General features: G+C 47.4%; 1 protein-coding gene across 1 annotated transcript; it reads left to right on the plus strand.

The window, feature by feature from the left end:
- The first annotated feature begins 12,334 nt into the window (after nucleotides 1-12,334).
- Nucleotides 12,335-52,005, plus strand: LOC145339057 (GTP-binding protein Rhes-like). The gene is made up of 3 exons (XM_080183481.1): nucleotides 12,335-12,439; nucleotides 36,377-36,656; nucleotides 49,661-52,005. The coding sequence occupies exons 2-3, from the start codon at nucleotides 36,386-36,388 to the stop codon at nucleotides 50,188-50,190; spliced, it is 801 nt and encodes a 266-aa protein (XP_080039607.1). The 5' UTR covers nucleotides 12,335-12,439; nucleotides 36,377-36,385; the 3' UTR covers nucleotides 50,191-52,005.
- The last annotated feature ends 16,614 nt before the right edge of the window (nucleotides 52,006-68,619 follow it).

A 68,619-nucleotide genomic window follows, 5' to 3' on the forward strand; every position in this document is an offset into this window, starting at 1 on the left:
GAAATGTTTGCCAGTTGCTCCAAGCTGCCCGTCTGGTCATGTAGTGAATCATTGTAACTCGATATCTGTACCCAGTGGGGAGAGATTGGATCTGTTCCCACGATGGTAGCATCTGCTACATTTTTAGGTCAGTTCCTCGCGGTTTTTTTTCTGACTTGTATTTTCGTTCATATTTCTATAATCCCATCGCTCTGAGGCTTTGGAAGTATCTCTTGATATCTAGGGCAACTTTAATCCACCGTTTGTTACAAACAGATAAATGTTTCTGTCACTGGTTATAGAGGAACACTCGATGTTCTCCCGTGTGCCATGAAGGAGCTAAAAGTCTTGTCAAAGTGGTGGGTTGAAGGAGGACCTTAGATTTCTTCAGTTCCTTCATGGGACCTGAGTGCCAATGTTACGCGCTCCTAACTTCCTTCAAGAAACAGGTGGCACGGTAGCACAGTGGTTAGCGCTGCTGCTTCACAGCCCTAGGGTCCTGGGTTCGATTCTCAGCTCGGGTCACTGTCTGTGTGGAGTTCGCGTGTTCTCCTCGTTTCTGCGTGGGTTTCCTCTTAGTACTCTGGTTTCCTCCCACAGTCCAAAGATGTGCGGGTTAGATTGATTGGCCATGCTAAGAAATTGCCCCTTAGTGTCCAGGGATGTGTAGGTTAGAGGGATTAGTGGGTATGATATGGGGATAGGGCCTGGGTAGGATTGTGTTCAATGCAGACTCGATGGGCTGAGGGGCCTCTTTCTGCACTGTAGGGTTCTATGATCTATGAAAGTGCTAGTGAGAGGTCTTGAATTGCTGATATGGGTAGCACGGTGGCACAGTGGTTAGCACTGCTGCCTCACAGCGTCAGGGAACCTGGTTCACTTCCTGGCTTGGGTCACTGTTCATATGGAGTCTGCATGTTCTCCCCATGCCTGCGTGGGTTTCCTCCGGGTGCTCCGGTCTCTCCCCATAGTCTGAAAGACGTGTTGGTTAGGTGCTTTGACCCGAACAGGTGCCGGAGTGTGGCGACTGGGGAATTTTCACAGTAACTTCATTGCAGTGTTAATGGGAGCCTTACTTATGACCAATAAATAAACTTTAAACTCCATCTGGTATAGGTACACCCGCAGTGCTGTTAGGAAAGAAGTTCCAGGATTCTGTTCCAGGAACAGCCAATGTAGTTCCAAATCAGTGTGTCTAGAGATCTGGAGAGGAACTTTCTGGCCGTTTTGATGAATGTTCACAGATTTCACTAATATGTAAATCTGTACAGAGGCCAGCACCCTGTATGGCTGCTCTCAATGCCCTACATGCCTTCTACATGTCTTCTGCCCAAGACAGGACTCCACTCCCTGGGGTGATCACCCACTCTCACACCCTTTTGGCCCCCCCAGACCAGGTGATCCTTTTCTGCTACGTTGCCCTCAATGGGACACTCGCCACAACTCCTTTAACTCCTCCACACAATCTTCAATGACTAATTGACTCAGCCCTAAATCCGAACTGAACATTAAACACATGAGTTGGGCAATTAGAAATTGGGCCTTTGAACGCTGCTCTTTCGAGCAAAGTAGTGTAATTCTGTAGACTGAGATGCTTCCACAAGACAGACATTAACAGGAACTGCAATAACGGGTACCTCTTCTGACACGGGCAGTTACTTGCTTCCCCGGAGACGTTAGTTATGTATCGATGAAGTACTTTGGTGCTTGCAGGTTCAAAAACATTTCTTGATGGCAACACTGACTGGAGTGACTCTCTGTTCCTCAAATGGTTCACGTGCTTACAAACAATCCGTCCCTCCATATCTACTGGGGTATGAGAGGGATCCGGTCTCAGAGACAATAATTGCGGGTATCTAATTTGCTGAAGTTTCAAATTATGTGGTATTTTTATTGTTGCAGTGGTGACGGCTCATTGATGAGAGCTTGAGGCTTGTGCATTTAAACATAAACATTTTTATTGCCGGGCTGTAACTATGTACAGTTACAGATATAACCTTGCATGGAGCTGTTGCATGCAGGTTCACTGCTTACCAAGTTCAGTCCTAAACTGTTCTTTGATCAGAGGGTTAGATAGGGTGGACAGTGAGAGCCTTTTTCCTCGGATGGTGATGGCTAACACGAGGGGACATAGCTGTAAATTAAGGGGTGGTAATTATAGGATGGATGTCAGAGGTAGGTTCTTTACTCAGAGGGTAGTAAGGGCATGGAATGCCCTGCCTGCAGCAGTTGTGGACTCGCCAACTTTAAGGGCGTTCAAATGGTCAGTGGATAGGCATATGGATAACATTGGAATAGTTTAGGTTAGAGGGTCATTAGATTGGTTCCACTGGTCGGCGCAACATCGAGGGCTGAAGGGCCTGTACTGTGCTGTAATGTTCTATGTTGACCACGTGGCTACATTCATCAGCCTATGGGTGATGCCATTCCCACATTGACCCTTGCTCTGCTGGGCACCTTATATTATCATGCATTCAGGCACATTTTATCATAATACAACAAAGTCTTATGTCTTGACAGTTCTTTCACAATCTGTCAAGCAAAGGAATGGTTGTGTCTCTCTGTTTCTGGTACTTAGGTCGTGTAACAAAATTTCTTCTCTTCCCAGCGTTTAAATTCAGCATCTTTTTCGTCGACAATTTTATTATGATTGGTTCCATTTGCCTGGCCCCATTTCAGCAATCTTATTCTGGCATGTAATCTCAGTTTCTTCCTCTGTCTCAATTGCTGATTCTTGCTGTCAATTTCAATGTTTTTACCTCTTTCTCATTGGCATAGAGTCATAGAGGTTTACAGCATGGATACAGGCCCTTCGGCCCAACTTGTCCATGCCACCCTTTTTTTTAAAACCCCTAAGCTAATCCCAATTGCCCGCATTTGGCCCATATCCCTCTATACCTATCTTATCCATGTAACTATCGAAATGCTTTTTAAAAGGCAAAATTGTACCTGCCTCCACCACTACCTCTGGCAGCTCGTTCCAGACACTGACCACCCTCCGTTTGAAAATATTGCCCCTCTGGACACTTTTGTATCTCTCCCCTCTCATCTTAAACCTATGCCCTCTAGTTTTAGACTCCCCTCCCTTTGGGAAAAGATATTGACTATCTAGCTGATCTGTGCCTCTCATTATTTTACAGACCTCTATAAGATCACCCCTCAGCCTCCTACGCTCCAGAGAAAAAAGTCCCAGTCTATCCAGCCTCTCGTTATAACTCAACCATCAAGACCCAGTAGCATCCTAGTAATCTCTTCTGCACTCTTTCTAGTTTAATAATATCCTTTCTACAATAGGGTGACCGGAACTGTACACAGTATTCCAAGTGTCGCCTTACCAATGTCTTGTACAACTTCAACAAGACGTCCCAACTCCTGTATTCAGTGATCTGACTGATGAAACCAAGCATGCCGAATGCCTTCTTCACCACTCTGTCCACCTGTGACTCCACTTTCAAGGAGCTATGAACCTGTACCCCTAGATCTCTTTGTTCTGTAACTCTCCCCAGTGCACTACTATTAACTGAATTAATCCTGCCCTGGTTCAATTTACCAAACTGCATCACCTTGCATTTGTTTAAACTAAATTCCATCTGCCATTCGTCAGCCCACTGGCCCAACTGATCAAGATCCTGTTGCAATCTGAGATAACTTTCTTCACTGTCCGCTATGCCACCAATCTTGGTATCATCTGCAAACTTATTAACCATGCCTCCTATATTCTCATCGAAATTATTAATATAAATGACAAATAACAGTGGGCCCAGCACTAATCCCTGAGGGACACTGCTGGCCACAGGCCTCCAGTTTGCAAAACAACTCTCCACAACAGAAGCCAATTTTGTATCCATTTAGATACCTCACCCTGGATCCCATGAGATTTAACCTTATGCAACAACGTACCTTGCGGTACCTTGTCAAAGGCCTTGCTAAAATCCATGTAGACAACATCAACGACATCTACCTTCTTGGTTACCCCTTCAAAAAACTCAATCCAATTTGTGAGACATGATTTTCCACTCACAAAGCCATGCTGAATGCCCCTAATCAGTCCTACATCTCTAAATGACTGTAGATTCTGTCTCTCAAAATAATTTCCAACAATTTACTCACCACAGATGTGAGATTCACCCTCCTCAGATTGTCAAGCCTCCCTTCTTCAAGCTCTTATTCTCCCAATTCAGTTCTTCACTGGACTTGTCCTTATTTTCTACTTGCTTTTTTTTTATGGAATTCAACTTATTCTATATTGTCTCATTCATTTCTCCTTCTTCTTCACTCCATGCTGTCAATCTTTGCAACTCTTTTTTCAGTTTGCTGTCAGCAATTTCATCTTGTTCATGATCCTGATCCTTTAAAACAGAGATGAGGAGGAATTTCTTCAGCCAGAGAGTGGTGAATCTGTGGAACTCTTTGCCGCGCAGAAGGATGTGGAGGCCAGGGTCATTGAGTGTCTTTAATTCAGAGATAAATATGTTCTCGATTAGAATCATAGAACCCTACAGTGCAGAAAGAGGCCATTCAGCCCATCGAGTCTGCACTGAACACAATCCCACTCAGGCCCTATCCCCATAACATACCCGCTAATCCCTCTAACCTACGCATCCTTGGACACTAAGGGGCAATTTCTTAGCATGGCCAATCAACCTAACCCGCACATCTTTGGACTGTGGGAGGAAACCAGAGCACCCAGAGGAAACCCACACAGACATGAGGAGAATGTGCAAACTCCACACAGACAGTGACCCGGGCTAGGAATCGAGCCCAGGACCCTGGAGCTGTGAAGCAGCAGTGCTAATCACTGTGCTATTGTGCCATCCCGATTAATAAGGTGATCAGGGGTTATGGGGAAAAGGCAGGAGAATGGGGATGAGAAAAATATCAGCCATGATTGAATGGTGGAGCAGATGCGATGGGCTGAGTGGCCTAATTCTGGTCCTATGTCTTATGATTGTTTTAATGTCTTCTCTAGAGTTTTAATTCCTTTTGCTGATTCCTCTTTGTATTCAATAGTTCCTACTGTGATGTGAGTGTACTTTAAGAGATTTTTTTAAAATCATGGTCACAGCCTTGGGTGATGTCATTGCTGGAAGGAGGAAAACATTGTGGGTAGGTCAGGTGACGGAAGTTTTTCAGCTTTCAGTTTCATTTTGGCTGCAGGTTAGAGATGGTCTTAAAAGCAAGCTGGAAAATAAGTCTCTTTCTCTCTTTCTGGTTTGCTTTGAAAATTTTACCGCTTAGCTGAAAGTAAGGCTTGTTGCCAGTAAAGAGTCTATGTTTTGGGGAGCTCATCTGACTGCAAGCTGCTCTGAGTTTTCAAGATCATTTGAAATCAGCGTTCAACCCAGGGAACTGGATTTCAGTCTTATGTGAGCTTTTGCCTGTGCAGTGATAAATCTCTTTAAAGAGTTTTGTTTATTGGATATTGGTTTTGATTGGAACATCTGATATATATTGGTTAAGGGTTATACATTACTGTGGTTGTTTCATTCTCGCTTATAATTGATAAAAGTTATTGCTAATTTTCTTCCTATACATGTTAACTATATTCTCAAATAAACTTTGTCTGATAAAAGCTCCCTAGTGGGTCTTTTAACTCACAACTGAAGTGAAACATCTCATGCCTTTCCTGGCCAAATTCAAGATGCAAAATTTATGATTCAGGCAGGCTTCATAAAACACTTTGGAGTTTCCAACCTAAACCATAACTCGAGTTTCTTTTGAAGTCTTTAATTTCTGCCTTTCATCTGTGGGGAATCCATCATGTTCTTCCTGGACATTTACATTTCGCAAATGGAATTTTCATTTCTACTTGTCTTAACTTCGGCCAAATCCTTTTTGGCTTCACTGTTAGTTAAGTCTGTCTCCAACAAAGTGTTGGCTTGTTTCCATTCTGCAATTCTCTCACACTCTTTACTGTGAGTTCTTTCATTGCCCTCCTGCTTGGGTCTCTCATTGCTGTCCTTCTGGGGTCTTCCATTGCCCTCCTTCTGGGGTCTTCCATTACCCTCCTTCTGGGGTCTTCCATTGTCCTCCTTCTTGGGGCTTTCATTGCCATGCTTCTGGGGTCTTTCATTGCCCTCCTTCTTGGGTCTTTTCTTGCCATGCTTCTGGGGTCTTTCATTGTCCTCCTTCTGGGGTCTTTCATTGCCCTCGGGTCTTTTCTTGCCATGCTTCTGGGGTCTTTCATTGTCCTCCTTCTGGGGTCTTCCATTGTCCTCCTTCTGGGGTCTTTCATTGTCCTCCTTCTGGGGTCTTCCATTGCCCTCCTTCTGGCATCTTCCATTGTCCTCCTTCTGGGGTCTTCCATTGCCCTCCTTCTGGCATCTTCCATTGTCCTCCTTCTGGGGTCTTCCATTACCCTCCTTCTGGGGTCTTCCATTGCCCTCCTTCTGGGGTCTTCCATTGCCCTCCTTCTGGGGTCTTCCATTGTCCTCCTTCTGGGGTCTTCCATTGCCCTCCTTCTGGGGTCTTCCATTGCCCTCCTTCTGGGGTCTTCCATTGTCCTCCTTCTGGGGTCTTCCATTGCCCTCCTTCTGGGGTCTTCCATTGTCCTCCTTCTGGGGTCTTCCATTGCCCTCCTTCTGGGGTCTTCCATTGTCCTCCTTCTGGGGTCTTCCATTGCCCTCCTTCTGGGGTCTTTCATTATCCTTCTTCCTGAGTCTTTCCTTCTGGGGTCTTCCGTTGCCTCGTCTGAGGTCTTCATTGCCTCCTCTGAGGCCTTCTGCTGCTTCTCCTTGAGCTCTTCATTGCTTATGGATCTTTTTTTGAGGGTTGCCCTCTATCTGGGATCTTCTCCAATTTTCCTGTCCATGTGTGCCTCCTTGTGGTTGCTGCTTTAAATGTGTTACCACTATAAATACATTACTGCTTTAAGACTGTCATCTTTTTCTGCCTGTCAGCTGATCCCCATTTTCCTGTGCTTTTGAAGGCAGCTCATCTCTTCCAATTCTTCCCAATTTTCCTTTCTCACTGATGGAAAGCTCTCTCTGCAGTTTGATTTCTTTCCTCTGGCCATTTGGAGAGTCTGTTTTCTCTCTTGTTTGCGCTGTGCCTGTTTCTTTTGTCAGGTTCACTGGGAGATCCAGTGTGATCCATCGGAACCGTTGTTTATTTGAAGTTTAGGGGAGGCGATGGCCTGGGGATATTAGTGCCAGATTATTGCTCTGAAATCTCTCACTATTTAAATAATGGGGGTGATTCTCCCAGCCTGCTGTGCTGGTTGAGCAGTGCAATAGTCTGGGAAACATCAGCAGAGGCTGTTTAGTCGTCTCCCTGCTGGGTGCCACACTCTCAGCGGGTCTCCGGCTCCATGAGTTTTGGAGTAATCAGCTCCACACTGCAAATGGGCGCAGAGCTGATTTAAATACTTAAATCCCCATTTAATTATCACTAGCAGACTCGGGACTGAAGTCTCCAGGCCCACTAGCCCCTCCCCACCCACCTTCAACCAGGAGTGACTCCCTCCAGTGGAGTTTCCAACAGCTCCCCACTAACAGGGAACAGGCGGCCCGACCCCACTGGAGGGAACAGAGGCCATGGAGGCCCCTACAGGAGGTTGGGTAAGGGGCACTGTCCCCTGGGCAGTGCCAGCCTGGCTCCCTGACACTGCCCAGAGAGCAAACTGGCAATGTCCAAGTGACACCTTGGCATTGCCCACTAGGCTTTGGGTTCTGCCAAGGGGTGGGGACCTATTGGGGTGGGGCCTATGGGGGTGATTGGTGGGGGTGGGGAGTCCCACTGCCTCTCTGCACAGGGATTGCTGGGAGAGGCAGGGAAGGGGGTGATCGGGGCACGACATCTGGGTGGAGGAGACGTCAGGGGTGCCAGGGACTTGGGGCTACCACGGGGGGGTTGTCAGGGTTGTGGGATGATTGGGACTGCTTGGGGGGGGTGGTGTCAGAACTTCTGTTGGGGGGGGTGGTGTCAGGATTGCTGGGGGAGGTGTGATTGGGACTCCTGTGGGGGGGTTGGTCTGGGAGGCCAGTGATCGGGGGGGGGGTGAGGAGATCACGGGGCAGTGATGCAGAGGTCGTGGGGCTGGCCAGCGATGGGGCTAGCCAGCACCCGGGAGGCCGACACTGCACAGCCACTGCGCTTGTGCCAATCTCCTCTATGACAGATTAGCGCATGGGCAGTGGCTCGCTCAGCGCTACGCTGCTGGAATCTCCCGCGGGAATAGCACTGCTCACACATTTTCAGCGAGATCATGCTGGGGGCACCTCAAGATGCCCAGAGTGTGAGAGATCCATCTTTAATTATTTTTTATTCATTCGTGGGCCGTGAGTGTCACTGGCAAGGCCAGCATTTATTACCCATTCCTAGTTGCCTGAGAATAGTTGAGAAAGAATCACATTGCTGTGGCTGTGGAGTCACACGTAGGCCAGACTGGGTAAGGATGGCAGATTTCCTTCCCAAAAGGACTTTAGTGACCCAGATGCATTTTTCATGGTCATCAGTGGATTCTTAATTCCAGATTTTTTTTAAATTGAATTCAAATTCCACCATCTGCCGCGGAGGGATTCGAACCCGGGTCTCCAGAACATGAGCTGAGTTTTGGGATGAATAATTTAGTGATAATATCACTAGACCATCACATCCTCCTGATTTCTGATATATTTCAGTGACCTAAGCCTTGGTGCACAGAGCAGGATTTCAAGATTAGCAGTTGACACAAAACTTGGAAGTATTATGGAATGTGTGGAGGCTGGTGTTAAGCTCCGAAAGTGTCTAGACAGCCTGGCAGGATGAGCAGAGAAGTGACAGGTGGAACTTAATTCGGGGAAAGGTGAAGTGATTCATTTTGTTTGGATGAATGCAGACAGGAAATAGAAAAATAATCTGAAGAGGGTGCAGAGCAGAGGGACCTGGATGTATCTGAGTACACAGATCATTGAAGGTAGCTGGGCAGGCTGAGAAGGAGGTTTTTTTTTTGTTCATTCATGGGACGTGGGCGTCGCTGGCTGGGCCAGCATTTCTTGCCCATCCCCAATCGCCCTTGAACTCAGTGTCTCACTTAGTCAATTCAGAAGGCAGTTGCTGTGGTTCTGGATTCACAGGTAGGCCAGGCCTGGTAAGGACGGCAGATTTCCTTCCCTAAAGGACATTAGTCAACCAGATGGAGGAGGAACTCCTTCACTCAAAGGGTGGTGAATCTCTGGAATTCTCTGCCCGTTGAAGTGGTGGAGGCTACCTCGCTGAATATATTTAAGTCACGGGTAGATAGATTTCTGATCGATAAGGGAATTAAGGGTTATGGGGAGCAGACGGGAAAGTGGAACTGATCCACTTCAGATCAGCCATGATCTTATTGAATGGCGGGGCAGGCTCGAAGGGCTAGATGGCCTACTCCTGCTCCTATTTCTTATGTTCTTATGGCGGGATTCGAACCCGGGTCCCCAGAACATTAGTTGAGTTTCTGGATTAATAGTCTAGTGACAATACCACGAGGCCATCGCCTCTCTTACATAAAGTTAATAAAGCTATTGGCATCCTGTAGATGAAGGGTGTAGAATACAAAATCTGGGAAGCGATATTAAACTTGGATGGATTATTGACTATAACCCGGGACACCAGGTTTTAGGAAGGATATGAAAGCATTTAGAAAGGGGGAAGAAAATATTCACAAGAATGGTTCCAGGGATGAGGAACTTCAGTTCCTTTAGCAGACAGAATCTGGGACTGTTCTTCCTGCAGAAGAAATGACAACATGAGGAAAAGAAATTTCACGCAGTGAGTGATCAGGATCTGGAAGATGCAGCCAGTGCTGGATGCAGATTCAACCGAGGCTTTCTAAAGGGAACTGGATCATCATCAGAAAAGAAACTGGCAGAAGTGTTTCGCGCTGCTGTTCACAGCACCTCACAGCCTTGGGTCACTGTCTGTGTGGAGTCTGCACATTCTCCCCATGTCCACGTGGGTTTCCTCCAAGTGTTCCGGTTTCCTCCCACACTCAAAGATGTGCAGATTAGGGGGATTGGTCATGCTAAATTGCCCCTTAGTGTCCAAAGATATGTGGGTTAGGTGGATTGGCCATGCTAAATTGTCCCTTAGTGTCCAAAGATGTGTAGTTTAGGTGCATTGACCATGTTAAATAGTCCCTTAGTGTCCAAAGATGTGCAGGTTAGGTGGATTGGCTACGCTAAATTGCCCCTTAGTGTCTCAAGATGAGCAGGCAATTTAACATGGCCAATCCGCCTAACATGCACATCTTTGGATTGTGGGAGGAAACCCACGCAGACACAGGGAGAACGTGCAAACTCCACACAGACAGTTACCCAAGAGTGAACGCAGGTCCCTGGTGCTGTGAGGCAGCAGTGTTAACCACCGTGCCACTGTGTTTCCCAACAACTAGGGGATACAAAATTTAAAATGATCAGCCAAAGTGGAGACACGAGGAGACACTTTCTCATTGGATGAGTGGTTAGGGAATTGGGATGCGCTGCTGGGTCGGATGATGGAGATCCATCTAAAGCTGGCCTTCCAAAGAGATTTGGGTAAATATGTAATTGGGAAAAAATAGCAGACCGAGGGGGGGGGGGATGTGCAGGGGATAAGCCAGGCCATTCTGCCTAATGGGCTAGTGCAGTCACAACAGATCAAATAGCCTCCTGGGTCAGTGATTGAAGGAAATGGGATACTCGGGAATCAACTTGCTTTTGGATTGCCTGCTCCAGGTCTGAGTTCCGATGTTTCCAGAATCATTGGTCTGCAGCTGGGAGGATGAATCTACCAGGTTTTTGTGTGCCTGTGTTCTGCAACCCTCACTCTCCCTCTCTACCCAGGAGAGGTGAAATATCACTGGGGGGATGTTGTGACAGGCTGGAGACAGCGAGAGCAGCTGCTTACCTCTCTGACACTGAAATAAAGTGTTGTCGAGAGAGTGTTGCTGACAGCTTTCCCTGACTGTGGGACCAGCTGGCCACCTTCAGTGAAACATTATTGAGATGTGCTAGTGTCGATGTCTCAGTCCCATGGTAGCTAAGCGAGAGAGACAGAGGGATAACTTAACCCAAAGCCCACCTTAAAACAATCTCCTCAATTGTTTCTCACTCCCTCCTTGCCCCTCCCTATCCATCCTCCAGCCTCGCAATCCTCCCCGAGGTGAAGGCCACTTCTCCAGCCATGGAGCCTCCAGGGTTGGAGGATCAGTCTCCCAGACCCTGTTGAGTGCAACCAGAGAGCCATGGAACCACTACAGTGCAGAAGGAGGCCATTCAGCCCATCGAGTCTTAGAGGGCATCTCATCCAGGCTCTCAGCCCCACCCCTATTGCCATGCATTTAGCATGTCAAATCCATCTAACCCGCACATCTCTGGACACTAAGGGGTAATTTAGCATGGCCAATCCACCCAACCTGCACATCTTTGGACACTAAGGGGCAATTTAGCATGGCAATTCACCCAACCTATGCATCTTTGGACACCAAGAAGCAATTTACTATGCTCAATCCATCTACCCTGCACATCTTTGGACACTAAGGGGCAATTTACACAGCCAATCCACCTAACCTACACATCTTTGGAAATTAAGGGCAATTTAGTATGGCCAATCCATCCAGCCCACACATCTTAGGACACTAAGGGGCAGCAACTTACCATGTCAAATCCACCTAACCTGTGCATCTTAGGATAAGTAAGGGGCAATTTAGCATGGCCAATCCAGGTTGGGTGCGTTGGCCATGCTAAATTCTCCCTCAGTGTATCCAACCAAGCGTGGGAGTGTGGTGCCGAGGGGATTTTCACAGTAACTTCATTGCAGTGTTAATGTAAGCCTACTTGTGATACCAATAAATACACTTTAAAACCTAACCTGTGCATCTTTGGTGGCGATTTACCATGCCGAACTCACATACCCTACACATCTTTGGACGTTACCACCTGACCCTGGAGAAAAATCCCCAATTCTAAGATTCAATGTGCATCTCAGATTTTTAAATTCACTCCACATCCCTCCCGCCCCCCCCGCCAAATCTCTCCACCTTTTCTGCTACTTTAACACTTTGTTACCTGTGAAACCAAGGCTATACCTGCCCTAATACATGTGGCACTCCCCCATCCCATATAAAATTTGGTTTGATATTCTTTCCATTAAGTGGGGGGGTTAATTAAATTCAGTTTGTTTTTTTTAAGATCCCTGTGATGGCCAATGACAGAAAGTGTCTGTTTGCAAGGCAGTCTCTGTCTCTCCGCCCATCAGCTCTGAGTGGGAGCTCAGAGGGGACACTTGCTGAGGGAGGGACTGGATTTGAACTGCTCTGCGGTGTGGAAGGCTCTGAGAGAGAGAGAGAGAGCGGGGTCCGGGGGCTCCAGCCTTCCTGGCTTTCAGGAGCAGCTTCTGGGGTCTCTCCCCCCCCCCCCCCACACACACAGAGACTGGAGACTCGGGACATGTTCACCCGCCGCTGAAGCTTCAGCCTGTCGCAGACTCGGAGAGCTGGCCAAGGGGGTCCAGCACACACAAGGTTAGTGTTAGCGCTGCTCGGAACCCCCTCCAGCATTGAGCCTTCCTTCCTAAACCCACCCCCCCGAACCCTCAGAGACTGGGAAATAAAACAGAAAATAAGGACAGTCATCTGCCGATCCTCTAGATATCTCCTCGGATTGATGTCCTACACCCCCCCCCCCCCCCGAGATATCGAAATACTCGCCAGATCCCTACATCCCCCCCGAGTTCCCCATATTCCCCCTGAGATCCCCATATCCCCCTGAGATCCCTATATCCCCCCTCACCTGAGATTTCTGTATCCTCCCTGAAATCTCTATATCCCCCCCCCCAGATCTCTATATCACTCCCTGAGATTTCTAAATATCTCCTAAGATCTCTCTGTTCCCACTGAGATCTCTACATGCCCCCTGAGATACCTATATTCCCGTGGGATCTCTATATCACCCCCCCTTCGAGATCTCTACATCCCCCCCCCCAGATCTCTATATCTCCTGGGATTCTATATCGCCCCCCCCCCCCATGTGATGTCTATATCCCCTCTCAGATCTCTATACCTACCGAGATCTTTATATCCCCCCATGTTTTCTACATCCCCCCCATGATCTCTATATACTCCCCTGAGATCTCTATATTCCCCCCCCCGAGATATCTAAATACCTCCTGAGATGTCTAAATACCCCCCTGAGATCTCTATATTCCTCCCCCGAGACTTCACTATTCCCCCTGAGATCTCTATATCCCCCCTCCACCTGAGATCTCTATATCCCTCTGGGTTCTCTATACCTACTGAGATCTGTATATCCTCTCCATGATCTCTATATCCTCCTGAGGTCTCTATATCCTCCTGAGGTCTCTATATCTCCCCTGAGATCTCTACATCCCCCCCCACTGAGATCTCTACATCCCCCCCCACTGAGATCTCTACATCCCCCCCCACTGAGATCTCTACATCCCCCCCCACTGAGATCTCTACATCCCCCCCCACTGAGATCTCTACATCCCCCCCCACTGAGATCTCTACATCCCCCCCCACTGAGATCTCTACATCCCCCCCCCACTGAGATCTCTACATCCCCCCCCCACTGAGATCTCTACATCCCCCCCCACTGAGATCTCTACATCCCCCCCCACTGAGATCTCTACATCCCCCCCCACTGAGATCTCTACATCCCCCCCCACTGAGATCTCTACATCCCCCCCCACTGAGATCTCTACATCCCCCCCCACTGAGATCTCTACATCCCCCCCCACTGAGATCTCTACATCCCCTCCCACTGAGATCTCTACATCCCCCCCCACTGAGATCTCTACATCCCCCCCCACTGAGATCTCTACATCCCCCCCCACTGAGATCTCTACATCCCCCCCCACTGAGATCTCTACATCCCCCCCCACTGAGATCTCTACATCCCCCCCCACTGAGATCTCTACATCCCCCCCCACTGAGATCTCTACATCCCCCCCCACTGAGATCTCTACATCCCCCCCCACTGAGATCTCTACATCCCCCCCCACTGAGATCTCTACATCCCCCCCCACTGAGATCTCTACATCCCCCCCCACTGAGATCTCTACATCCCCCCCCACTGAGATCTCTACATCCCCCCCCACTGAGATCTCTACATCCCCCCCCACTGAGATCTCTACATCCCCCCCCACTGAGATCTCTACATCCCCCCCCACTGAGATCTCTACATCCCCCCCCACTGAGATCTCTACATCCCCCCCCACTGAGATCTCTACATCCCCCCCCACTGAGATCTCTACATCCCCCCCCACTGAGATCTCTACATCCCCCCCCACTGAGATCTCTACATCCCCCCCCACTGAGATCTCTACATCCCCCCCCACTGAGATCTCTACATCCCCCCCCACTGAGATCTCTACATCCCCCCCCACTGAGATCTCTACATCCCCCCCCACTGAGATCTCTACATCCCCCCCCACTGAGATCTCTACATCCCCCCCCACTGAGATCTCTACATCCCCCCCCACTGAGATCTCTACATCCCCCCCCACTGAGATCTCTACATCCCCCCCCACTGAGATCTCTACATCCCCCCCCACTGAGATCTCTACATCCCCCGCACTGGGATTAAGGGGAAGTCGTGTCTGACAAATTTATTGGAGTTCTATGAGGATGTGTCTAGGGCGGTGGATAGAGGAGAGCCGGTGGATGTGGTCTTTCTTGATTTTCAGAAGGCGTTTGACAAGGTACCTCACAAGAGGTTATTGCAGAAGGTAAGGGGGCATGGAGTTGGGGGTAGGGTGTTAGTGTGGATAGAGGATTGGTTGTCAAATAGGAGACAGAGAGTGGGGGTTAATGGGTGCTATTCAGATTGGCGGTTGGTGACTAGTAGAGTGCCCCAGGGGTCAGTGCTGGGGCCTCAGCTATTTACCATTTATATAGATGATCTGGAGGAGGGAACCGAGTGTAGGGTGTCGAAATTTGCTGATGACACCAAGATTGGTGGAACGGCAAATTGCGCGGAGGGTGTGGAGAGTCTGCAGAAGGATCTAGATAGGCTGGGCGAATGGGCCAGGAACTGGCAAATGGAATTTAATGTTGGCAAGTGCGAGGTGGTCCACTTTGGTAGGAATAATGGTAGGAAGGACTATTACTTACGGGGCAAAAAATTGCAGCAGGCGACGGTGCAGAGGGACCTCGGGGTCCTTGTGCATGAGTCGCAAAAACCCAGCCTGCAGGTGCAGCAGGTGGTCAGGAAGGCGAATGGGATGCTGGCCTTCATAGCGAGGGGGATTGAATATAAAAGTAGGGAGGTCTTGCTGCAGCTGTATAGGGCATTGGTGAGGCCGCAGCTGGAGTACTGTGTGCAGTTTTGGTCGCCATATTTACGCAAGGATATTTTGGCCTTGGAGGGAGTGCAGAGGAGGTTTACTAGGCTGATACCGGAGTTGAGGGGGTTGAGCTATGAGGAGAGGCTGAATAAACTAGGCTTGTACTCGTTAGAGTTTAGAAGAATGAGGGGAGATCTCATTGAGACGTATAAGATGATGAATGGGATGGATAGGATAGAGGTGGAGAGACTCTTCCCGCTCAAAAAAGACAGTAGGACTAGGGGGCACAGCCTCAAGATAAAGGGGGGGGCGGTTTAGAACGGAGTTGACGAGGAACTTCTTCACTCAAAGGGTGGTGAATCTCTGGAATTCTCTGCCCGTTGAAGTGGTGGAGGCTGCCTCGCTAAATATTTTTAAGACGCGGGTTGATGGGTTTTTGATAAGCGAGGGGATTAAGGGTTATGGGGAGAGGGCGGGAAGGTGGAACTGAGCCACGACAGATCAACCATGATCTTATTGAATGGCGGGGCAGGCTTGAAGGGCTAGATGGCCTACTCCTGCTCCTATTTCTTATGTTCTTATGTTATGTTCTTATCTCTACATCCCCCCCCCACTGAGATCTCTACATCCCCCCCCACCGAGATCTCTATATTCCTCTGAGATCTCCATATCCCCCCTGAAATCTCTAATACCCCCTAGGTCCCTATTACTGCTTGAAATCTCTTACCCCCTTCCCTCGGATCCTTATGCTGTCCCCGAAATCTCTTTTACCCCCACTGTGGTCCCTGGTACCCCCCTGAGGTGTCTCACCATCTCCCCCCTCTTACCCCCTGATGCCCCTCTGTCCCTCCTGCTTCTATCCAGAGTTCTTGTTGTGTTCTTGGGAAAGGTAACCTTGAAGGATTGGACCATCGCTCGGTTAAGGTTGGAGGACACTGGCGCCTTTATTAAAAGTATAGATGCTGAGGGTGCCTTAGGAAGTGGGGAGGGGGAATTTTGGCAGTGGGCAGTCTGTCCAGGGAACCAGACACCAGAGAAAGTGGCTCCAGTCTGCACCGGGAGGCTCCAGGCAGCCAGGAATGGGATTCACACTTGGCCTGTGCAGGCTGGCTGTTTAGTTGCAATGAGAATGTTCCAGGGATGTTTCTCTGGGAGTTTGGGATGTTTTGGATGTTCTAATATTCAGTATGATTCCCAAATGTGAAACTTAATGTTGGTCCCTTAGAATATTATCGTTGCTCAGAATCTTGTCTGTTATTTCAGATTGGGGATTGATTTAGGATTTTGTGGACTGTTTTAGAATCATAGAATCCCTACAGTGCAAAAGGAGGCCCTTCAGCCCATCAAGTCTGCACCAAAAACAATCCCACCGAGGCCCTATACCCACAATCCCATATATATATATATATATATCTCGCGAATCTCTCTAACCTACACATCCCAGGACACTAAGAGGCAGTTTAGCATGGCCAATCGACCTAACCTGCACATCTTTGGACTGTGGGAGGAAACCTGACATGGGGGGAACGTGCAAACTCCACACAGACAGTGGCTCAAGCCAGGATTTGAACCCGAGTCCCTGGCGCTATGAGGCAGCAGCACTAACCACTGTGGCGCCGTGTCGCCCATCTTGTGGATTGCTTCAGGATCTTGTGGCTTGTTGGGTAATCTTGTGGCTTGTTGGAGAATCTTGTGGCTTGTTGGGGAATCTTGTGGACTGTTGGGGAATCTTGTGGACTGTTGGGGAATCTTGTGGACTGTTGGGGAATCTTGTGGACTGTAGGGGAATCTTGTGGGTTGTAGGGGAATCTTGTGGGTTGTAGGGGAATCTTGTGGGTTGTTGGGGAATCTTGTGGGTTGTTGGGGAATCTTGTGGGTTGTTGGGGAATCTTGCGGATTGTTTCAGAATCAATTAAGTTTGGGAACAATTTCCTTCAATCAGTTTGTCAATTCACTGCATATCCTTGAAATTTGGTCATCGAAATGACTGTATGATTCTATGTTTCCTTTTTAATAAAAGAAATCAAACTGCCTCAACTTAAACATCACTAAAAGAGGCCCTTTGGCCCATCATATCTGTGCTGGCCATCAAGCATGTATTTATTCTCTGCTGTAAGGGGAAACGACCCCAGCCTAACCAGCCTCTCTTTACAGCTGAGACACTCCAGCCCAGGCAGCATCAATCCTGCACCCTCTCCAGGGCAACTATTCATTGTTTAAGTCCCTGATACCCGGAATCTTGGTGAGAACAATCCCATGTTTCATTTATCTATTGTTTTAACCATTGTGCTAGTTATGCAATTGGCTTATACTGCGTAACCCATTAACATCCTTTTTTAATCAGTGCTGACCCAGTGTGCCATTCAACAAGCTTTTGAATTCTTACTTCCCTGCTCTGCGATCCACATGGAATTGTATCTGCCACCTATTGACCCAGATACCTGGGTGGTTTAAACGTACGGTGCGCGCAGCAATACTCGCAGTGTTTGCCCGTCCATTATTTTACACGATTGTTTCTGCTTCAGGGACACAACACAGCAAAGAAATATTTAGCAACTGCCGCAATTATCGAGTTGTTAGCCTGTTCAAAAATCAACAAAACAGGTTCAAATAGCAGACACGATTATTACTTGGAATAGCAATGAATGTTTGACTAATTACAAGCTGTAATTTCGACAGCAGCGAATCTGACTTCCGTAATATGGTAAAACGTCGCAGGGACAAGTCATTACACAACTTTGGCAGTGAGTCACAGGAGAAATTGGGACAGATGATTAACCAAAATCTTGGTCAAAACTGTTGGACTTTTTAAAAGTTTATTTATCAGTGTTACAAGTACGCTGACATTAACACTGCAGTGAAGTTACTGTGGAAATCCCCTAGTCGCCACACGCCAACACCTCTTCAGGTACACTGAAGGAGAATTTAGCATGGCCCAATCCACCTAACCCACACATCTTTGGACACTAAGGGGCAATTTAGCATGGCCAATCCATCTAACCTCACATCTTTGGACACTAAGGGGCAATTTAGCATGACCAATCCACCTAACCTCACATCTTTGGACACTAAGGGGCAATTTAGCACGGCCAATCCACCTAACCTCACATCTTTGGACACTAAGGGGCAATTTAGCATGGCCAATCCACCTAACCTATACCAGCTTTGGATGCTAAGGTGCAATTTAGCTTGGCCAATCCACCTAACCTGCACATCTCTGGACATTAAGGAGCAATGAAGTATGGCTAATTCACCTAACCAGCTCGTCTCTTGGACTGTGGGAGGAAATCAGAACATCCGGAGGAAACCCACGCAAGCACGGGGGAGACATGCAGACTCCACATGAACAGTGACCGAAGTCCAGGAATCGAACCTAGGTCCCTGGCACGGGGGGGAAGCAGCAGTGCTAACCACTATGCTGCCAAATGGCCTGTGCTGGGAATTATCAGCTGTGGGAATGGATGGAAGTCTGTCTTCGTGTCACTAGGAGCGGGAAGAGGACTGGAATTTTGAGTGTTAATTTGGACACGCTGGAAACAGATTTCCTGTCCCGCTCGCCATGGGAATCATCGCGAGTGGAATGGAAAATTTGACGGACCAATTATAGGGCCTCAGGCAGGGATTTCTGGGGGGGCAGGCGTGACTGGAAAATCCTGCTGATTATTCACCACAAGGGGTTCCTGAACAACATCCGTAAAGGGACAGAGCAGGTTATCAATTCGACACCACCTATTGTGCATCAGATCTCAAGTTACTTGTGAGCAAAGATATCAAAAATGTCTTGAAGTTTCTGGAACCTGTGGAACTCCCAACTTACTCTGTACAGGTTCCCTTTTCCTGTTTCCAAACTGTTGTTAAATCGCGACTATAATTTTTTAAAATTAATTTGTGGGACACGGGTGTCACTGGCTAGCCAGCATTTATTACCCACCCCTCGTACACATGGCCCTGGAGTCACATGTAGGCCAGACCAGGCAACGATGGCCAATTTCCTTCCTTAAAGGACATCAGTGAACCAGATGGGTTTTTCCGACAGTGGTTTCATGGTCATCAGTAGATTCTTAATTCCAGATGTTTAAAAATTGAATTCAAATTCTATCATCTGCCGTGGTGGGATTCGAACCCGGGTCCCCGGAATGTTAGCTGAGTTTCTGGATTAATAGTCTAGAGATAATACCGCTGGCCTATCGTCTCCCAGATGTGGATTCAAGTGTTCTTGTGGGTTCACCAGATTGGCCCCTGGGGTGAGAGGTTCTCCCTCCGACGAAAGGGGAAGAGATCCAATCGCTTTGGACTGAGGAGAAATTCCTTCAATCAAAGGGTTGCGAATCCTCGGAATTCTGTCCCCCAGAGATTGGCGGCGGCTCCATCGTTGGGATAGACAGATGTTTGACCTCTCAAGGAATATGGGGAATGCGTGGGAAAGTGGAGTTGTCAGTCACAATCATGTTGAGCGGACTCAAATGGCCGTACGGTTTACCCCCGTTCCTGGTTTCACACACATCCTTATGGTCTTCAAAGATTGTTCCTAGGGATTTCTGGAAGGTTCCCTCCAGGGTAGGGGTAGGAGGGAAGTAAGAATCAGGGTGAGAAATGCCTTTAATAATTATCATGGAGGAATTTTCCTCTGGGGTCAAGCTGGTGTGACCTTAGGGGAAGAATCCTGACATGAACTCGAAACTTAGGTCTTTGTGGGGGTGCCCTAGAAACCAACCAGGGTGGGCAGTGGTTTTGTGGGATCATCACTGGATGTGTCATCCAGGGGTAATGCTTTGGGGACCCGGATTCGAATCCCACCGCAGCAGATGGTGAAATTTGAAAGATCAGGAATTAAAAGTCTAAATTGATGAACATGAAACCACTGGGTTCGATTCCCGGCTCGGGTCACTGTACGTGCAGAGTTTGCACATTCTCCTCGTGTCTGCGTGGGTTTCCTCTGCAAGCTCCGGTTTCTTCCCACAGTCCGAAGATGTGCGGGTTAGGTTGACTGGCCAGGCTAAAATTGCCCCTCAGTGTCCTGAGATGTGTAGGTTTGAGGGATTAGTGGTTGAAATATATAGGGATATGGGGGTAGGGCCTGGGTGGGATAGTGGTCGGTACAGACTCGATGGGCTGAATAGCCTCTTCCTGCAATGTACGGTTCTATGATTGTCGTTAAAAACCCATCTGGTTCACTAATGACATAGAAAATAGGAGCAGGAGGAGGCCATTCGGCCCCTCAAGCTTGCCAGTCATTATGATCATGGCCAATCAACCAACTCACTAACATGATCCCACCTTCCCCACATAGTTTGATCCCCTTCACCCCGTGTACTGTAAGAGCATAAGGACTAGGAACAGGAGTAGGCAGTTCAGCCCCTCGAGCCTGCTCCGTAATTCAATGGGATCGTGGCAGATCCGACATTCCTCACATCCACTTTCCTGGCCTTTTCCTCGATTCCCTTACTGATCGACAATCTATCTATCCCAGCCTTAGATAGACACGAGGGCTGGAATTCTACCGGCATGCCCGCCCGGGGCTTGGAAGATGGCCAACGGCTCGCAATGCTGTTTTGCGGGCCTCGCCCACCCCAAAATTGGGGCGTGCGTGCCAGTAAAATCAGGGTCAAGGACTCTGACCCCCCCCCCCAGCTCACTGTGGCAAGGAGTTCCAAAGGCAAACGACCCTCCCTCCTTTGGGGAAGGAAATCTGCCGTCCTTACCCGGTCTGGCCTATCTGTGACTCCAGATCCACAGCAATGCGGCTGACTCTTAAATACCCTCTCTGAAATAGCTGAGTAGCTCAAGGGTAATTAGAGATGGGGCGGCACGGTGGTTGGTACTGCTGCCTCACAGCGCCAGGGACCCGGGTTCGATCCCTGGGTTGGGTCACTGTCTGCGTGGAGCTTGCACATTCTCCCTGTGTCAGCGTGTGTTTCCACCGGGTGCTCCGGTTTCCTCCCACAGTGGAAATATGTGCGGGTTAGGTGTGTTGACCATGCAAAATTGCCCCTTAGTGTCAGGGGGATTAGCAGGGTACATTCAGCGGACATTCAGACTGGCATAAGGTAGGATGAGGGAGTTCCAGGGGCACTGGTGCTGAGATCACTATGATTTGCACTCTGGGAACAGTTCAGATACAAATGGGACCAAATTGAATTAGGGATGTAATTAATACTGAAGAGGACTGTGGAAAAATACAGAAAGACATGAATAAATTTGCATATTGTCATGTAATTTGCAAATTAACTGCAATATCCATTGACTCCCATCCATTGAATCTGTCTACACTTCCCACTGCCTCGGAAAAGTAGCCAGCATAATCAAGGACCTCACACACTCCGGAAAAAGATACAAAAGTCTGAGATCACGCACCAGCTGACTCAAGAGCAGCTTCTTCCCTGCTGCTGTCAGACTTTTGAATGGACCTACCTCGCATTAAATTGATCTTTCTCTACGTCCTACCTATAACTATGAACTATGAATGTAGCCCAGACCATCACGCAAACCAATCTCCCATCCATTGACTCTGTCTACACTTCCCGCTGCCTCGGCAAAGCGGCCAGCATAATTAAGGACCCCACGCACACTGGACATTCTCTCTTCCACCTTCTTCCTTTGGGAAAAAGAGATCACGCACCAACTGACTCAAGAACAGCTTCTTCCCTGCTGCTGTCAGACTTTTGAATGGACCCTAAGTTGATCTTTCTCTCCACCCTAGCTGTGACTGTAACACTACATTCTGCACTTTCTCCTTTTCCTTCTCTATGAAAGGTATGCTTTGTCTGTATAGCGCGCAAGAAACAATACTTTTCACTGTATACTGATACATGTGACAATAATAAATTAAATCAAATGCAGATTAATGAGAGGAGGTGCCTTTTGGGAGAAAGAGCAAGATAGCCACATTTTCCTTGGAAAATAGGAATCAAAATGATATTGAGGAGCAGCAAGAAATCTGGGAGTCGAGATACACAAGCCATTTAAAGTAATAAAATTACAAACACAACATGGGTTTTTCCTGTTGGATAGAATGGAAAAACAGACTTTCCATTAAACTTTATGATTCAAGTCATATTACTGAAGGAGTGTAATGGAATACTCTTGTAGAACCATTGGGTGGGAGTTTTCAGCTGCGCTCGCCCCAGAATCGGAAAATCACTCATCCCCCAGGTCAACAGACCTTCGCATGGCCCACCCTCCCCCGCACTCCTCCCGCTACGATTCCCACGGCAGGCGGGATGGGAAAGTTCCCCCCAGCTAATCCCTACAGTGCAGAATGAGGCAATTTGGTCCATCGAGTCTGCAGTGACTCTCTGACAGAGCATCTCACCTAGACCCTATCCCAGTAACCCTACGTCTTTATCCAGCTAATCCTCCTAACCTACACATCTTGGAATACCAAGGGGCAATTTAGTCCGGCCAATCCACCTAACCTATATATCTTTGGACCCTAAGGAGCAATTTAGTATGGCCAATCTGCCTAATCTGCACATCTTTGGACACAAGGAAGCAATTTGGCACAGTCAATCCAGCTAATCTGCACATCTTTGGACACTAGGAAGCAATTTGGCACAGTCAATCCAGCTAATCTGCACATCTTTGAACACTAAGGAGCAATTTAGCATGGCCAATTCACCTAACCTACACATTTTTGGACTGTGGGAAGAAACCAGAGCACCCAGAGGAGACCCATGCAGACATGGATGTGTGGAGTTTGCATGTTGTCCCTAAGTGTGGAATTGAATCCAGTCCCTGGTGCTGCGAGGCAGCCGTGCTAAACACAGTGCCACGGAGCTGCCCCTTGCCTGAATGCATGCAGCTCCAACAACACTCAAGAAAACAAGAAACTCACATCCATCCAGCGCAAAGCAGTTGCTTGATTGCTCCCCGCATCCATTAATATTCACTCCTTCCACAACTGGAGCACAGTAGCAGCCATGTGTACCATCTACACGATGCACTGCAGTAACTCACCAAGGTACCATCCAAACCTGTGATTTCCACCACCTCATAATGACAGATGAAGAGAACATCACAACCTGTAAACTCCCCTCCAAGTCACTCACCATCCTGACGTCGAAATATATCTGTCGTCCTTTCGCAGTCGCTGGGTCTAAATCCTTGATCTCTCTCGCTAACAGCACTGTGGATGTACCTACACCACGTGGACTGCAGTGGTTCACGAAGGCAGCTCACTACCACCTTCTCAATTGCGGATGGGTAATGAATGCTGGCATTGCCAACAACTCTCACATCTGTGAAGAACAAAAACAAAACTATCAAACCTAAAGGCAGCACATCCTCATCATGTCTGCATGGGTTTCTTCCAGGTGCTCCGGTTTCCTCCCACGCTCCAAGGATGTGCGGGTTGTTTGGATTGGCCATGCTAAATTACCTCTTAGCATCAGGGGGACTAGCTAGGGTAAATGCATGGGGTTGTGGGGATAGGGCCTAGGTGGTCGGTGCAGACTTGATAGGCTGAATGGCCTCCTTCTGTAATGTAGGATTCTATGATTCCACGTGACAAACTATCCCTCCTTATCCTAACTGTTGATACGTCTCTAACAGGGTTGAGCACATATCCTTGTCTGGATGTAGCCGTCTTTACCCTATCACATTTCCATCTATCCAGCCACAGCCATAGAATTCCCTACAAGTGGCCTCCCTCCCTTCCTCACTTCCACGCAATAATCTCCAAAGTCTCTCACCAATTTAATCTTATAACCTTTTAGTCAACTGTCTTAACATCTCTTCATACAGCCCTCATGTCAAACATTACAGCTATTGTAGTTTGATTTTGATTTGATTTGATTATTGTCACATGTATTAACATACAATGTAAAGTATTGTTTCTTGCATGCTATACAGACTAAGCATATCGTTCATAGAGAAGGAAAGGAGAGAGTGCAGAATTAGGTGTTACAGTCATAGCTAGGATGTAGAGAAAGATCAAGGTAAATCCATTCAAAATTCTGATGGCTGCAGGGGAGATGCTGTTCTTGAGTTGGCTGGTACATGACCTCAGACTTCTGTATCTTTTTCCTAAAGGAAGAAGATGGAAGAGAGAATGTCCGGGGTGCGTGAGGTCCTTAATTATGCTGGCTGCTTTGCCGAGGTAGCAGGAAGTATGGACAGAGTCAATGGATGGGAGGCTGGTTTGCGTGATGGATTGGGCTACATTCATGACCATTTGTAGTTCCTTGCGCTCTTGGGCAGAGCAGGAGCCCATACCAAGCTGTGGTACAACCAGAAAGGATGCTTTCTATGGTGCATCTGTAAAAGTTGGTGAGAGTTGCAGCTGACATGCCAAATTTCCTTAGTCTTCTAAGAAAGGAGAGACGTTGATGGGCTTTCTTAACTATAGCGTCATCGGGGGGCGATCAGGATAGGTTGTTGGTGATCTGGACGCCTAGAAACTTGAAGCTCTCGACCATTTCTACTTCGTCCCGTTGATGTAGACAGGGGCATGTTCTCCACTAGGCTTCCTGAAGTCGATGAAAATGTTTTCATTTCAACCGTGCCATTAGATAGTTGCAAGTTTCAGCAACGCTGTGGGTTTTGAATACGCGGCAGTTGGAAAGTTTTAGTTTTTACAATTTGGAATTTTAAGGATCACTGTTAAATTTTGTTTGTTAACACAATAGTTTCATCTATCAGTGTCACAAGTAGGCTTCCATTAACACTGCAATGAAGTTACTGTGAAAATCCCCTAGTCGCCACACTCTGGTGCATGTTTGGGTACATACTGAGGGAGAATTTAGCATGGCTAGTGCACCTAGCCAGCACGTCTTTCGGACTGGGGGGGGAAACCGGAGCACCTGGAGGAAACCCAGACAGACATGGGGAGAACATTTACACAAACAGTGACCCAAGCCAGGGATCGAACCCGGGACCCTGGCACTGTGAGACAGCAATGCACTGTGTCACCGTGCTGCAATTAGATAGCTTGTTCAAAGAACTGACGCAGACACAATAGGCTGGGCACTGACCTTCTGTTCTGGATGATTCCGGAAAGTTTTCCAGAATTTTGGGTTTTGCTGTCAAAACCAACAGAACTGTCAGCAAATCCAGAAGCCTCCAGCACTTTTTTTTGCAAAAGTCTATTCTATTCGTAGAACATCTGAAAGAACATTACAGATATTTCAAGGTGGACTTCACACAGAGTGTGATAATATTCAGGTTCTCAGCATAGATCAGATTACACTCTGAGGTGCTTCAGTACAGTCAAAGAAACATCACAGACATTTCAAAATGATCCTTACAAATGGAGCAAAGATATTTAAGGGTAATTTGTTCTTGGAGGTGCTTCAATATAATTGTGCTAGATGTAATATTCACTGTATACAGTCAATGTAAGTCACAGTCCGAGGGGGTTCGATACAATTCATCTCCCCTCAGTTCACTATGATGAAAAGCCTTGATCAGCGACCTTCCCCCAGTGCGTGTCTGCAGTGGCTGCCCCAAGCAGCAGGGGTGGTTCCCACAGATTGGAAAACAGCAAATGTGACCCCACTGTTTAAAAAAGGAGGTACACAAAAGGCAGGTAACTATCAGCCGATTAGCTTATCTTCTGTAATAGGGAAAATGCTTGAATCTATCATCAAGGAAGAAATAGCGAGACATCTGGATATAAATTGTCCCATTGGGGAAGACACAGCACGGGTTCATGAAAGGCAGGTCATGTTTGACTAATTTGGTGGAATTCTTTGAGAATATTATCTGTGCAGTGGGGAACCTGTGGATGTGACCTATCAGGATTTCCAGAAGGCATTTGACAAGGTGCCACACCAAAGACTGCTACATTAGATAAAGCTGTACACTATTACAGGTAGTGTATTAGTGTGGATAGAGGATTGGTTAACTAACAGAAAGCAAAGACTGGGGGTAAAAGGGTGTTTTTTTGGTTGCCAATCAGTGACTAGTGGTGTGCCTCAGGGATCAGTGTTGGGACCGCAATTGTTCACAATTTACATTGATGATTTGGAGTTGGGGACTAAGTGCAGTGTGTCAAAATCTGCAGTTGACACTAAGATAAGCACAGAGCAAAGGGTGCAGAGGATGCTGGAAGTCTGCAAAGGGATATAGATAGTCTAAGTGAGTGGGTGAGGGTCTGGCAGATGGAGCACAATGTTATTCAAACAGTAAAAAATTGCAGCATGCTGCTGTGCAGAGGGACCTGGGTGTTCTTGTTCAAGGATCACAAGGTGTTGGTTTGCAGGTACAGCAGGTATTTAAGAAGGCAAATGGAATATTGTCCTTCATTGCGAGAGGGATGGAGTTTAAAAACAGCGAGGTCATGTTGCAGCTGTATAAGGTGAGGCCACACCTGGAGTACTAAGTACAGTTTTGGTCTCCTTACTTGAGAAAGGATATACTGGCACTGGAGGGAGTGCAGAGATTCACTAGGTTGATTCCGGAATTGAGAGGGTTGGCTTATGAGGAGAGACTGAGTAGACTGGACCTATACTCATTGGAATTCAGAAGAATGAGGGGAGATCTTACAGAAACGTATAAGATTATGGAGGGAATAGATAAGATAGAAGCAGGGAAATTGAAACTAGAACTAGGGGCATAGCCTCAAAATAAGGGGGAGCAGATTTAGGACTGAGTTGAGGAGGAACTTCTTCACACAAAGGGTTGTGAATCTGTGGAATTCCCTGCCCAGTGAAGCAGTTGAGGTTACCTCATTGAATGTTTTTAAGGCAAAGATAGGTAAATTTTTGAACAGTAAAGGAATTAAGGGTTATGGTAAGCGGGCGGGTAAGTGGAGCTGAGTCCACAAAAAGATCAGCCATGATCTTATTGAATGGCGGAGCAGGCTTGAGGGGCCAGATGGCCCACTCCTGCTCCTAGTTCTTATGTTCTTATTAAGCTTGAGTGTGTCCCTCAGCACGTAGTATTAGCTTTGCAATGTGCCAATCTCGGTTGAGGACAATTCTTTTCACCGGAAGACCAACAAGTTTTGGTGGACCAAAGAACATCTTTCACTGGGTTGATGACCCTGCGGCAGCGGCTGATGTTTGTCTCGGTGTGCGCCCCTGGAAACAGCCTGTAGAGCACAGAGTCCCACTTGGTGATGCCAAGCTGCTTGGGATGAACCTCGACAAATATACCACCTCATCTCTCTCCAGAACTTCTTTACAAAGACATATTCCACAAGGAGGTGGATAATGGTCTCTTCCCCTCCCTCGAGGGCAGCGTGGGGATGGGGGGAGACTCCAGGCCTGAAGGACGGATCTGACGGGAATGGCCTTTCTCACCACCAGCCAAACTCAGTCTTGGTGCTTGTTTGGAAGTTCTGCTGATGAGGCGTTCTGCCAAATGACTCTGACAGTCTGCTCAGAGAATCTTCTGGCAGGATACACCTCTGACTTCCAGCTTTAACTTGGCAACATTTCAGCTTGTGTAATCTTCTCTGTAGCGGTGAGTGTCATTAAGTCACTTTTAATGAGACTGATTGGCATTTGAAGCTAATCTTACATTGCACAGGTTTCCATGAAACCCAAATGAGAAAATTAAACAGAAATTGATAAGTCATTAAAATCTGTGGCCTCTGTGACAACAATAAATACCCAGGGCACACAGCTGCTTCCATATCGCTCACTGGAAAAGAGCTTGTTGAGAGTATTAGCATTGAGTTGAGCATTTGAGATACAATATAGAGACTCGAGGTCAGGATGCAAGGCACCGTAGCTCCCTTTGATTGGGTTTGGACACACACTGTCTGAGAGCGACAGTGGAGAAGGGGGGAAGGTGGGGGGGGTGGGTGTGATAGAGAGGGGCAGTAGCAGACAGGGAAGGGCAGAGGAGATAGGCAGGGGAGGGAATAAATATCAGGAAGGGGGGACAGCAGAGAAAGGGATAGCAACAGAGAGAAGGGCAGTAAGGGGCAGCAGAGGTGGGAGGCAAGTGGGGAGCAGGAGAGAGGGGCAGGAACAAGTGCAAAGGGGAGGGGGTTGGAATGGGGTGAGTGGAGGGGTTGAGCTCACATGAGGTACTGCCCGGGAAGGCAATGGCCTTGTGGTATTACCACTGGGCTATTAATCCAGAAACTCAATAATGCTCTGGGGGCCCGGGTTCGAATCTCACCACCGCAGATGGTGGAATTTGAATTCAATACAAAATATCTGGAATGAAGAATCTGCTGATGGCCATGAAACCATTGTTGGAAAAATCTATCTGGTTTGCTAATGTCCTTTAGGGAAGGAAATCTGTCATCCTTACCCGGCCTGGCCTACATGTGACTCCAGAGCCACAGCAACGTGGTTGACTCTCGACTGCCCTCAGGCAATTAGGGATGGGCAATGAATGCTGGCCCAGCCAGCAACACCCAACTCTCCCCATCTGGTGTGGTTTCAGTACAGGTCGGGATGGGTTACTCAGATCCCCACGGGGGCAGGCTTGACTGGCAGAGAGGGGGAGGGAGGTGGTGGAGGAGGGAGGAAGCTGCAGGTTAGTAGTGCTTGACAGAGAGGAAGGGGTGGTAATTTGGGGAGGGGGGCACAATGCCAGAGCTTTGAGCAAAACATCCACTCACACAATCCCTTTCCCCGTCTTCCTTCTGCAGGAAGGCTTTGGAGGGAGGACAGGAAAGATTTAGCAGGGTGTTGCCTGGTATGGAGGGTATTAGCTATAAGGAGGAATTAAATAAACTGGGATTGTTCTCCCTGGAAAGATGGAGGCTGAGGGGGTGACCTGATAGAAGTTTATAAAATGTTGAGGGGTATAGATAGGGTGAACAATTGGAAACTTTTTCCCAGGGGCAAAAATGACAATTACAAAGGGGCACAAGTTCAAGATAAGGGGGGGAAGGTTCAGTGGAGATGTGGTGGGGAAGTTTTTTACACAGAAGGGGGAGTGGGGGCCTGGAATGCACTGCCAAGTGAGGTGGTCGAGACAGCTACGTTAGCCGCATTTGAATAGACGCACGAACAGACGGGGAATAGAGGGATACTGGTGATTGGTCTGGAGAGGTCAACATGATCGGCAGAGGCTTGGAGGACTGAAGGGCCTGTGCTGTACTGTGTCTTTGTTCATCTCAGCTGCTGAAGAACATCTTATTGCGGCTCAGTGAGATCCTAGAAGGCCGAGTATGTATCATCCTAGTTAACACCATCCAGAAACTGCATGAGCTCAGTCAAGGTGTTTACGAATTCATTTCACGTTCCAAAGAACTAGTCATAGGTGAAATTATCCTCTGAAATATCATGTCTGGGACAGGCTCCTCCAATCTCTTTTATTTCTTTATTCTTTCACGGGAGGCGGGCGTCACTGGCAAGGCTGGCATTTGTTGCTCATTCCTAATTGCCCTTGAAGCGAGTGGCTTACTCAGTCATTGCCGAGGGCAATCAACAGTCAACCACAATGCCGTGAGTCTGGAGTCACATTTGGATTTGAGTTATTATTGTCACATGCATTGGGCTACAGTGAAAAGTATTGCTTCTTGGGTGCTGTATGGACAAAGCATACTGTTCATAGAGTACACAGGGGAGAAGGAAAGGGGAGGGTGCAGAATATAGTGTTACAGTCATAGCTAGGGTGTAGAGATAGATCAACTTAATGCACGGTAGGTCCATTCAAAAGTCTAGTCGCAGTAGGGAAGAAGTAATTCTTGAGTACGTGATCTCAGACTTTTGTACTTTTTCCCAACAGAAGAAGGTGGAAGAGAGCATGTCCGGGGTACGTGAGGTCCTTAATTATGCTGTAGGTCAGACCGGGTAAGGATGGCAGATTTCCTTCCCTAAAGGACATTAGTGCATCAGATGGGATTTACAGCAATCGATAATAGTTTCATGGTCATTATTGCTCATTCTAGTTTTCAATTCCAGATTATTGATTCAACTTAAATTCCACCAGCTGTTTTGGGAGGATTTGAACACATGTCTTGCTGACTTGATCAACTGGCTTGATGATAGAAGCCAGACAGTGATTGCAGAGAGTTGTTTTTCAAACTGGAGACCTGTGACCAGCGCTGTGCCTCAGGGATCAGTGCTGGGTCAGTGTTATTTGTCATTTATATTAATGATTTAGACGAGAATATAGGAGGCATGGTTAGTAAGTTTGCAGATGATACCAAGATTGATGGCATAGTGGACAGCGAAGAAAGTTATCTCGGATTGCAACGGGATCTTGATCAATTTAGACTACTGGGCTCTGGAATGGCAAATGGAATTTAATTTAGATAAATGCGAGGTGATGCATTTTGGTCGATTGAACCAGGGCAGGACTTACTCAGTTAATGGTAGGGTGCTGAGGAGAGTTACAGAATAAAGAGATCTAGGGGTACAGGTTCACCGCTCCTTGAAAGTGGAGTCACAGGTGGACAGAGTGATGAAGAAGGCATTCGGCATGCTTGGTTTCATTGATCAGAACATTGAATACACGATTTGGGATGTCTTGTTGAAGTTGTACAAGACATTGGTACTGCCACACTTCGAATACTGTGTGCAATTCTGCTCACCCTATTATAGAAAGGATATTATTAAACTAGAAAGAGTGCAGAAGAGATTTACTAGGATGCTACCGGGACTTGATGGCCTGAGTTATGCTTGATAGGCTGGGACTTTTTTCTCTGGAATGTAGAAGGCTGAGAGGTGATCTTATAGAGGTCTATAAAATAACGAGGGGCATAGATCAGCTAGAAAGTCTATCTTTTCCCAAAGATAGGAGAGTTTAAAACTAGAGAGCATAGGTTTAAGGTGAGACGGGAGAGGACTAATAGTGTCCAGAGGGGTAATTTTTTCACACAGAGGGTGGTGAGTGTCTGGAACAAGCTGCCAGAAGCAGTCGTAGAGGGGGTACAATTTTTATCTTTTAAAAAGCATTTAGATGGTTACATAGGTAAGATGGGTGTAGAGGGATCTGGGCCAAATGCATTTGGGACTAGTTTAGGGGTTTACAAAAAAAGGGTGGCATGGACAAGTTGGGCCAAAGGGCCTGTTTCCATGTTATAAACCTCTATGACTCTATGTCCCTCAGAGCACTGGTGTGTGTGCGTGTGCCCCCTGACAAAAAGTCTTTTATTTTGTTGCAGAAGTATACTTTATTCATAAAAAATAGTCAGAGTGGATAGACAGAGGCTTTTTCCCAGGGTGGAAGTGTCAATTACACGGGGGGGCACAGGTTCCAGGTGAGAGGGGGAAAGTTTAAGGGAGATGTGCGGGGGGAGGTTTTTCACGCAGAGAGTGGTGGGTGCCTGGAACGCACTGCCAGAGGAGGTGGCACATTGGCAACATTTAAGAGGCACCTGGATGGGTACGTGATAGGGAGGGAATAGAGGGATATGGACCAAGTAAGGGCAGAAGATTTTCTTTCAGTTTAGTTAGGACATCGTGATTGGCACAGGCCTAGAGGGCTGAAGGGACTGTTCCTGTGCTGTACCTCTCTTTGTCTATCTGAAAGAACATCACAAACATTTCCAAATGGCCACCACACAAAAAAAATCTAAGTTTTCTACTTAGATCAAGTTGCACTCTGAGATGCTTCAATATAATTGTGCTGCACGTAATATTTACTTGTATACAGTCACACATCCCGAGGGGGGTCTACACAATTCCCCTCCCCTTGGTTCACTGTGACTGAGAGGTCTCAGTGGTCTTCCCCCATTGCGTCTCTGTGGTGGCTGCCCCAAGCTTGAGAGCGTCCGTGGACCTTGGAATGTGCCAGGCTGCAATACTCGGTCAAGGACAAAGCTTTTCACTGGAAGATTAGCAAGTTTCGGGCGGATCAAAGAGTATCTTTCACCGAGTTGATGAGCCTCCAGCAGCAGCTGATGTTTGTCTCGGTGTGCGTCCCCGGGAACAGCCCGTAGAACGCAGAGTCCTGTGACAAAGTCTCTTCACCACTGTCCTTGCTCCTGCTAACTTGTGAAATGTGAGTCACCAGGTGTGATCCCAACCATCTGACTAACTGGTCCCACCAAAGTGAGAGTGCCTGAGTGGGTGTGTGTGGTATAATCTGTGAGCAGCATTCCTGTGGTGCTGCCGGACCCTCAGAAACAACCAGCAACTCCGAGGAATCAAGTAGTCCACAAAGAATTCCACATTTCGCTCGATGCTAAAGACAACATGACAGACTGCAGTGCGACATTTGGGTGGCTTTTATTGAATTGGGTCACCAGCTGGCCACTGTGCCCCAGTCTCTGACAGTCGGGTACCATCATGACACCTCTGATCTCCAGCCACACCTTCTGGGCATTTGTCAACTGTGAAATGTGTGGAGGGTCCCCACTGCTCCTCCCCCCAAGTGAACCATTCTCTCTTCCCTTATGAGTAACTTTTGGATGCAGCGTATTGGCAAGAGAAGATCAGCAAGAGGCATGAACCTGTATTTGGATTAGAGTAATTGAAGACTAAGGGAATTTTGGGGATAGCCTGAATTACGTCTTTCCCAGTCATAATCTCTACAGTGCAGAAGGAGGCCATTCAGCCCATCAAGTCTGCAGCGATCCCATTCAGGCCCTATCTCCATAACCCCCCCACATTTACCCTGCTAATCCCCTAACAATAGGGTCAATTTAGCACAGCCAATCAATCTGGTAGGACTACAGCATAGTCTCTTCTAACATTCAAGGTTATGGGCCAAGTGCTGGCACGCGGGATTAGGTGTGCAGGTCAGGGCCTGCCATGCATTGGTGCAGACTTGATGGGCTGAAGGGCCTCTTCTGCACTGTAGGATTCTGCGATTCTGATTCTGTGATTCTGAACCTAACCCGCACGTCTTTGGACTGTGGGAGGAAACTGGAGCACCCGGAGGAAACCCACGCAGACACAGGGAGAACGTGCAGACTCCACACAGACAGTGTGGGGGAAGCAGGATTGAAGGGCTGAATGGTCTAGTCCTGTTCCGATTTCTTCTGTTACTCGTGGCGTGTACAGTTTGGGACTGGCAGTGTTATAATCCAGCTCAGAAACTCCTACGTGTTTTATGAAGTTAGCCTAGACCGTGCTGAGGCGGCACGGTAGCACAGTGGTTAGCACTGCTGCTTCACAGCTCCAGGGACCTGGGATCGATTCCCGGCTCGGGTCACTGTCTGTGCGGAGTTTGCACATTCTCCTCGTCTCTGCGTGGGTTTCTTCCAGGTGCTCCAGTTTCCTCCCACAGTCCAATGATGTGTGGGTTAGGTTAATTGGCCATGCTAAAATTGCCCCTTAGTGTCCTGAGATGCGTAGGTTAGCAGGATTAGAGGGTAAAATATGTAGGGATATGGGGGTAGGGTCTGGGTGGGATTGTGGGTGGTGCAGACTCGATGGGCCAAATGGCCTCTTCCTGCCCTGTAGGGTTTCTATGATACTGCTCTACTCCTATAAGCTTTGCACTTGAATTTAACACAGGAAACATAAGATGTTTCTCTTCAGGTATAATTCAAATGACCCATTAGGGAGATTTTATCAAACAAAGTTTATTTAAGAACACAGTTAATATATAATAAGACAATTAGCATAACTTTTACCAATTTAAAGCAAAAATAAATGATATTGTATAAACCATAACAAATGTACTGTTCCAACCAAACAAACCCCTACAAACACCCCTTTGAAATCTATCAATCTCTGTTTAAACATAAGAACATAAGAACATAAGAAATAGGAGCAGGAGTAGGCCATCTAGCCCTTCGAGCCTGCCCCGCCATTCAATAAGATCATGGCTGATCTGTCGTGGCTCAGTTCCACTTTCCCGCCCTCTCCCCATAACCCTTAATCCCCTCTTTTATCAAGAACCCATCAACCCGCTTCTTAAAAATATTTAGCGAGGCAGCCTCCACCACTTCAACGGGCAGAGAATTCCAGAGATTCACCACCCTTTGAGTGAAGAAGTTCCTCCTCAACTCCGTTCTAAACCGCCTCCCCTTTATCTTGAGGCTGTGCCCCCTAGTCCTACTGTCTTTTTTGAGCGGGAAGAGTCTCTCCACCTCTATCCTATCCATCCCATTCATCATCTTATACGTCTCAATGAGATCTCCCCTCATTCTTCTAAACTCTAACGAGTACAAGCCTAGTTTATTCAGCCTCTCCTCATAGCTCAACCCCCTCAACTCCGGTATCAGCCTAGTAAACCTCCTCTGCACTCCCTCCAGGGCCAAAATATCCTTGCGCAGGTGCGGCGCCCAAAACTGCACACAGTACTCCAGCTGCGGCCTCACCAATGCCCTATACAGCTGCAGCAAGACCTCCCTACTTTTATATTCAATCCCCCTCGCTATGAAGGCCAGCATCCCATTCGCCTTCCTGACCACCTGCTGCACCTGCAAGCTGGGTTTTTGCGACTCATGCACAAGGACCCCGAGGTCCCTCTGCACCGTCGCCTGCTGCAGTTTTTCGCCACGTAAGTAATAGTCCTTCCTACCATTCTTCCTACCAAAGTGGACCACCTCACACTTGCCAACATTAAATTCCATTTGCCATTTCCTGGCCCATTCGCCCAGCCTATCTAGATCCTTCTGCAGACTCTCCACACCCTCCGCACAATTTGCCTTTCCCCCAATCTTGGTGTCATCAGCAAATTTCGACACCCTGCACTCGGTTCCCTCCTCCAGATCATCTATATAAATGGTAAATAGCTGAGGCCCCAGCACCGACCCCTGGGGCACCCCACTAGTCACCAACCGCCAATCCGAATAGCACCCATTGACCCCCACTCTCTGCCTCCTATTTGACAACCAATCCTCTATCCACGCTAACACCCTACCCCCAACTCCATGTCCCCTGACCTTCTGCAATAACCTCTTGTGAGGTACCTTGTCAAACGCCTTCTGAAAATCCAGAAAGACCACATCCACCGGCTCTCCTCTATCCACTGCCCTAGACACATCCTCATAGAATTCCAGTAAATTTGTCAGACACGACTTCCCTTTAATGAAACCGTGTTGCACATACTCAATAACTGAGCTTCCCCAGTCCTCTGGGCTAGAGAATTCCAAAGATTCTCAACCCTCTGTGTAAAGAAATTTCTCCTCATCTCAGTTCTAACTGGCATCCCCCTTATTCTGGGATTGTGCTGTCTGGTTCTAAGTCCGCCAACCAAAGCAAACATCTTCTCTACATCTACCCTATTAGTTTGAGTACCCCTAGAACCAGCTTTTCTTCATCACCCTGCCCCAGCACACTAGTGGCTTGAGGCAAGCTGAATCCAAGTTAAGGCCAGACCTAAGCCTGTCCGATATCCGTCTTTGGGAAGGGGAGGGCTGGAACCCTCTGGCCCCAGGGACCAGGGAGGATGGCTGGGGCAATCTAGACTGTGGTTGGCTGAGATTGGGAGTGGGCTAGGTGGAGGGACTGGACTTTGCCCTCGGCATTACATTCGGGAGGCACAGTGGGCGACACGGTCGTACAGTGATGAGCACTGCTGCTTCATGGTGCCAGGGACCCGGGTTTGATTCCTGGCTTGGGTCACTGTCTCCCCGTGTCTGCGTGGGTTTCCTCCATGTGCTCCAGTTTCCTCCCACATTCTGAAAGATGTGCTGGTTAGATGCATTGACCCGGACAGGCGCCTGAGTCATAGAATCATAGAAGAATCCCTTCAGGGCAGAAGGAGGCCATTCAGCCCATCAAGTCTGCACTGACTACAATCCCACCCAGGCCCTATTCCTGTAACCCCACATATTTACCCTGCTGGTCCTCTTGACACTAGGGTCAATTTAGCATGGCCAATGCACCCTAACCAGCACATCTTTCAGACTGTGGGAGGAAACCGGAGCACCAGAGAAAACCCACGCAGACACGGGGAGAATGTGCAAACTCCACACAGACAGTGACCCGAGGCCAGAATTGAACCTGGGTCCCTGGTGTCGTGAGGCAACAGTGCTAGCCACTGCGTCACCGTGCCGCCCGTAAATTAATTCTGGCAGCAGTGGGATTCGAAACCACACCTCCGCAGAGACTAGAGCCTAAATCCAGTGCCTTGGACCGCCATGCTTGCCCATGCTACCGCAAGATTGGCCACGCTACCACACACGAGTGTGGCAACTTGGGGATTTTCACAGTAGCTTCATTGCAGTGTTAATGCAAGCCTACTTGTGATTAATCAATGAACTTTAAAACGTAAACAGTGTACCTGTAAACAGATCAGTTCTCTAAATGGTATTGGAATATAGGAAGCTGTTTGCATGCCCTTCAGCAGGATATTGGAACATCTCTTTAATACAGAACTCTCTCTCTCTCTCTCTGTTGCCTAGGTGAGGGCGATGATGAAGACTTTCCACTCCAGTCCTGCCATGCTGAACGCTCCAGCCAAGAACTCCTACCGGATGGTGATCCTGGGAGCTTCCCGGGTGGGGAAATCCTGCATCGTTTCCCGTTTTCTGAACAGCAGGTTTGAGGAGCAGTACACTCCCACCATCGAGGATTTCCATCGTAAAGTCTACAACATCCATGGGGACATTTACCAGCTGGACATCCTCGACACATCGGGGAATCACCCCTTTCCTGCCATGAGGAGACTCTCCATCCTCACAGGTAGGTCCACACGCGTTCGTTTGCAGGATATGTGTGTCACTGGCCAGGCCAGCGTTTAATGCCCCTTCCTAATTACCCCTTGAGAAGGCGGTGGTGAGACGCCTTCTGGAATCGCTGAAGCCCCTGAGGTGTAGGTACACCCACTGTGCTGTTAGGCAGGGAGTTCCAGGATTTTGACCCAGCGACAGAGAGGGAACGGCTGATATATTTCCAAGTCAGGATGATGAGTGACTTGAAGGGCAATCTTCCAGGTATCTGCTGCCCTTGTCATTCTAGACAGTCGTGGTTGTGGGTTTGGGAGGTGTTACCCAAGGAACCTTGGTAAGTTCCTGCAGTGCATCTTGTAGATAGTACACACTGCTGCCACTGTGGTGGAGGGAGTGTGGAAGGGGTAGCAATCAAGTGGGGTTTTTTTTATCCTGGATGGGTTTCTTTTGAGTTTACAGTTTATTTATTAGTGTCACAAGTAGGCTTACATTTACACTGCAATGAAGTTATTGTAAAAATCCCCCAATTGCCACACTCCGGCACCTGTTCAGGGAAACTGAGGGAGAATTTAGCACGGCCAATGCACCTAACCAACGTCTTTCAGACTGTGGAAGAAAACCGGAGCACCTGGAGGAAACCCACGCAGACATGGGGAGAAGGTGCAGAATCTGTACAGACAGTGACCCAAGCTGGGAATTGAACCCGGATCCGTGGCACTGTGAGGTCGCAAAGCTAACCACTGTGCCATGTTGAGTTTCTTCAGTGTTGGAGCTGCACACATCTTTGCAATTGGGGAGTATTCCATCCCACTCCTGATTTATGTCTCACAACATATATATCCTGGAGCTCCCATTTGATTGCCTTGTTTTCTCAGTGCCACTCACCAGCTATCAGCAGACCTGACACAGGAGATTACGAGGGCAAATTGCATTTAGCACAACTGGAGATTCGGAGATTTGTGGCAACGCTTTCAAAAAATTACACAGGAAGTAAGCCTTGTCCACAAACCTGGCCACAACCCCAGGGAAATTCAGCATCGTTCAGAGTTCCCAGTAATTGTGCTTGTCTGTAGAAACTTCAGAAAGTTCCAGAATTGAAGCTGAAACCTGTGGGTGCAAACACCCGAACAGACCCACTTTGAGCAATTTGAATGAAATGGATTTTATTTTTAATTTAATAAGAAACTGACCCCTTCCTCAGTATCCTGGATGAAGGCAGGTTCGAGAGCAGCGCGCCATGACCCCCACCATGAGTGGGATGAGGAGGCAGATCCTTTATCTATCCCACCCCAACCAGGAACAGGAATCGAATGCCGTGCTAACAACTCCAACCTGACCCACACCAGCCTTCTGGGCAACTCCCCTCTCCAAAGGAGTCTTGAGTTGCTGTGGCAGCTTACACTTTTCCATGCATGTAGTAGGCTGGAGCTATGGATAGTGTTGGCAAAGGCTCCACTTTCTCTCCATTACATGGCTGACCAGGAATCTCTCTCGCTCTCACTGCCTGTCATTGGTGTGTGTTGGAAAGATTTATAAGGGCAGCACAGTGGCACAATGGTTAGCACTGCTGTCTCACACTGACAGGGATCCGGGCTCGGGTCACTGTCTGTGTGGAGTTTGCACGTTCTCCCTGTGTCTGCTTGGGTTTCCTCCGGGTGCTCCAGTTTTCTCCCACAGTGAGCGGGTTAGGTTGATTGGCCATGCTAAAAAATTGACCCTAATGTCAGGGGGATTGGCAGGATAAATGTGTGGGGTTGCAGGAGTGGGGCCTGGGTGGGATTGTGGTCAGTGCAGATTCAATGGGCTGAATGGCTTCCTTCTGCACTGTAGCAATTCTATAAAGTTGATGCTTGACCTCTTTGGCCACATTAAATGTGAGGTCATCCATTTTGGTCGGAATAACAGCAAAATGGACTGTTATTTAAATGGTAAAAATTGCAGCATGCTGCTGTGCAGAGGGACCTGGGTGTCCTTGTGCATGAATCACAAAAAGCTGGTTTGCAGGTGCAGCAGGTAACCAAAAAGGCAAATGGAATTTTGTCCTTCATTGCTAGAGGGATGGAGTTTAAAAACAGTGAGGTTATGTTGCAGCTGTATAAGGTGCTGGTGAGGCCACACCTGGAGTACTGTGTACAGTTTTGGTCTCCTTACTTGAGAAAGGATATACTGGCACTGGAGGGGGTGCAGAGGAGATTCACTAGGTTGATTCCGGAATTGAGAGGGTTGGCTTATGAGGAGATACTGAGTAGGCTGGAACTATGCTCATTGGAATTTAGAAGAATGAGGGGAGATCTTATAGAAACATATAAGATTATGAAGGGAATAGATAAGGAAGAAGCAGGGAGGCTGTTTCCACTGGCGGGTGAAACTTGAGGGTATGGCCTCAAAATAAGGAGGAGCAGATTTAGGACTGAGTTGAGGAGGAACTTCTTCACACAAAGGGTTGTGAATCTGTGGAATTCCCTGCCCAGTGAAGCAGTTGAGGCTACCTCATTGAATGTTTTTAAGGCAAAGAGAGAGAGAATTTTGAACAGTAAAGGAATTAAGGATTATGCTGAGCAGGCGGGTAAGTGGATCTGAGTTCACGGAAAGATCAGCCGTGATCTTATTGAATGGAGCAGGCTCGAAGGGCCAGATGGCCCACTCCTGCTCCTAGTTCTTATGTTATGAATGCACCTTCCTTGGCCACCAGATCCTGGGGTGGGATTTTCCAGTCCCTAGCGCCTCCCCCCGCCCCCCCACTACGCCTCCCCCCACCCCCACCCCCACCAGGATCATCCAGTCCTGCCGAATGTCGATGGACCTTTGACAGGGCAGCTGTGAGTCTAGTCATGGCAAGGACGGAAAATCCCAGCCCTGGAATGAGACATGTAGGCAGAATTCGTGGGTTTCCTCTGGGTGCTCTGGTTTCCTCCCATTGTCCAAAGATGTACGGGTTAGGTTGATTGGCCGTGCTAAAATTGCCCCTTAGTATCCTGAGATGCATAGGTTAGAAGGATTAGCAGGTAAATGTGTCGGGATATGGGGGTAGGGCCTGGGTGGGATTGTGGTCGGTGCAGACTCGATGGGCCCAATGGCCTCTTTCTACACTGAAGGGTCTCTATAATTCCCGGTTCAGGGACAGGAATGCTACGCACTGTACTACCACCATCTAACTAGCATTCTCTATCATCTTCATCAATGATTTGAAATTGGATTCCATATAGGTGATGGATTGACACTGGGACTTAACTTCACCAAGTCGATTAGGCCTGTATTCAATGGAATTTAGAAACATCAGAGGGGATCTCGTATATAATTCTGACAGGGCTGATCACATTGGATGTTGTTTCCTCTCAACCAACTCTCAAATCATCACATGCTATCCCCCACTATCTGCCTCTCTCGGCCTGTCCATCCCTCTCTCTCTCTCACACCCTCCCTCCTTCCTCTGATTTGATTTATTATTGTCTCATGTATTAGCATACAGTGAAAAGTGTTGTTTCTTCCGCGCTACACAGACAAAGCATACCGTTAATAGAGAAGGAAAGGAGACAGTGCAGAATGTAGTGTTACATTCTGGAGGTGTCTAGAACCAGGGGTTAAGATGAAGATGAATCGTAGAATCCCTACAGAGCAAAAGGAGGTCATTCAGCCCATCGAGCCTGCAACAATCCCACCCAGGCCCTATCCCCGTAACCTCACGTATTTACCCTGCTAGTCCCCCTGACACTAAGAGGCAATTTAGCCATCCTTAGTTGGTCTGGCCTACATGTAAACGTCCTTGGGAATAGACTGCTCTGTGAGGCCTCTCTTCCCCAATCAGATTCAATGCCCAGAGGATGCTTTACCAGATTATCCATGTCTGCAAGCAGCGTGGTTCAACACAAACTCTCAAATAAACAGAAGTTACCTCTGCACCAGGCAGGCCACCCCCTAGAGATTATTCAACCTGTAAGCAAATATAGCACCGCTCCAAACTACTTCGATCAATAAGCAGTATGAATTATAGAATAGAATCAGTGTGTAAGAACATTAGAACATAAGAAATAGGAGCAGGAGTCGGCCATCTAGCACCTCGAGACTGCCCCGCCATTCAATAAGATCATGGCTGATCTGAAGCGGATCAGTTCCACTTTCCCGCTTTCTCCCCATAACCCTTAATTCCCTTGTCTATCAGAAACCTATCTACCCGTGACTTAAATAGATTCAACAAGGTAGCCTCCACCACTTCAATGGGCAGAGAATTCCAGAGATTCACCACCCTGTGAAGAAGTTCCTCCTCAACTCTGTTCTAAATTGCCCCCCCTCCTTATTTTGAGGCTGTGCCCTCTAGTTCTGGTTTCCTTTCTAAGCAGAAAGAATCTCTCTGCCTCTACCCTGTCTAGCCCCTTCATTATCTTGTAAGTGCAGGAAGAAGCCATTCGGCCCATTAAGCCTGCATTGACAACAATCCCACCCAGGTCCTATCCCCGTAACCCCATGTATTTACCCTGCTAGTCCCCCTAAAGGGCAATTTAGCCATCCTTAGCTGGTCTACATGTAAACGTCCTTGGAAATAGACTTTGCAATTAGGGCTGGCCAACAAATGCTGGCATTGCCAGCGATGCCCACATCCCATGAAAATAATTTTAAAAAGCAAGGAATATATTTTAAACCTAATTTTTGTTTTGAAATGATGCAAAAAGGCTGCTCGATTGCACAGTAGATTTTAGGATTGGACATGTCAAAGTGAGTGGAATTGACGTTGAAACCTCTGACTCAGTTTAGATCTCCACATTCGTAAATCTGATCAAGTTAATGAGTTGAGGGAAAAGGCCAAGGTTAACAACAGAGGCAATCAGTGAATAAATGTGGTTACAAAACAGAAATATAAAAGAGCTGTGTTAAAAATAATGTAAAACGAATAATAAAAGGTGACTTAAACTGTTGGTGCGGCAATTTGCACAGCATTCAACACAGCACAGGATACTGGAGCATTAACACATGGCACGAAGGATGAATCACTGAACGTTCGCTGCTTAAGGCATAGAATTAAAAAACAGAAAGACTCCGCACGTCCGTCATCATCTGTGGAGGGAAACGGCTGGGAGTTAAGGGCAGCACGGTGGCACAGTGGTTAGCACAGCTGCCTCACAGTGCCAGATGCCCCAGTTCGATTCCTGGCTTGGGTCACTGTCTGTGTGGAGTCTGCATGTTCTCCCTGTGTCTGCGTGGGTTTCCTCCAGGTGCTCCTGTTTCCTCTCACAGTTCGAAAGGTGTGTAGGTTACGGGGATTGGCCTTGCTAAATTGCCCCTTAGTGTCCAAAGGTGCGTAGGTTAGCTGGATTGGCCATGCTAAATTGCCTTTTATTGTCCGAAGATCCCTAAGTTAGCTGGATTGGCCATGCTAAATTGCCCCTTCGTATCCAAAGATGTGTAGGTTAAATGGATTGGCCATGCTAAATTGCTGTTTAGTGTCTGAAGATGCATAGGTCAGGTGGATATGCCATGCATGGTGTTATGGGAATAGGATGGGGGTGGTGGGAGTGGACCTGGGTAAGACGCTCTTTTGGAGAGCTGGTGCAGACCCGATGGGCCAAATGGCCACCTTCTGTACTGTTGGGATTCTACAGATTTACTGTCCCTGCCAAATGGAGGTGATGAGCCAACCAGAAGTCTATTGACGTTGATGACACTGGTAACCCTCCAGCGAGTTGGGCCAAAAGATGCCGCAGAATGTTCCAGGTCAAGGAAATCATAGAAAGCCTCCAATGCAGAAAGAGGCCATTCGGCCCATCGAGTCTGCACCGACCACAATCCCACCCAGGCCCTACCCCCATATTCCTACATATTTTACCCGCTAATCCCTCTAACCGACGCATCCCAGGACACTAAGGAGCAATTTCGCACGGCCAATTAACGTAACCCGCACATCTTTAACTGTGGCAGGAAACTGGAGCATCCGGAGGAAACCCACACAGACACAGGGAAAATGTGCAAAGTCCAAACAGACAGCGACCCGAGCCGGGAATCGAACCCAGGTCCCTGGAGCTGTGAAGTAGCAGTGCTAACCACTGTGCTGCGGTGCCGCCCTTTCTTCAGAAAGGATTTTCTCTGTTGCTTTCCCCACAGATGCTGCCAGACCTGCCGAGCCTTTCTGGCATTTTCCATTCTGATTCTGAATTTCCAGCATCTGCAGTATTTTGCCTTTGTACATGATGAATAGGACTGGCAGCGAGATCAGAACGTAATTAGGATGGAGAGTTAAAAGGAGGAGGGTGGGAACTGCTGTGATAATTAGACTCACCATAATAATAGAAGTAAAAAGGGACATAAATAAGCAAAGATTCAAAACAAAATCCATATAAATTGAAATAAAAAGGGCCCATCACACAAATGGTGTTTGATCAAACCAATTAATGGCTGAAAGGAGGGGGAGGAAGAAGCTTAGAATCAAATATGCAAAATGACTAAAAGGCTTTGAATAATTATAGGAGACCTTAACCTCCTCAAAACTAGGCTGCCAAGAAACAGTGGTGAAAATGGTATTGATATTTTAAATGTGTACAAAACTCCTTCCTCATCGGGTATGTTTAATAAAAAAATCAGTGAGAGGAATCTAGCAATGCGAAATGAATCAGGGCAGAGAAGAGAGGCGAGTTTAGGGGAGCAACAATGGAATAGCAATCACAACATACAAGGCTTAAGCTAAAGAGGGAGAAGAAGGTTAACAATACAATGACCAAAGTAATAAGCTTCAAGAAAAGTTGATTTTTTTTTTAAGGGGGTGGAATGGGATGGGGTTTGGGGGCCAAGGGGCGCTGGTTGGGGCGGGGGGGGGGGAGGGTGGGCAGGGAGCAGCTGGGAATGAACTGAGAAACTTTACTGAGGAAGCAACGGAATAGGAGTGGGATACAATTTGAAGTGAAGTATATCATAATAAAAACCAGGAAAAAAAACTGGTTGGTTTTTTTAAAAATTTGTTTGACGTAGGCATCACTGCCAGGTATTTTTTGCAACACCAGCTTAAAGTCCAACAGGTTTATTTGTATCAAATGCCACAAGCTTTCGGAACACGCCGTTCCTTTGTCAACGAAAGCTTGTGGCATTTGCTACAAATAACCCTGTTGGACTTTAAGCTGGTGTTGTGAGACTTCTTTCTGTTTTTACCCCAGTCCAACGCCGGCATCTCCACATCAGGTATTTTTTGCCCAGTTGCCCTTGAACTGAGTATTTTGCTCAGCCATTTCAGAGGGCCAGACCAGGTAAGGAGGGCAGATTTCCTTCCCCAAAGAGCGTTAGTGAACCAGATGAAGTTTTGCAGCAACGACTTCATAGGCACCATGAGAGTTTTGTTATTAATTTTATTGAATTCAAATATCACCATATGCTGTGGTGGGATTTGAAGCCAGATCTCCAGAACATCGCCCTTGGTGCCTGGATTACTTGTCCATTGACAATGCCACTTGGCCACTGCCTGACCTGAGTAACAGCAGGTTTATTTTCCCAGTTCCATTCTTGTCTCCGAAGCATCAAGTTTTTTCTAATCAGTGAACAAAGAACAAAATTAAAATGAAAAAGAGCGTATACAAGGAATGACAAGGGACTGTGAAATGATTGGCACAGTGATTAGCACTGCTGCCTCACAATGCCAAGGACTCGGGTTTAATTCCAGGTGACTGTGTGGAGTTTGCACATTCTCCTCGTGTCTGCCTGGGTTTCCTCTGACTGCTCCAGATTCCTCTAAAGATGTGCAAGCTAGGCGGATCGGCCATGCTAAATTTCCCTTTAGTGTTGGTTCGGGGGATTAGCAGGATAAGTATGTGGGGTTACGGGGATAGGGTCTGGGTGGGGTGCCATTAGAGAGTCAGTGTAGACTCGATGGGGCGAATGGTCTGCTTCTGCACTGTAGGATTCTATGGTTAGGAAAGAAGTCAAAGGAACAATTAGGAAGGGGAAACTACAAAGTTAATTTATCAAGAAATAAGAGATGAAATAGTTAGTTATTCAACATAACTAACAATACACTCATCTGGGTCGGGATGGGGCCACTAAAAGGATACACAAAATAAACTCATAGGTAATGACAGGAGTGTTGGTACTTATCAGGGAGACTAACATTCTGACCATAGCTTTAAAAAGAGAGTAAAAAAGTTGTAGAAATATTGAAGAAAGGGGGAAGATAATGTTATGTATGTTGGAGGCATGCCCCTTTAAGAGAATGGGTTCGGTGACCCTGGGTGGAGCTTGCCTGTAAGAAGTCTCACCACACCAGGTTTAAGTCCAACCAGTTTATTTGATAGTAATCCCACAAGCTTTCGGAAACGGTGTTCCTTCATCAGGTGTGTGGAAGGAACACCGTTTCCGAAAGCTTGTGGGATTACTATCAAATAAACTGGCTGGACTTAAACCTGGTGTGGTGAGACTTCTTACTGTGTTTACCCCAGTCCAACGCCGGCATCTCTACATCATGGAGCTTGCCTGGTCAGTCTTTGGGTGGTGAATTTCTGGAATTCTCTGCCCGTTGAAGTGGTGGAGGCTACCTCGCTGAATATATTTAAGTCACGGGTAGATAGGTTTTTGACAGACAAGGGGAATTACGGGTTATGGGGAGAGGGCGGGAAAGTGGAACTGATCCACTTCAGATCAGCCATGATCTTATTGAATGGCGGGGCAGGCTCGAAGGGCTAGATGGCCGACTCCTGCTCCTATTTCTTATGTTCTTATGTCTTGCGCTGACTGTGCTGGGATAATATTGTGTTTTATAAACTGTTCCAGTTTACTACCACTGACCTCGTAGTTTATTATCAGTCTCAGGCCACGTAGATAATTAGAGAGGATAAACTCCTGGTATAGATCGATTGCTTCCACGTCTAAGTTACAGAAGAGACAGCAATGGCTTTATTGCATTAACTCATTAGGTAATAGCCAGAGGACTGACAGACACTTACTGCGATTTCTCTATTTGAAAAGGGAGTCAGGACAATTCGAGGGAGTTAAGGACCAATTAGTTTAACATTGATGATATGAATGATGGAATCCTTACTCCAAAGATGGAATAGGAAAACATCTAGTTACTAAAAATATATCAAAATAGTCAACAGGAATTTCAAAGGGAAGGTTACACTCGGATTGTAGAGAACTCTTTGAAAAAGTAACAAAGGGTTATATTTGGAACTTCAAAAGACCTTTAATAAGGTACCAGATTGTATTATAAGGGGAGGCGATGGCCTAGATTATTAATCCTGAAACTTGGCTAATGTTCTGGACACCTGGCTTTGAATCCCACCATGGCAGATGGTGGAATTTGAATTCAATTTTTTTTAAATCTGGAATTAAGAATCAGCCATGGAACCATTGTTGGAAAAACCCATCTGGTCACTAATGTCCTTTAGGGGAAGGAAATCTGCCTTTTGTACCTGGTCTGGCCTACAGGTGACTCCAAAGCCACAGCAATGCAGTTGTCTCTCAATTGCCCTCTGAAATGGGCTAGTAATCCACTCGGTTCGAGGGAAAGTAGGGATGGACAATAAATGCTGGCCTAGCCAGCAACGTACATGTCTTACCGAATGAATAAAGAAAGAAGTGTTTTGACTAATATCAGAATGCATGAAGTCTGGGACAAGTAGCAGAATGGATAGCCAACTGGCTACAAACCAGGAAACAGTGAGGGGGCGGGGAGGGTGATTTGGGGGTAATTACTTGAGACTGGTAAAAGCTGCAAAATGATGCTTCAGAGGGATTTGAGTTACAAGCACTGTTGTTCCTAATTTACCTCAACAACTTGGACTCAGGAATTGGCAAAATGCTTTCAAAATTGGTAGTTAGCACCATTTTGGGGTTGGAGAGAGTTGGAAGAACTGTGATGATGTTAAGGTATTAATAAACTTGCAGTATGGGTGTGTCATTGGCAAATGAACCTCAATATAGGTGAATTTGAGTTGGTGCGTTTTGACAGGGAGAATAAATAGACCCCACATGTCCCCTGGGAAATAGGTGTCAAAATGGAGTGAGAGGAACAGAGAGATCTGGGGCCACAGATACATCTAGTAATAAAGCATTGGTGTTCACTTCTGAAGGGGGCAACACGGTGGCACAGTGGTTAGCGCTGCTGCCTCACAGTGTCAGGGACCCAGGTTCAGTTTGGGTCACTGTGGGAGTCTGCACGTTCTCCTGATGTTTGCATGGGTTTCCTCTGGATGCTCCGGTTTTGTCCCACAGACATGCTGGTTAGGTACATTGGCCATGCTAAATTCTTCCTCAGTGTACCCGAACAGGCACCAGAGTGTGGTGACTAAGGGATTTTCACAGTAACTCCACTGCAGTGTTAATGTAAGCCTACTTGTGACACTAATGTAAATAAACTTTAATAATAAATATAATCATAGAATCCCTACAGTGTAGAAGGAAGCCATTTGGCCCATCGAGTCTGTACTGACCACAATCCCACCCAAGCCCTATCCCTGTAATCCTACATATTTACCCTGCCAGTCTCCTGACATTAGGGGCAATTTAGTATGGTCAATCAACCTAACCGCGCAATGTTGGAATGCAAGAGGAAACCACAGCAGCCGGAGGAAACCCATGCAGACACAGGGAGAACATGCAAACTCCACGCAGACAGTGACCCAAGGCCGGAATTGAACCTGGTCCCTGATGCTGTGAGGCAGCAGTGCTGTGAGGCAGCACTGTGCCACCGTGCCGTCCCATAATGAACAAGGAAGTAAATTTGTACAGAATCTTGATTCAACCACATTCTGAGCTCTATGACCAGGATGTTTACTGTGTCAAGTATGCAAAAAGCAGAATTTTATTACCCCTCAGGGGCAGAATGATACAGTATAGAGGGTGGGATGGGGGAACAACATGAACTGGATGCCAGGGCAGGGATACTATTTGACTTGTCCCCACTGAAAGTTTGGAGGCTTTAAGGGCTCATAAGTGGCCAATTCATGGACATCCCCTTCCCATTGCCAGGATTGTACCCACATCAGGTTGCAGTCAGAGCAGCCTGTCTAACCTACCCCCTTTTACTGGGTGAGTTCGTGGCGAGGCAAAAGAGAGAAAACCTCCTTTTCGCCCCCTCTGCTCTCCCCATGCCCATCAGAGCTCCCGCTCTGAGGTATGCCCCTGCTGTATTTCTTCTGTTTCCATACACTGTCCACTCCCACAACCCCTTCGCGCTCCGCACCACCCTTCTTTGTCTGCCAGCCTCCCCTGGTCAATCTTCAAGTCCTGCTCCATCACAACATGCTTCCATCTGAGATGTATTGCAGTGGTCACTATTCTTGGCGGTGCTATTGGGACGAGACAAGAGGCAGGATTTCCTATTGACAGAGGGGCAGAAGTCCCCACCTTAAGCCAATGAATTGGTTATTAAATGACTCCAGGGAATGCCTGTCCCTGACATGTACACCAAAGGTGGGGAGAGGGATGGGCTATGATGGGAGAGTCAGGGTATTGGGAGGGTGACTCAAAGAGATTTTGCCAAAATTGAAGGATATTTTTCTATGTTTTTGAAGCTCCTATGTTTTCTTCTCTTGGGTCTTGCTTGGGTCAGCGTCCACGAGATTTATAAATTCACGGACAACATTTGACAATGGGCAAGTGGGGGTCACTGCCTAACACTGAGTTCACTGCCCAAGTGACCTTTGAACTTTAAACTTTCTGCACTCCATATATTGGTCCCTATGTAAAGATGGTACCCAATCCTTTCCTCCTTTTTCATAGAATAGAATCCCTAAAGTGCAGAAGGTGGCCATTTGGCCCATCAAGTCAGCATTGACTGTCTGGCAGAACAAGTTACCCAGGCCCTATCCCCATAATCCCATGTATTTATCCCGCTAATTCCCCCTAATGTGCACATCTTTGGACACTAAGGGGCAAATTACCATGGCTAAACCACCCAACTTGTATATCTTGGGACACTAAGGAGCGATTTAGCATTATAGAATCTTTACACTGCAGAAGGAAGCCACTCAGCCCATCGAGTCTTCACTGACTGCAATCCCATCCAGTCTCTATTCCTGTAACCCCACTTATTTACCCTGCGAATCATAAGAACATAAGAAACAGGAGCAGGAGTAGGCCATCTAGCCCTTCGAGCCTGCCCCGCCATTCAATAAGATCATGGCTGATCTGTCGCTGCTCAGTTCCACTTTCCCGCCCTCTCCCCATAACCCTTAATCCCCTCTCTTATCAAAAACCCATCAACCCGCGTCTTAAAAATATTTAGCGAGGCAGCCTCCACCACTTCAACGGGCAGAGAATTCCAGAGATTCACCACCCTTTGAGTGAAGAAGTTCCTCCTCAACTCCGTTCTAAACCGCCCCCCTTTTATCTTGAGGCTGTGCCCCCTAGTCCTACTGTCCTTTCTGAGCGGGAAGAGTCTCTCCACCTCTATCCTATCCATCCCATTCATCATCTTATACGTCTCAATGAGATCTCCCCTCATTCTTCTAAACTCTAACGAGTACAAGCCCAGTTTATTCAGTGAATCCCCTGACACTAGGGGCAATTTAGCATGGCCGATTCACCTAATCCGCACATCTTTGGACTGTGGGAAGAAACCAGAGCACCCGGAGGAAGCCTGACCAGACACGGGGAGAACAGCTTTGCCAGAGGGGTGGAGTGAGTGGGCTGACGTTGCTATTTTAACTGCGACTGGGTGTGATTGTGATCGGTGAGTCTGATGGTGCAGAGTCCACATGGATGGGCTGGAATTGAACCCGGATCCCTGGCGCTGTGAGGCAGCAGTGCCAACCACTGTGCCTTTTTGGGGGTGAGGAGTCCAGCAAGTACTGTTAAAATAGCAGCATCGGCCCACTCACCCCACCCCTCTGTCAGAGCTGTCGACTGAATTAAAATAGATTTCACGGAGAGATGACTTGCTCTTCTCTCAAGGTTATCAGCTGGTTTAAAGTATGAAGCAACTCTTCATTCTTACTCGTTATATTTTCCTTCTTTGCAAACCTCCCTCTCAGTTTTATTCCCCTCTCTACCGCACCCACCCTCTTCCTCGTTCTGAATGACACCCTGTCGCTCTCTGTTCTCCAGGTGATGTCTTTATCTTGGTCTTCAGTCTGGACAGCCGGGGCTCCTTCGAGGAGGTCCAACGCCTCCGCAGGCAAATCATCGAGTGCAAGATGTGCCTCAAGGACAAGACCAAGGAGGCGATGGAAATCCCGATCGCCCTGTGCGGCAACAAGGCAGACAGGGTGGAGCTGCACCGGGAGGTCCAGGCCGAGGAGGCTGAACGGCTGATCGCCGACGACGCCAACAGCGCCTACTTTGAAATCTCCGCCAAGAAGAACGCCAACGTGGAGGAGATGTTCCGGGCTCTCTTCAGCATGGCCAAACTGCCCCACGAAATGAGCCCTGCCCTCCACCGCAGGATCTCGGTGCAGTACTCCGAGGCCCTTCACCGCAAGTCCTTCCGGCTCAGGCGCGCCAAGGAGCTGGGCGCCTTCGGTATGGTGTCCCCCCTGGCTCGCAGGCCCAGCGTCAACAGCGACCTGATGTACATCAAGGAGAAGGTTCTGGGTCAAGGGCAGGCTCGCGAGCGTGAGAAATGTCTCATCCAGTGACTGCTGCCAGGTCTCCGACACGGAGCGTGGGAGAGAAGACACCGGACTTGTAAAATATTCATCCTCTCAATGTTTAAAACAAAAAATTACATCTATTGGTAATTTGCAGAATATTGTAAATCCTTCGCTAAGTATCTGATTGTTTCTTAGTGAAAGAACAAGGGAAATCTCCTTGCCATTTCAGTCTGATTTCTGTCGAGTGGGGGCTAAACCTGGGCCAGCGAGGCTGAATCATTTATTACCCGTCAGTTTACTGCCTGAACACTTGGTTCGTTATAAAAGCATCAAGAGAATTGTTTTTGTCTTTAGGCAGCTGTCTCTGCTGGGGCTTTAGGTTTATATAAATCATTTTCAGTACTTTATTGGAATGTCAGCTTTTACTTTATAAAGCAGCATTCAGTGGAGTCTGCATTAACTGTCCGCATCCCTCCTCAGTCGCCATGACAATGCACTCAACCCAGAGCTCACTGTCCTGCCCCACCTACTGTTCCACCCCACTCTCTGTTCCTGCCCCAATGCCATTCCTGCTCCCAACACTGCCCACTCCCCATTCACTGTCCCTACCCTGTCCCACCTGCTCACTGTCCCTGCTCCAATGCCATCTCACCCCTGGCATGCCTCCTATTGCCAGAATATGCACACCCCTTATGGTCCCACATGTCCTTTATGCCAAGCTATACCCCCACCCACTCCCCATGGTTGCTCATGCTCTTTATGCCAACTTTGGGACTTCCATGCCCATTCACCCATTATACACCATATAGAACCAATGAAAACTGTAATGGCAATAGGAAGTGTAAAGGAAACTCTTTAAACGTCATTCATTTATTCCTGCCCCAAAGCCATTCCTGCTTCCAACGTTGCCCACTCCCCATCCACTATCCCTGCTCTGCCCACTGTCATTGCTGCAATGCCATCTCTGCTTTCAACACTGCCCACTGCCCTGGTCCTGCCCACTGCCCCTTCCCTACCCACTGTCCTGCCCCAGCTACTGTTCCACCCCATTGTCTGTCCCTGCCCCAATGCCATTCCTGATTCCAATACTGCCCACTCTCCTGCTCCGCTCACTGTTCCTGCCCCCATGCCATTCCTCTTTCTAATCCACCCACTCTCCTGCCCCACCCACTGTTCCTGTCCCAATGCCATCTCTGCTTCCAACTCCGTCCCATTCTCCTGCGCCACCCTCTGCTCATGTCCCAATGCCATTCCCGCTTCCAACACTGCCCACTCTCCTGCCCCGCCCACTATTCCTGCCCCAACGCCATTCCTGCTTCCAACTTTGCCCATTGTCCCTTCCCTGCCCATTGGAGTGAAACAATAAATGGGGTGGGGCACTCAGTGCTCCATACCTGCCCACTCTCTCATGCCCCCCACCCCCAACGCCCTGCCATCGAACATCAACCTTCATTCCACAGGGAGTGTGAGTGCCGGTGACGCTAACTTATGTCTGCACGCAGACATTGGGATACTGGATAGATCAGCCGTGGGAAGACTTGGGTGTCTTGTTTCTGCTCACTTCCCCAGGGAGATGGAGGCAGATTGGAGACCCGGACTGAGGCTCTCTCTCACGGTCTGGAACCTGAAGCCTGCCCGGTGTGAACAGTTCAGTCCCAAGCTGCTCACTTTAGAGACACAAGGGCGCGTTATTTCCATTCACCTTGGCTTCTTCCCTTTGTGTCCAAAGATAACACTTCCTGGTTCATGCAGTGAGATGGAATAAAGGTAAATCTTGCTATGTTTTTTCTCTCTGTGTGGTCGTCTGTACTGGAGGTAGTGGGGGCAAGGGAGGGGGGGTCAAAATGTGTTTCCCCAAAACTCTGTATCTTACAGGTGAATAAAACCATTTAAAAGCTGCTGCTGACCTTGGATTGGCTACCGACCTTAACTTTATCTCCCACAATGGCCTCATGTTATAAGGGGCAGAGTGACAGCCTCTCCTAAGCAATGGAGAATTGAGTGAGTAAAGGTGTTTGAGAGAGAGGGAGAGACTGGGGGACAGCTGAGAGACCGAGAGCCCAGGTTAATAAAATCTGAAATAGGTACTAGTCTTGGTAATGGTGACATGAACCTCTCGATTAAACCCCCATCTGGTTCCCGAAGTGGAGGAAATCTCCCATTCAGAGCCAGTCTGGCCTACACACGGCTCCGGATCCACAGCACTGTAGGTGACTCTGGATTGCCCTCTGAAAAAGGTCTAACAAGTTGACTCACTCCATAAGACCATAAGACATAGGAGCAGAATTTGGCCACTCGGTTCAATGGGTCTGCTCTGATATTTTTCTCATACTTATTCTCCTGCCTTTTCCCCATAACCCCTGATCCCCTTATTAATCAAGAACCTATTAAAGACACTCAATGACCTGGCCTCCACAGCCTTCTGCAGCAAAGAGTTCCACAGATTCACCACCCTCTGGCTGAAGAAATTCCTCCTCATCTCTGTTTTAAAGAATTGTAAGAAGTCTCAGAACACCAGGTTAAAGTCCAACAAGTTTATTTGGCAGCACAAGCTTTTGGAGTGCTGCCCCTTCACCTGGTGGTGGTCTGAAAGCTTGTGCTGCCAAATAAACCTGTTGGACTTTAACCTGGTGTTCTGAGACTTCTGACTGCTCAACCTAGTCCAATATCGGCAACACCACATTAAAGGGTCGTCCCTTTAATCTGAGGTTGTGCCGTCTCGTTCTTGTTTTTCCTACTAGTGGAAACACCCCCCTCCACATCCACTCTACTCAGGCCTCGTAGTATCCTGCAAGTTTCAATAAGATCCCCCATCGTGCTTCTAAACTCCAACACGGACAGACCCAGAGTCCTCAACTGTTCTTCATACAACAAGCTCTTCGTTCCAGGGATCATTCTTTGAACCTCCTCTGGACCATTTCCGAGGCCAACACATCCTTCCTTAGATACGGGGCTCAAAACTGCTCACGTTACTCCAGAGCCCGACACAACCACAGAAGTACATCCCTGCTCTTGTATTCTAGCCCTCTCGACATGAATGCTAACATTGCATTTGCCTTCCTAACTGCACCTGCACGTTAACTTTAAAAGAATTTTGAACAAGGACTCCCAAGTCCCTTTCACGCAAACCATTCCAGAAAAAATATAGTAAGATTAAACTAGATGATCCATCTTGGCCTCCTCCTGAGGTTCTCATTATCACAGATGCCTGCCTTCAGCCAATTCAATTCACTCCGTGTCATATCAATGGCTGAAGGCACTCGGTACAGCGAAAGCCCTGACAACATCCCTGCAATAGTAATGAAGACTTATGAGAGCAGCGCCCACTAGCCAAGCTGTTCCAACACGGCTACAGCACTGGCATCCACCCAGCCTTGTGGAAAATTGCCCAGACGTGGCACATTTGAGATAAAGGAGAGACTGGGTAAGCTTGGATTGCTTTCTCTAGAGCAGAGAGGGCTGAGGGGGGATATGATTGAGGTGTATAAGATTATGAGGGGAACAGACAGGGTGAGTAGCTGTTGGTTGAGGGGAAGAAGGTGCAGTTTTTAAGGTAAGGAGCAGGAGATTCAGAGGGGATTTGAGAAAATGTTTTTTCACTCAGAAGGCAGTGGGAATCTGGAATGCGCTGCCTGGGAAGATAGTGGAGGCCAGAAACCTTACAGCCTTTAAAAAATATTTAAATGAGCACTTGAAACATCATAACATTTAAGAACTTGGGACAAAAGCTAGATAATCGGACTAGCGTGCCTTTAGTGGAAGTTTATTAATTAGTCACAAGTAGGCTTACATTAACACTGCAATGAAGTTACTGTGACAATCCCCTAGTCGCCACACGCCAGCACCTGTTGGGTACACTGAGGGAGAATTTAGCACGGCCAATGCACCTAACCAGCATATCTTTTGGACTGTGGAGGAAACTGGAGCATCCGGAGGAAACCCACGCAGACATGGGGAGAATGTGCAGACTCCACACGGACAGTGGGCCAAGGTGGGAATCAAATCTGAGTCCCTGGTGCTGTGAGGCAGCAGTGCTAACCAGTGTGCCACCATGCCACCCGGTTATTGTTGGTGCAGGCTCAGAGCGCCACAGGGCCTTTTCTATGCTGTATGACTCCACGTCCTGTCCACAAAAAGCAAGGCAAATCCAACTTGGCCGCTTCCCACGCTCAATGTTCATTTAGGATTCGGTGAGGACCACATGATTCCTGACCTTGTTACAGCCTTGGTTTGAACATGGACAAAAGAGCTGAACTCAAGAAGTGAGGTGAGAGTGGCTGCTCTTAACATCGAGGCAGCATTTGGACCGCGTGTGGCATCAAGGAGCCTTGGTCAAACTGGAGTCAATGGGAATCTGGGGAAAACTGGCTGGAGTTATACCTGGCACAAAGGAAGATGGTTGTGGTGGTTGGAGGTCAATCATCTCACTCTCCAAGACATCACTGCAGGGCTTCCTTGGGCTAGTGTCCTAGGCCCAACCATCTTCATTAATGATGCTCCCTCCAACACAAGTTCAGACGTGGGATGTTCACTGATGATAGTGAGAGGGGTGAGAGGGCGTAGTGGTATTACCACGAGACTATTAATCCAGAAACTCAGCTAATGTTCTGGGGACCTGGGTTCGAATCCCGCCACGGCAGATGGTGGAAATTGAATTCAATAAAAAAAAATCTGGGATTAAGAATCTACTGATGACCATAAAATCATTATCGGAAAAACCCATCTGGTTCACTAATGCTCTTTTAGGGAAGGAAATCTGCTGTCCTTACCCCGGTCTGGCCTACACGTGACTCCAGAGCCAAAGCAATGTGGTTCGACCCTCAACTGCCCTCCAAGGGCAACTAGGGATGGGCAATAAATGCTGACCAGCCAGTGATGACCATGTCCCATGAATGAATTAAATAAAACGATGGCTAACTGAGTACTGAGTGGTCCATTAACTGAGACAGGTCAACATTTATTTTAAAGAATGGAGCCACTATCAGCAACAATAGTTTTCATTACAAATTTTATTGATTTTTTTGTGCAGTGGAGTCAATTCAAAATTGTGAAATTTTCGATAGGTATATGAAGAGAAAAAGATTGGTGGAGAAATGAAGGTTCTTTCCAGCCAGAAACACGGCAGTTTATAATGAGAACAAAGTAATAGATTTGACCATCCAATTACATACTTTTTATTTGCCTTCACAAAGGTGGTCACAAATAACAATAGAAATGTTGGAGAGCACAGGCTTTAGTATTAATAAGAAAATGGTGTTGGGGAAGTTGACAGAATTATAGGCAAATAAATCCCCAGGGTCTGAAATTCCAGATTACTTAAGGAAGTGGTCTGAGAAATTGTGGATGCATTGGTGGTCACCATCTAAGATTTTATAGACTCTGGAACACTTCCTATAGATTAGAGTGTAGCTAATGTGACCCTACTATTTTTTAAAAAAAGGGTTGTAGAGGGAAAACTACTGGATAAGGTTATTCATGAAAGCCCCGTTTTCTCAACCTTGCCCCTCACCTGAGATGTGGTGTTTCTCAGGTTAAATCTCCATCAAAGAAACCAGTGGTCCGTGAGAGTTTGTAAATTGCCAGGCATTGCAGAGACAACTGACTTTAAAAAGAATAAGCAGAAGACCCAATGATTCCCACAACCCAGTCAGATTGGAGCATGTCTTTTTTTGTAATGACTTTCTGGATTCAGCTATCATTGGATATCCCTGTCACCAGTCTCCTGCTCAACAACAGAATGTCACTCCCGAGGGAGAGCAGCGAAGGTTTACCAGGCTGATTCCGGGGATGGTAGGACTGATGTATGAGGAGAGATTGACTAGGTTAGGGTTGTTTTTGCTGAAGTTCAGACGAATGAGGGGGGGGTCTCATACAGCCTTATAAAATTCTAACAAGACTACTCAGGGTTGATGCAGCAAGGATGTTTCCGATGTTGGGGTGTCCAGAACCAGGGGTTACAGTCTGAGGATTTGGGGTAGACCACTTAGGATGGAGACAAGGAGACATTTCTTCACCCAAAGAGGTGAACCTATGGAATTCAATACCACAAGAAGTAGCTGACGCCAAAACACTGAATGTATTCAAGACGCAGCTGGATATAGTATTCACCCCAGGGTGAATGGGATCAAAGGTTATGGGGAGAAAGCAGGATTAGGCTATTGAGTTGGATGAATGGGGAGAAGACTCCTGCTCCTATCTTCTGTGTTTCTATGTCACTGACACAGCAGTGTCCAACTCTAACAAAGAACAAAAGAATGAAGAACAGTACAGTACAGGAACAGGCCCTTCGGCCCTCCAAACCTACACCGATCATGGTGCCTGCCTAAACAAAAACCATATGCGCTTAGGGAGTCCATATCCTTCCATTTCCATCCTACTGATGTATTTGTCTAGTTGTCCCTTAAATGTTGTTATCGTACCTTCTCCCAGCACCTCCCAAAGCAGCGCGTTCCAGACACTCACCACCCTTTGTGTCAAAAATTTGCCTCATACATCTCCTCTAAACTTTTCCCCACACACCTTAAACCTATGTCCCCGAGTACTTGACTTTTCTACCCTAGGATCTGACTATCCACTCTGTCCATGCCACTCACAATCTTATGAACCTCTATCTGGTTGCCCCTCAGCCTCTTTCATTCCAGACTCTGCACAGACAGTGACCCAAGCTGGGAATTGAACCTGGGTCTCTGTGAGGCAGCAGTGCTAACCACTGCGTCACCGTGATGTCCCAGTGGGTTCAATTCTCATGCCAGCTGAGGGCATTCATGAAGGCCTCACCTTCTCAGCCTCGCCCCTCACCTGAGGTGTGGTGACCCTCAGGTTAAATCACTACCAGTTAGCCCTCCCCCTCAAAGGGGAGAGTAGCCTATGGTCATCTGGGATTGTGGCAACATTTTGTTTCAGTGGATGAGGTAAACATTCTCACCAAATCAAGATGTGGGATGTGGATGAACAAGGGAATTCATTGACAGAGAGCTGATTAATAAAACATGAAGCATTGTTAATGCAGAAAAACAAAAGTGTGACACACTATCACCCCAAACATTAACTCAAATAGAAATTCACTGACTGTGAATTCACTCTGGCTCATCTCCCAGGTGAGAGAGATTGACACATACTTCACAACAGGCTCTTGTCTAGAAGATGAAAATGGACAGCATTGCTGCCTGAATTGTGAGTGACCTTGACAGAAGACTGAAAATAGAACCCTCTCATCACAACCAATCAATCACATCGATTCCAACCAATCACTCAGGACCACAGCCAATCAATCACACTTGTCTCCAGCCAATCAATCATACTCATCTCCAGCCAATCAATCACTGAGGAATATAGCCAATCAATCACACAGGACTCCATAAGATATGGGAGCAGAATTAGACCATTTACCCCATCGAGTCTGCTCCACCATTCAATCATGGCTGACCAGTTTCTCAACCCCACTCTCCCGTCTTTTCCCTGTAACTTTTGATTCCCTTACCAATCAAGAATCAATCTATCTCTGTCTTAAATACACTCAATGACCCAGCCTCCTCTGTGAAAATGAATTCCACAGATTCACCACCCTCTGGCTGAAGAAATTTCTCATCATCTCGGTTCTGTAGGGTCGTCCCTTTATTCTGAGGCTGTGCCTTCGGATCATGGTGTCTCCTACTAATGGACTCTAGCCAATCAATCACACAGATTCCACTTGCTCAATGAAGCTATCCAGCCCTCTTTGGGCATCAGACAATTCAAGTTACTACTCCAAAATGGAGGCCAACCTTTGACCTGTGAGTATGTGACCATTACTGGCATTCCTGAACCTAAAGGAACAGGTGTCTGGTTGACAGGGAAATCCATTGGGAGGAAGAGTCACCCCTTGGAGAGGAATGGAGCCAGTGTTTAACAATAGCAATGATCCCTCTTATTGAATGTGACTGCTCCAGTTCCGAGCCAATTTAAACTCAGTATCATCCTTAATTTATCAAATCAATTTATAATGAGTGCTACAATCAGTTCATCAGGAAGAGAAGCAATGGGCTTTCCTTTTCGAATTTGTTTTGTGATTCTATTTTAACCCCAAATCTGCTGGGACCCGTTACAAAAATTCAGCACAGAGGAAAAAGTATGTTTGGTCAGAGATACTTTACACTGAAATCTGAGCTTGCAACACCAAGGAAAGCCCCATTGCTTCCACAGTGTGGTGTGCCAGTGCCTCGATGTATACTCACAGTACACAGGTACATGCAGCGAGGCTGGATAGCACCCCTCTGGATGTGGACAGCCTGCAGGCAGAGAGAGAATAGGCGAATCGGTGGCTGCCAGACACGTGTGAAGGACCAGGCAGATAGTGCAGCAGTCCCCGGAGTACATCTCACTCTCTAACCAAATACTGGTGAGGTTAGTAATTCCTTTAGCCAGGGGCCTGTCTGTGGTGCTATGGGCGGTAGTGCTGTGCAAGGGGCAGGATTGGGGAAGTGAAGAGGAAGGTCAGAAAGCCACATTCAATATGGCACGCTACACCACGTGCAGTTTCCGTCTCCACATTTTAGAAAGGATATGCTTCATCATGGAATTCCTACAGTGCAGAAGGAGGCACGGTAGCACAACGGTTAGCACTGCTGCTTCACAGCTCCAGGGTCCTGGGTTCGATTCTTGGCTCAGGTCACTGTGTGGAGTTTGCACATTCTCATCGTGTCTGTGTGGGTTTTGTTGGGTACTCTGGTTTCCTCCCACAGTCCAAAGATGTGTAGGTTAGGTTGATTGGCCATGCTAAGAAATTGCCCCTTAGTGTTCAGGGTTTAGTGAGTATAATATGTAGGGATATGGGGATAGGGACTGAGTTCGGTGCAGACTCGATGGGCCGAAGGACCCCTTTCTGCACTGTAGGGTTCTATGATTCGGCCCATCAAGTCTGCAATGCCAACAGTCCCCATTCCCGTAACCCCACATATTTACTCAGCTAGTCCCCCGACACTAAGGGGAAATTTACCATAGCCAATCAACCTAACCCTCACATCTTTGGAGTGTGGGAGGAAACCCACGCAGACACGGGAAGAACTTGCAAATTTCACACGCATAGTCACCCAAGGCCAGAATCGAACCCGGGTCCCTCGCGCTGTGAGGCAGCAGTGTTAATCACTGCACCACCGTGCTGCATTATTTTATTTATTAGTGTCACAAGTAGGCTTACATTAACACTGTAATGAATGGCCTCCTTCTGCACTGTAGGGATTCTATGATTATATTTACTAATTAATGTCACAAGTAGGCCTACATTAACACCGCAATGAAGTTACTGCAAAAATCCCCTAGTCACTGCACTCTGGTGCCTGTTCGGGCACACTAAGGGAGATTTTAGCCTGGCCAATGCACCTAACCAGCACGTCTTTTGGACTGTGGGAGAAAATCGGAGCACCCGGAGGAAAGCCATGCAGACACAGGGAGAACGTGCAGATTCCACACCGATAGTGACCCAAGCTGGGAATCGAAACCGGAGTCCCTGGCAGTCTGAGGCAGCAGTGCTAACCACTATGCCACCGTGCCCCCCTCAGAATCTCATAATTCCCAACAATATTCCAACTAGGCTGGCAACACAGACTACGGCTACAGATCACAGTATCTGTCCCCCTAACTACACTGTCCTCTACTACAACAACTGCACTCCTTTATAACTCCACAACGCTTGAATATCTCCCTGCTCCACAGTGCTGTGATCAGGTTGTTCATCCTCTCTGCGATCACTACTGTTAGGAATTAAAAACAAATTAAACAGCAGTATGAATTTATTAAATTGGACTAATTAAACTAATACGAATTTATTCAAAGGAATTATAACCAATATTAATGCACTTGGAGTGAAAGACACCACTCGCCACGTGACTAACTTTACACCAATCTGCAGGATGGGTTTCCCGGATGAGCCTTGTAGTCCTCTCAAGACTGTGGCTATTTATTGCAGAGGGAACAGACATCGAGACAGAAATTAGGTGTGGCCTCTAGGAAGATACAGGAGGGCAGATAATGCCTAAGCTATGAGACACCCGGGGTAGGATTTTCTATCCATACTCTCCCCAAGACCAGAAAATCCCGTCCGAGATCAACAGACCTTTGCATGATCCGCGTTTCACTGCTATGATTCCAGGTGGGACAGAAAGACTCCACCCTTGGTCTGTACCACCTGGATACAGATTTATCTATTTAATGTAAACCTATATGCAGACAGCATTGGAATCAAAGCAATGTTCTGTGTCCGTGACTGTCTGTATAAAGGTACCGCAATTCTGTACACTATACACTGGTCCCCCCAATCTAGTTCTCTCCTAGCATGTGTTGGAAGAATAGACGATTGTACCGTACCCAAGTCTCATGAGATTATTTTGTGCGAACCTTAATCTCATCCACACAGGCTGCAAGAACCTCAAACCTTTTGGACAATTGCAAGGGCTGTAGCACCTCATTGCTACCTTCTGGATCCTCATACCTGCCTCTCTTAAAGCTCCTGTCCCTGACCACGGACTAAGTCTGAAGCACCTAAAGTAAGGGGTGTGATTCCCTCCTGGAACAAAGTGTCCAGATAATTCCCGTCTTCCCTGATGTATCCAACGTTCCAGTTTATCAGCTTGGAGCCAAAGCTCCTTGAGCTGCAGACATTGGCTGCAAATGCAGTTGCCATGGATCCCACTGGTGTCTACCAGCACCCATATGCTACAGCTGCAACACCTGCCCTGCCATCTTGACTTTCTTCTTAATTCTTAATTAGGTTTCCAGTTGAGAATATCACTCAAAGATATCCATAATTATCTTATGGAGATTAACTTGTTTACGCAATAAATATAATTAGCCACAGCAGCACAGTAGTTAGCACTGCTATCTCACAGCGCCAGGGAACCGGGTTTGAGTCCTGGCCTGGGTTATTGTCTGTGCGGAGTCTGCACATTCTCCCCATGTCTGCATGGGTTTCCTCTGGGTGTTTCGGTTTCCTCCCACAGTCCAAAGACGTGCTCGTTAGGGTGCATTGGCCGTGCTAAATTCTCCCTCAGTGTACCCGAACAGGCGCCGGAGTGTGGCAACTGGAGGATATTCGTGATAACTTCATTGCAGTGTTAATGTAAGCCTACTTGCGACACTAATAAATATTAAAATTTGACAATGACTCCAAGATCTCAACCGATCAGAGTCAACCTGTAATTCCCCTGATAACTGCCTTCCTTCCTGAATTATCTGGAATTCCAGTTTATCACTTCGGAGCCAAAGCTCCTTGAGGTGCAGACATTGGCTGAAAATGTAGATGCCATGGATCCCACTGGTGTCCACCAGTGCCCACATGCTACAGCTGCAACACCTTCCCTACCATCTTGATTTTCTTATTTAATTTATTAGGTTTCCAGTTGAGAATATCACTCAAAGATTACCCGTAGTTTTATTATGGAGTTTAACTTGTTAGACTATAAATATATTAATTCACCAATTACTGACCTGCTTTCTTATTTGATGCCTTTAGCCTTCAGCTCTCAGTTCCTGCTACTCTCTTGGAGTATCCAGTTTGTAAAACGCCAGAAGAGTACCTCCTCCATCATTGCACCAAATTGCCGGATTCAAGCACTCGGTCTCCCTGCACTCTCACAGAATCCCTATAGTACAGAGGGAGGCCATTCAGCCCATCGAGCCTGTACCATCCACAATCCCACCCCAGCCCCTATTCCCGTAACCCCACACATTTACCCTGCTCATCCCAATTTTAAAAAATAATGACCGCTGTGAGGAGGGACGATAGGCTAGAAGGAGAATCAAATGAGACCAAATGAACTGAAGAAACCACAAAAAAAGACTGTCACACTTCCGAGAGTATACGACAGACCCTCAAAGCAGTCAGTCAGAGAGCGATAGAAGAACAAATATGCAGGACAATTGCAGAAGCAAAATGACAGTAATGCAGAATTTAACTGCCTTGACATTAACTGGGATAAATTCATTGCAAAATTATTCAGAAGACACACAATTTTAAAAATGTATTCAGGACAACTTTCTTTTAGCTCATAGATTGCAAACCTGACAGGGGAAGGGGCTTTCTGAATATAATTTTCGGGAACCAAAGCTAAAAGTAGTCTGGTGGCGCAGTGGGTATACCAGATATACCAGGTATACGTCTGGACCAGAAGCTCCTGGTTCGAGTCCCACTCCAGGACCTGATGGTTAATGAAAGGGGCATTCCTAACACGGTCAAACTGGCTGAGCATCAACTCCTAATACACACCAAGAGTGATGGAAAGGAATTAGAGCCTCACCATCACTATCCATAGCTCTTGGTGACAATACGCGTGGAAAGTGGACGTTGCCATGGGAACTCTAACTCCTCGGGGGAATGGTTGGTTCGACTGCTGGTGTGTGTCAGGAAGGAGAGGTACAATCATAGAAATCATAGAAACCCTACTGTGCAGAAAGAGGCCATTCAGCCCATCGAGTCTGCACTGACCACAATCCCACCCAGGCCCTACCCCCATATCCCTACATGCTTACCCACTAACCCCTCTAACCTATGCATCTCCGGACACTAAAGGGCAATTTTACCATGGCCAATCAACCTAACCTCTATATCTTTGGACTGTGGGAGGAAACCGGAGCACCCAGAGAAAACCCCACACAGACACGAGGAGAACATGCAAACTCCACACAGACAATGACCCAAGCTGGGAATCGAACCCAGGTCCTTGGAGCTGTGAAGCAACAGTGCGAACGGTAGGCCGGAATGTTCATGCCGACGGGATTTTCCCATCCCGCTGCAGTGAAAGGAGATTTGGTTGGGCGCCAAATTCTCCGATCTCGCAGCAGCGGGAGTGTGGCGTGAACAAACACTAAGATTGTACCCATAGTCTTAAGTGATCTATATTTCTATTGTTGGATATTAGAAATTAAATGAGTTTAATTTAGTGTTTCTGTGTAAGAAAAGGTAAAACTCTAATTACATTTGTGTTAAACAAAGGCGTTTGCATGTATGGGGGGGTTTTGGTTTCATTTCAAACTGTGTGTCTATCGTGATAACAGAGTTTACAACATGAAAAGTAAACAAGAGTTGGAGAAGGATTGAGCTGTTGCTTAGCAACTAGGGGCCACCTTTTAAGTTAAAGAGAGTTTTGAGTTTAGTTTTAACTGGAGCATAGCATTCGGAGCTAGCAGCTAGAGAGAGAACAGCTCTCTCAGAGGTGGAACGGGCAAGAAAGTAAGTCCACATAGTTCTAGAAACCAAGGAATGCAAAGAGAAGTCTCGGGAAAACTGAAGTTAAAGGCACAAAGGAAGCTAAACAAGGGTACTGTTCATTGAAGTTAAGGGCAGGGCTTAACAGTGCAGACCTGGTGCAGTTGGTGGACAGAAGCCAGATATCTGAAGCAATTCTAAGGTTGGTGACCTAACTACAACCTGTGAAGCAGTAGTTGAAACCGTTGCAAAGTAATTGGTGACTGGATACCTGAGAGATTGTGTGGAAGCTTGAATGCACATGGATATTCGAGACAAAGGAAGAAAGAAAGGAGAGTTAGAAATCCTGGAAGTGGATCCTTGCTGCAAACAGTAAAGGGATAGCACTGTTTGAAAGAAGAATCTAAGAATGCCTTTTAGAGAGTGGAGTTTGGAAATATTCATGTAGAAGCCAGAGTCTAGTGAGATCAGTCAGCTCATGATACAACAATCACCTGGGGGAAGGGAGGCAAGTGAGGAAAAATCCACAGAAGTTTAAATGGATGACATCTGCCACTTAGTTGCACAGTGGGATGTGTCTAACCACAGTTAGCCTGTTGGTTTACAGGGACTGTGTATTTACTGAGAAAGATTATATCATTAAATCTATCTTGTACCCTGTGCTATCCTTAAAATCTGTGTACATTTGTGAAGATGGGAGGTGTATTGTATTATAGAGAAACTTTACATGTTCAATAAATTTTTTTTGGTGTCACCAGTCTTGTTGGTGTCAATGTTTTTTTTTTACATTGCTCACACCCTCCAACTCAGGGGAATCCATGGAAGGGGGTCACCAATAGTGGGACTAGAAAATTCCATAGGTGGGGAGGGCAGAAACGCTGTTCATCCACGTTTTCTAAAAAAAAGATGCAAAAGTTACAGTCTTTTTGAGCCAGGCTTCCATTCTGAGAACTTTCCATCCAGCAATAACATTAACTGGAATCGCAAGATGTGGATCAGCTTAGTGCCAACAGCACGGGAGATCCACAGGGCTCAGTACTGGGTCCTTTACTCTTCATGGTACATATCAACGATTTATACTTAAATGTAGGAACCATAATTAAGAAGTTTGCAGATTGGTTGTCTAGTTGAAGAAAACAGCTGTGAACAACAGGACGGAATCAATAGATTGGTCAGGTAGTTGAGAGGAAGGCTTTAGGGCTACATTACAAAGTAGGGAGCTTATGCTCCCAACATAGCTGTGGGGGGGTGGGGGGGGTTTTGCACCGTTCACTGTCAGCCCAAAGAGCGACTTGGACACAAAATCCCTCGAGCATCAGGAAACGAGATTCTCACCAATGAGATTCCTGATTTTCCCCACCCCTCGCCAGCGATGCAACCAGGTTCCTGCCCTCATTTTCATACATTTCAATAAATTTCCACATAATTAAAGGGCTTTCCAGTCACACGATCGCTCCTCACTAAATATCTATAGCTTACCGACGCGACGTCACAACAGCTTTATATAAGAACAGGAATCAGACCAGGGGAACCCGCCTGGGCACCAAGGTAAGGATGCCCCCCTCCCTGGGCATTGCCCTAGCACTGTCCCTTGGCAGTGGCGAGGTGGGGAAGAGAGCCCCCAATATTTCCGTGGTGGAGGTTTACTCTGATGCTTGTTTTGGTGGGGGGGGTCCTCTATGTCTTAGGAGGGGTAATGAGGCGGGGGATTGGTGGGGGGCTGTGGGAGAAGAGCTAATTTTCAGCACTGATTGGGGTACCTTTTAAGGACACCGCCCTGATCTCTGTGGAGCTGGCCTCACCAGTCTATCAGGCCCATTCCGTCAGCAAATCGTGCCCAGGGCTTTCTGTGCGTAGAGTGTCAGAGGATCCTGAGTGAAAAGATAACACCAGCTTTTAGTCAGAACCTGACACTCTGACAAATATCAGTAAAATACCACCCCACACTGTGTGTCTGCCTGGTGCTCGGGTACGGGATGTCGCAGCTGGGCTGCAGAGGAACCTGGAGTGGGAGGGTGAGAATCCGGTCGTTGTGGTACATGTGGGTGCCGGCGAGTATTGATCTCCTTATTTAAGAATATCAGTTCATTATTCGCAGTTCAGAGAAGGTTTACTAGATTAATTCCAGCAAGTTTGAAGTTTATTTTTATTAGTGTCACAAGTAGGCTTACATTAACACTGCAATGAAAATCCCCTACTGACATGACATCACAACAACCACACTCCGGAGCCTGTTTGGGTACACTGAGGGAGAATTTAGCATGGCCAATCGACCTAAGCAGCACGCCTTTCGCAGTGTGTGAGAAAACTGGAGCACCCGGAGGAAACCCACGCAGACACGGGGAGACTCTGCATAGACAGTGACCCAAGCTGGGAATTGAACCCTGGTCCCTGGTGCTGTGAGGTTGCAGTGCTAACCACTCTGCCACCGTGCTGCCCTACAAGGAAAGGTTGGGGAAATTAGGTTTGTAGCCACTAGAGTTTAGAAGAGAAAGAGGCGACTTGATCCTTAAGATCCTGAGGGGTACTGACAGGGTGGCTGTGGAAAGGGTGTTTCCGCTTGTGGGTGGATCTATAAGAGGTCACAGTTTAAAAATAAAGTGTCGCTCATTGAACACGGAGATGGGGAGAAATTATTTTCTCTCAGAGGGTGATGAGTCTTTGGAACTCTTTCTCAAAAGGCAGTGCGGGCAAAGTCTTGAATATTTTTAAGGCAAAGTGAGATAGATTCTAGATTAACAAGGTCGGGGGGGGTCTTCTTCACACACAGAGTGGTGGGAGTGTGGAATGAGCTGCCAGATGGAGTGGTGAATGTGGGCTCACTTTTAATATTTAAGAAAAACTTGGACAGGTTTATGGATGAGAGGGGTGTGGGGGGGGGGATATGGTCCAAGTGCAGGTCAGTGGGCAGAAAAATGGTTCAGCACAGCCAAGAAGGGCCAAAAGGCCTGTTTCTGTGCCATAGTGTTCTATGGTTAAGGGGGTGAAAGGTTGTTGAGTGTAGTCAGGAAAATGGGGTTGAGGTTACAATCAGATTGGCCATGACCTTATTGAATGGCAGAGCAGGCTCGAGGGGCTGAATGGCCTACTCCTGTTCCTCATTCGTATGTTCATATTTATACAATTCATTAAATGCAAGTAGACAGGTGCAAGAAGTAACCAAAAAGTCGAATGGAATATTGGATTTTATCTCAAGATGGCTGGATAACAGAGGAAAGAAATCGTGCTTCACAGAAAGAAGCACGGTAGCACAGTGGTTAGCACTGCTGCCTCACAGCATCAGGGACCCGGGTTCAATTCCCAGCTTGGTTCACTGTCTGTGTGGAGTCTGCATGTTCTCCCCATGTGTGTGTGGGTTTCCTCTGGGTGCTCCAGTTTCCTCCCACAGCCCATGCTAAATTGCCCCTTGGTGTCAGGAAGACTAGCATGGGGTTCTGGGGATGGGGTCAGGGTGCAGACTCAATGGGCCGAATGGCATCCTTCTGCACTTAGGAATTCTATAACTGGTTATCCTGACTGCTGCCAGATACTGGTTTGCTCACACACTGCTGCACTCTGAAATAGCACCAACCCTATTGGTTCAGGAAATACGGCAGAGTTGACATGAAGTTCACACAAATGACGTGCGTGCACTCAATAACATCCTTCAATCCAAGCAAACCTTCAGGCTCACTCTGCTGGAACGTGATGGAGCTGTCTCCCCCCTCCTCTCTCTTTCTCTGTGTGCAAAGAGCCTCAGTGACCTCCCCTACACAGCTGTGCACAGGGAGCTGCAGCTGGAAAGAGCCAGGATACGTCGGAATTCAGAGCCACCGCCACCATGGGGTGGCACAGTGGTTAGCACTGTTGCCTCCTAGCGCCATGGACCTGGGTTCGATTCCTGGCTTGGGTCTGTGCAAAGTCTGCACCTTCTCCCCGTGTCTGTGGGTTTCCTTCGGGTGCTCCAGTTTCCTTCTATGGTCCGAAAGATGTGCTGCTTAGGTGGATTAGCCGTGCTAAATTCTCCCTCAGTGTGCCTGAACAGGTGCTGGAGTGTGGCAACTAGTGGATTTTCACAGAAACTTCATTGCAGTGTTAATGTAAGCCAATTTGTGATACCAATAAATAAACTTTAAACTTGACAGCTAGTGGCAATGCAGGGCTCGCCCTGCTCCAAGATTGGAGTTGTGACAGATTTCAGTGACAATTTAAATTTCAATGCAGACATTTCACGCACGGGCCCTCACTGAAGTCGAGAAAACACGATTTCCTCTTGCTGAGAACCTTTATCCCCCACCTCCCTCTTCTAGCAGCTCTCCTGCTCTGTGAGACCTCTCTTCATTTCCCCAGTCAGGTTTAATGCCCAGAGGATGCTTTACCCAGATTACCCACGTCTACAAACAGCTTGTTTCAATATAAACTCTCAAATGAACTGAAATGACTTCTGCACTAGCCAGGCCACTCCCTATAGATTATTCGAACTTTAAGCAAGTATAGGACAACTCAAAACTACTTTGATCAGTAAGCAGTAAGAATCATAGAATAGAATCAGTGCCAACTGCCTCCCCAAGGATTCTCTCCCCACACCTCCTCCCACCCCTCATAACTTGCCCCGTTCTTTCTCAAAAATCTGCAGTTGCCTCCGGTTCTCTTTTTTTAAAATTCATTTGTGGGGCATGGGCGTCGCTGGCTGGCCAGCATTTATTGCCCATCCCTAGTTGCCCTTGGAGGGCAGTTAAGAGTCAACAGCATTGCTGTGTCATTGGAGTCACATGCAGAAGCCATTCGGCCCATCGAGCTTGCACTGACAACAATCCCACCCAGGCCCTATCCCTGTAACTCCACACATTTATCCAGCTGATCCCCCTGACATTAAGGGGCAATTTAGCATGGCTAATCCACCTAACCCACACATCTTTGGAGTGTGGGAGGAAACCAGAGCACCCAGAGGAAACCCACACAGACACGGGGAGAACAAGTCCAGCAATGAATCTGCAAGTAACTCATTATCCCCTTAAGAAGCACTGGTGTGAGCAGGGGGCAACATTCATTCACTTTAACATGATGTTTAGCTGTGAGACGGGTTAAGACGGGACATTGACTGTTTGAAAATGGCTGTGCTGGTGCCCTGATGGTGTAATTTGTCTTTTGCAACAGTCACTAGATGTGCTTGCCCACCCCCTCTAACAAGATGGTGCCTGGTATATTTCATAGAATAAAATCCCTACAGTGCAGAAGGAGGCCATTTGGCCAATGGAGCCTGCACTGACAACAATCCCACCCAGACCCTATCCCCCTTAACCCCATGCATTTACCCT

The sequence above is a fragment of the Carcharhinus amblyrhynchos genome, unplaced genomic scaffold (assembly GCF_965287045.1).
Source record: "Carcharhinus amblyrhynchos unplaced genomic scaffold, sCarAmb.v2.hapA chromosome_300, whole genome shotgun sequence".
Lineage (NCBI taxonomy): Eukaryota > Metazoa > Chordata > Chondrichthyes > Carcharhiniformes > Carcharhinidae > Carcharhinus > Carcharhinus amblyrhynchos.

Coding starts and splice junctions, on each gene's coding strand:
- LOC145339057 (XM_080183481.1), top strand. CDS start 36,386: ATGATGAAGACTTTCCACTCCAGTCCTGCCATGCTGAACGCTCCAGCC. Junction 36,657..49,660: donor GAGACTCTCCATCCTCACAG/GTAGGTCCACAC, acceptor TCTGTTCTCCAG/GTGATGTCTTTATCTTGGTC.